At 39.5% G+C, this 51,314-nt stretch overlaps 4 protein-coding genes across 7 annotated transcripts; 2 read left to right on the forward strand and 2 right to left on the reverse strand.

Moving 5' to 3' along the window:
* Positions 1 to 913: 913 nt before the first annotated feature.
* On the reverse strand, positions 914 to 6,085 carry lmo2 (LIM domain only 2 (rhombotin-like 1)). Its single transcript, XM_033634217.2, has 3 exons — positions 5,496 to 6,085; positions 4,031 to 4,246; positions 914 to 2,094 (listed from the first exon to the last, which is right to left on the reverse strand). The coding sequence occupies exons 1-3, from the start codon at positions 5,534 to 5,536 to the stop codon at positions 1,869 to 1,871; spliced, it is 483 nt and encodes a 160-aa protein (XP_033490108.1). The 5' UTR covers positions 5,537 to 6,085; the 3' UTR covers positions 914 to 1,868.
* Positions 6,086 to 9,232: 3,147 nt separating this feature from the next.
* caprin1b (cell cycle associated protein 1b) lies at positions 9,233 to 30,798 on the forward strand. Of its 3 annotated transcripts, none has more exons than XM_078167805.1 (18): positions 9,233 to 9,346; positions 17,198 to 17,362; positions 17,500 to 17,562; positions 17,680 to 17,766; positions 17,868 to 18,106; positions 18,189 to 18,271; positions 22,552 to 22,755; positions 22,874 to 22,926; positions 23,015 to 23,098; positions 25,366 to 25,539; positions 25,614 to 25,722; positions 25,806 to 25,867; positions 26,133 to 26,225; positions 26,730 to 26,876; positions 27,237 to 27,390; positions 27,558 to 27,737; positions 30,027 to 30,133; positions 30,247 to 30,798. In XM_078167805.1, exons 2-18 carry the CDS (start codon positions 17,198 to 17,200, stop codon positions 30,331 to 30,333), a joined length of 2,091 nt encoding a protein of 696 aa, XP_078023931.1. In that variant the 5' UTR covers positions 9,233 to 9,346; the 3' UTR covers positions 30,334 to 30,798. The 3 variants fall into 3 exon arrangements, with proteins under 3 accessions (XP_078023931.1, XP_033491721.2, XP_033491722.2); XM_033635830.2 differs by lacking the exon at positions 9,233 to 9,346 and adding an exon at positions 15,342 to 15,491; XM_033635831.2 differs by lacking the exon at positions 9,233 to 9,346 and adding an exon at positions 15,342 to 15,491 and having other exon boundaries at positions 27,561 to 27,737.
* A 2,467-nt stretch (positions 30,799 to 33,265) lies between these two features.
* On the forward strand, positions 33,266 to 45,369 carry nat10 (N-acetyltransferase 10). Of its 2 annotated transcripts, none has more exons than XM_033635590.2 (29): positions 33,266 to 33,389; positions 33,592 to 33,715; positions 33,826 to 33,917; positions 34,634 to 34,805; positions 34,945 to 35,067; positions 35,145 to 35,206; positions 35,300 to 35,414; positions 36,741 to 36,848; positions 37,043 to 37,176; positions 37,269 to 37,362; positions 37,453 to 37,551; positions 37,637 to 37,773; positions 37,986 to 38,110; positions 38,385 to 38,535; positions 38,727 to 38,823; positions 38,942 to 39,058; positions 41,281 to 41,382; positions 41,473 to 41,547; positions 41,638 to 41,754; positions 41,900 to 42,033; positions 42,117 to 42,165; positions 42,296 to 42,392; positions 42,781 to 42,888; positions 42,974 to 43,146; positions 43,244 to 43,363; positions 43,475 to 43,573; positions 44,226 to 44,299; positions 44,406 to 44,486; positions 44,574 to 45,369. In XM_033635590.2, exons 2-29 carry the CDS (start codon positions 33,602 to 33,604, stop codon positions 44,722 to 44,724), a joined length of 3,120 nt encoding a protein of 1,039 aa, XP_033491481.1. In that variant the 5' UTR covers positions 33,266 to 33,389; positions 33,592 to 33,601; the 3' UTR covers positions 44,725 to 45,369. The 2 variants fall into 2 exon arrangements, with proteins under 2 accessions (XP_033491481.1, XP_033491483.1); XM_033635592.2 differs by having other exon boundaries at positions 33,595 to 33,715.
* On the reverse strand, positions 43,814 to 50,826 carry mapda (N6-Methyl-AMP deaminase). The gene is made up of 10 exons (XM_033635593.2): positions 50,669 to 50,826; positions 50,414 to 50,544; positions 50,105 to 50,165; positions 49,933 to 50,020; positions 49,444 to 49,525; positions 48,588 to 48,714; positions 47,597 to 47,677; positions 47,372 to 47,510; positions 47,181 to 47,281; positions 43,814 to 45,331 (listed from the first exon to the last, which is right to left on the reverse strand). The coding sequence occupies exons 1-10, from the start codon at positions 50,711 to 50,713 to the stop codon at positions 45,140 to 45,142; spliced, it is 1,047 nt and encodes a 348-aa protein (XP_033491484.1). The 5' UTR covers positions 50,714 to 50,826; the 3' UTR covers positions 43,814 to 45,139.
* Between the last annotated feature and the right edge of the window lie 488 nt (positions 50,827 to 51,314).

The following is a 51,314-nucleotide window of genomic DNA, read 5'->3' on the forward strand; positions in this document are numbered from 1 at the left end:
AATCAACATACTTTACTTTATTCCGACAGGAAATGATACAATATGTGCACAGTGCAAAGGCAATTAAACTGCAACTTTTCAGCGTAATTAAACATTCAAAATAGTTTTTTTGCCAGTTGTGTGAAACTCCTACATGTCTTTTTGCAATGCATTGTGGGAGATAACTGTCCCTTAAAAGCACACAAAAAATCAGGGTTGTTTTAGTTGCTTAATGACTAAGTTTACACTTAAAACCTGCTTAGAGTTAGTACGTAGTATGGACTGGTGGTGTATTGGTGGCTGGCTAAAATTTCTGGGTGCATTCCGAATCGCATACTTTTTCTTTTTTACTTTTAGTAGATGCAGCAGCTGCCCTTAAAAAAGTATGTACTGTCGCATGCAGTATGCACACAATCAGGACACACTAGAATACGATACTCAGAACGTAACGCCCTGAACTTTGACCTTTTACTCATATATCTGTCACCATGGAAATAAAACAAAAAGCCATTCACCAAGCTCACCAGAGACGGAAGTCAACCTGGACAGCTCTGATGTTATATTGTAGATTCTAACATATTTTATTCACAATAGTAAAATGACATCAACTATATGTTTCTCTGTCGGTGTTATTTAATACTTATGCCCTTTTGTTGTTGGTTATATTTATGATTGAACTGAATGTGCTGTCATCCGTCATTGCCGCTTCTGACAGTCGATGTGAGGTATTGTCTGCTGTGCAGAGGATTATGGGTCGATGTAGTAGAACATCCTAGTAATTCTGGCATACTACATCTGACATACTATGTATTGGGACATGCTAAATCTTTTTCTATCATACTGTATAGTATGGTAATATGGGTATTGGAACACACAGTCAGTGTATGAATTTCAAGTATTTCTGTAACTCACAGGAAGACACTCACACCACAGGTTATCAGTGTTTCTCTAAATTGTAATTTATTTATAGTAAATATCCAAAAAGTCTTGGGTGCATGTCCAGAAATGTGTAACAATTACAAAAGACACTGCAAACAGCTCCAAAGTCAGTAAAATTAGTATTGCATGGAACCCCTCGATCACTAGAGGGCGCCACCAGTTCAACCTGGCAACACAGTACAATCATTCTGATAAGGATTTTTTTTTTTCCAAAATGGACTATGTATTCCACTTATAACATGAAAATCTGGTAGCGCTTCATTTTACTAATAAATTCTTGCTGATTTTCCGGTGAAGCTCCCTGGAGAGAAATACAAAACTATTCATGTAGAAAATAGAGACAGTCAGTACAACATGCAAATGTGAAATTAGTCCACAGGTTAGCATATAATTCAACCTATATGGAGAATTAAGCTTCCAACAATGAGTCAGTGTTTACTTGGATTTAAATTGGAGCCGTTTCTTCAGCAGAGTTTCTGTTTTCTCTATAATTAGTAACAAATGACATTGTTCTTTCCAGAAAATTCTCAGGAAACTACCGACACACAAAATAAAAGCTTACTGAAATTCTCATCGAACACTTCAGACCAGACTGAGGTGATGAAGCAGTACTAGACTGCAAGAAACTTGACAGTGATTTAGTTTTTGTTCATTGCTAATGTTCTAAAATTCCAGTGTGTATAACAACAACTATTATTGCATGTTTAAGTATTTCCAGTATTTAAGCATTTTTTGCATTAAAGGATGAAACCTCTGATAAAAAGTCATCTGTTATTGCTGGTGCAGCAGGGAGTGACGCAGAGATGTGTTAAAAATGATTCCATATGAATGTCAGATGCATGATGAAGCCTGCACAGGCTGCAAACAGTCTGTTTATCAATGGTTCGTTCCCGTTAAAGCCAGTGGGAAAAGGCATGGTGACGCTCCTTTGTGGTGAGCAAGAGATTTTCCTAAACCATGTTGTTATTGTTGAGTTTGGTCCACTCAAAGATGTCCTGCTCGCACACAATGTCTGAGTTGATGAGCAGGTAGCGGTCACCCACGCAGAAGTGCTTCTGGCACGCGGCACACTTGAAGCATTCCAGATGGTAAACCTTGTCCCGCACACGCATCGTCATCTCAAACGCTCGGATCCTCTTCTCACAGGAAGCACAGAGACCGTCCTGACCAAAAAGCCTGAATGGATGAGAAGGTATCAACATAACACTGAGAAGAACATAGAAATCATGAAACTATAAGGAATGCATTGAGTTTCCATATAACTAATGTGGGTCTTTTTCCTCTGACCATATACCTGATACAGGAATAATACTACGTGGTCTCAAGTAGCTGTGGTCCAGTTTGTGATCACTGATTTATTTATGGCTAAATAAAGTTAGCACAACATTATTTAAGGTAATAAATGCCTTAGACATTTGGACACACTGCACCTTAGAGCCACAAGATTAGACTATAATGCACAATTGTACAACTTCCTGCAAAAAAACACTGAAATTGAGACACTCAAGGGGGCCCTGTGGCTGTTGTCCACTTTGCCTGGTTAGTTATCCAGCCTGTCCCTGACTTATTAACATGTTCTCCCCGAATACAGGGATACAGGGAACACACTGTTTTTGAAATTTTCAGATCAGGTCAAATGTAAAACTGCAATAATCATGTTTAAACAAGAAATAATTCAATTGACATTGAGGGGGGTTATAATTTAATTTTAAAAAAAAACAATGTGTTCGTACATCTAAGTCTGAATTTCAGTGTGTGGGGTGGACTTGTTGAACGGGCTGCGTGATGAATTGAAACAAAGCACAAATTTAAATCAATTTAAAAAAAACTATACAAAAAAAGATACTTTTGTCAGATATATAGACAAGGACAGGTTGTGTCAGGGGAGCGCATATTTATTCTGTAACACTGTGTGGTACTTTGTAAATAAACTGTGTTTATTACTTATTCATTTAATTGGGTGCTAAATAGACTGGGGATAGTTGTATATTAGTTGTAAATAAATTTGGGTATTTGTTGAAATAATATGAGTTAAAAGAAGAAATGTAAGACAGGGGTAGGGACATTTAAGTTCTACTTCTACCTACTCCTTTTCAGACACTGTTCCCTTTGTTCGCTGTCTTGTTTGTTTTTAGCTTTTTTTTTTTGGTTTGAAATAAAGTCCTTCATTCATTTATTCAAACTAGCATAACTTGAATCTCCACTACTCACTTGCCTCTACACTAAGGTAACATGTCAAGTGGGAAGGAGAATTTTAAAAACTATCTCCCTAAGTGAGTATAAAAATGAACCCATTAAAAAATTAACCAACAATGCAACATGTGAAAAAAATGAGGTTTGTTAAACATATGCGATATTTTGAGTGTTTCCAACACCTTTTAAAAGGCTAGGAATGGCATTATTTTATATTTCTGATATTATCTGCCTGGCATCTCACATTCACAGTGCGCTCCAGTAAGCTGGACGAGAGACCTGGTTTGGACAGTTGGGGTGGGGGTTAAAGCCTAATTTCCCCTTCTAGATTTCTCTGCCATGTATCCTCAAAACTCCTTAAAATGACCAAAACAAGCAATGTGTTAGTTTGTCTCTCAAACTTTAAGACTACCCAGTCTGTGGCACTCAACCCTAAGACAATTTCTACTAAGGAAATACATCTTTTTAAACAGGTCAGGAGCTTCATTTAAGATTGTTGAATCATTACCTGAAACACCTGGGCACTGCAGTTTTAAGCAAGTGTTACTTAAACCAGTGTAAACAGTGAACTTGTCTGGGACTACTTTCGGCTGTGGAATACCACATTTGGTGTGCTACGACACTGGAACAGTGTATGTGATTGACTCAAAACAAACTCAAGTGCAAGAGAAATGAAGGAAAATGTCACCCAGTGCAAAAATGCCGCAGCAATTGAGGTCTATGGTGCAGAGGAATAAGCTATAACAGGCTTTGGCTACACAGACATATACATGCATGTTGGATTTGATGACAATAAGACAAATATACAATATCATGAGACTTATCCTATATTCACTTTGGCACTTACCTATTAACCAGTGTCTCATTACTACACAAACTGCCTCATTAAATCATGATGTCAAGACATTACTGAACCAACCTGAGGTAGTCTCTCCGACATAACTTTCTCCCCAGCTTGTAGTAGAGCCTGCGGCCCACCTCCCCGAGTCGACAGCCACATAGGTCACAGCTCAGGCAGTCCTCATGCCAGTACTGCTCGATGGCCTTTAGGAAGAATCTGTCACCGATGCTCTGCTGACACCCACCACATGTCAGCAGGGACGGGGGCATCTGGAGGACTTCATCCACAGGTTCCCTGGACAAGACAGAAAACTAGAAAATCTAATACTCTATTGACACACCAAATGACTGCGTTCTGTATTACTCAGCTCATTTAATTACCCTGTTATCTACAACAGAATATGACTGAAAAATGTGCCCTGACTCCAAAATGATCTTGCATTGCCACTGGTCCACTGATTCTAATCTGCCCATCTTGAGTTACTTGTACAGTTGCAGTTTGTTGCTGTCCACCTGAGGGAGCCATTGGATTTATACAGCACTGTAGCCACAAAACAACTGGTATTTTATTAACCCCTCAAAAATCCCCTTTTCTTTCTCCTATACAAGCATCAAGGTTGTAAAAACCATCATACTCCACACTGTCTGCTGCTACCATAGCCTACATATCCGTATCAGCTTGTTCCAACTCTTCACTGTGGACTGTGTGGATAATTCAGGTACACTTGTGTCTCCTTAAAGTCTAGACAAGCCTGTCGCTGGAGTGATATCCTTATAGGTACATAGTAGTACCTTTTTAAATGGGTACATTGCAGTAATATAGTTTAAATGTACTTTTAGATCTTGCAGGGTACAAGTTGTGCTTTAACTGGTACAGTTTGAGAAAGTACAAAAATGGATCGCCACTAAAGGGTACACAATTGTTTCTCTAAAGGGTACTATCAACCAGCAGTTGTACCCTTTGAGGTACACATCGGTACCTCTATTATATGAACTACAGTATGTGAGTGTTATTGAAATATTTAAAACACAAGACACCTTCCTTTTTTTTTGCGGCTACACAACATTCAATAAATGTAAATATTCTGCATGTATTGTGCATTAATTCAAAGCCTGACAAATGTGGTGTTTAATGATTCCACTAGAATTTCAAATGAAGTTCTGTGTGTTTGAATAATGTCTGTAATAAATGACCCAGTGGCAGGCAGCTGCTCTGTATGTCAGGTCTGTATGCCTTCAACAATGTAATAATATGTGAAATCATTTTGGACGATCTGCAGATTTAAGGACACTTCACTCGTTCTGGGGCGCACTGAACTTTCTCTTCCCAAGACCGTATTTCCCACACATAACAATCTGCTCTTGGACATGAAGGTGATGATTCTTGTTGCCTGTCAGCAGGAGGATCCTGACCTCATGCTATCAGCCATCTGCAGTTACTGCACATGAGATAGTTTGGCTGTCACCATGATGATGCGTCCTTTAAGGTCTTTTTCAAAATACCAGAAATAATACCACAGGCAGTTTACACCTAAGCTACTTACTCATTGGCTTCCAGTGTCTTCCTCTCTATAGTGGATGTCATGTCTGAGCTGTGATGTCCAAGCTGGATCCAGATCAGGTTTCAGAGTCCACAGCCGGCTCAGCGGCTACCTGTGAGTTGTGAGGCTGCCTGCGGGCAGACAGAAGCCGAGACGCGCTGCACCTGCTCCCACAGCCTCCGGGTTAGTCTTTATGTGTATTAAATTAAAGGCAGTTGAGTCCTGTGGAAATGGCCGCAAGACAAGACAATTTCGCTGTGAGCAGCTCAGCGATGATGGAGGACACTGTCATCATTTCCTGAGGCAATAACCCGCGGTGACACTTCCATGTCTCTCAAGTCAATTTCACCATCCTGCAGCGACTTTGCGGACTGTCCCCTTCTTTTAAATTAAAAACACCATCAATCCGATCAAAAGGTCACTTGCGTGGATCTCAGTGTCCGTGCGTGTGTGTGGAGTGGGCTGGCAGCAGACGCGCTCCTCCGTACGAAGCCGCGGTCACCGTTATTGTGCGGCAGCAGCAGCAGCATCGTGTTTAAATACGTCGGGCCCCTTCGGTCTCTGCTTTCGTTTCCCTCTTCCTGCTCACGACTGTTTGACAATGGGGGGAAATCGGTCTTAAAGCGACAGCTAAACACTGCACAGGCTGCCCTGTCAGCCGGGGAGTTTTTGGGTCGTGACTGAGACTAATGAGTTCATTATATGCTTTGCTTCACCAAAGAGCCGATAGGACAAAAGATAAAGGGTGGCATGTTATAATTAGTACACGCTTTGTGTCTTTCCTCAGTAATTACAGTGTGTCTCATTACTGCCCTAATGAAAACAGGGATGTTAAGTAGGTTGAGAAATAATTTCTAGAGTTTTTGGTGCCACTTTCTAGTAAAGATTTGATTCTTTATAAAGGATTTGTTTCAATTTGTGACCTTTTCTATAGTTAATGATTAATTTATGTTTTATAGAACAACTTCAAGCTTAACAAGCTGTGAAAAATCTCTGGGTGCTGGGTCATAACAGTGAAGGAAAGCAACAAAGCACATTCAAGTAGGCTACTGTACTCAAGTACAATTTGAGGGACAGGTATTTTGCTATTTCTGCTCCAATGCAGGGAAATCTTGGACTTTTTTACTTCACTACTTTTGTTTCAAAGTTAACAATATTAGCTACTTTGACTTTACACACTTAATTAACTCATAAAATATAATAAATCATAATGATAATAGAATTTAATCGATATAGCACCTTTCACAGAAATGAAATTCACAAAATAAAACATGCAATCAATAAAAACAAAGGCAATATAACAAATAAACAAACAGAAACATACCAGGGAACAAGCACTGGTCAATTTAGGGTGGCAATAAAGACAGTTTAGACAATAAAATATTATTTATTATCATAGACAAGAGGTTTTGCACAACCACACAGGTATTTTCAATCATGTGGCTGATCAGATTCAGGTTGGAGTTGTGCAAAGCTATATTCGGATTTACATGAACCTGTCCCACAGCAAAACTAACAGGAAAGCCCCTGAAGTCCCAAAATCATTATTATTTTTTTATCTTGTTGCACAGGATAATAACTTGTGTGCATAAATCATTAAAGACATATCATCTTTCAACCTTGATGGCTCCCTAATTTAACATTTCAGTTCTGCATAATGAGTACCTTTTGATACTTTAGGTGCATTTGCTGGTTATAGCCTTCTTGTGTACTTTTGATCTCAGGTAGAATTTTTAATGCAGGACTTTTACTAACAGAGGTAAAAGAAGTGGAGACAAAGGAGTAGAAGCGCTGCTGGGTCTTAGTAGTAGTCACATACAGGTGCTCTTTGGATACTTCAGGTGTACTGTGTTTATTCCATCTTAAAATGAAACTCGAATGGTTTAAGGCAATTGGTTTCCTCAGATTAATTGAGTAGCCACAACAGATATTTAAGTTCTCACAACTAGAAAGTAAAAATTTACTTTAGTGGAGTTAATGAAACTTAAGTGGTAACATTTAGTTAAAAAGATGGATTAAAGTAAGTTTAACTTAATTCAGATAAATCCAATGAAAACATTTGTACTAAGTTTGGAGAAATACAATATTTAAGTGAAAATACTTCATTTATTTAAGTTCTATTATAGCTGAATGGAGTTAATATTAGTAACTTAATTTACCTAAGTTAGCCTACCTTAACTATAAATAACTGAGTTACCTGAACTCAAACCAAAGAATATTTAAACTTAAGCATTAATAAACTTTGGTTTCCTCAAACGGTTTTTACCAGGTTTTGCAGTGTATGAAGGGCTCATTGTAAGTCTCCTTCAAAAACAATCTGAGGCACACTGTGGGGTTTGTGCAAAAAAACTGTGGTGGTAAAAGCAGTATTCATAGATAATAGTATCAATACAAGCTCTAGGCCACAGCATTGCACAAGCAGAAGTGATACCGAAAGAATAAAGAGGCCAAGTGCTCAGTTAGGTTCACTTGTAGTTCAAGTCAAGGAAACTTTTGGTGCTCTAAATTAAAAATATAAGAGAAGTTCACTATCAAGGACCACACCACAATAATATGCTGTTCAGTTGTTAATTGTAATTCAGGATGTGTTGGTTGTTGAGGACTGGCGAATGGATTGGGTGAAGGTGTAAGAGGGATGTCTTCTGTTAGGTTGATCTGGGAGGATGTACTGGAGATGGGGCAGAGGGAGACTCAGTATGGGGGCTGATTACAGGCCCCCCTCCAGATGTTACCTAGAATGAGACACGGAAGAGGTACGCAGCAGATTGAATAAGAAGAGATGACGGGAGAAGGGAAGAGAGGATGAAGGGATGTTGGTAGGGATGAGGTAGGGAGGATGAAGGGAAGGGAAAGGGAGAGTGGGTCGAGAAAGCTGAGACAAACAGGGCAGGATGGGTTGACCAGGTATAAGTAGGCTTGGCAGGTAATCAGAGGTGTGGCCCTGCTCCCTAAGTCATTTATATTTAAAGCTTTGTCTAGTCGGGCATAAAACACTGACCAGTTTTAACCCCATCAGGGCCCTGTTTCTTTATGTAAACAATACGCAAGAGATAATTAAATGATTGTTATTGATTCTTGAACATGTAAGTAGCATTTCTATATTGCACCATGTAGGTTCATTTTTAACTGTTTCGCTGTAATGCTGTGTAGTTGAAGCTCTAAAATTTTCAAACTGATCATATGTTTTGTGTGTGAAATCTTTATCTGCCATGTAACTACAAATGTTGTGAAGTAAAAAGTGCAATATTTCCCAGAGATACAGGTCAGAAGACAACAGAGAAAATAAGTAAAAAGGAGATACTTGAAGTACAAGTAGCTCATACATGTTAGTACGTATACAATTCTTGTACAAATTTAGTTACTCTCTGTCACTGTTGAAATAATTTAAGATAAATTACAGATATGTGACTGTCTTCTTGACAAAGCTCAAGAAGAGAAGATGATAGGCCTACTAACTTGTAAACTGATAGAGGAGAGAGGATGACCAGCGCTATGAAACATCCCAAAATAAAATCTTTTCAAAGTTGCTTCTGTTATAATGATACTTCTATATAGTTGCAACCCTTACAGCCTTTTCCTTTTCAAACCAGAGCTACTGTGGGCTCTCCGTCTTATCTGCTGCCAAAGCCTCAGGGCTGCCTGCAGGAGGGAGGGACACAGACAGCAGTTGGACTGGGCAGAGAGATAAAGCACCAACAACTCCAGCAGCAACAGTCAGCTCCTCAGCCAGATGCAACGGGAGAAAGATCGCAGGCAAGCTCTGAATTCAGGCTGGATGCATCCTTGGGCGAGACAGTTGCTGGACTGTGTGGGCTCACTGGATAGATACCAAGCTGAGAGGGCCCAGGAGCAAGGTGAGCATGGCACTGCGTTGTGCCAGCTACACAGAAAGCAGAGCAGCTTGACAGAGATAAAACTCCAACTGCACGTCCTTCAAATGAAAAACATTTTTAGAGCAAGGTTTTCACCCACTGTCTTTGTACAACAAAGCAGCACAGTGTAAGTGTGATGGTGGCTTTCTTAGTCTGAATTAAATAAAAATGCCACACACTTGAACCCTGAAATCTCCCTTTAACTTCTCTCAGGTGATTGATAAAAACAGTCTGACACAAGGTTCATACTACATCTGATCTGTAGCTTTCCATCATATCACACAATCATCCTCAGTGGAAAGAGTTTGCCCAGTCATCATGGAAATGTAGATGTTTAAATACCCATTTTTATTAGCATTTTAAGGACTGCTCATCCATGCTGGCTTACAAGCTTTACAGTTAATTCTTGAGAATTCCCTCACTTGGTCTACTCTGTAGCTCTTCTGTAGCTTTAGATTGTGTCATGCAATTGGTATTAACTTAGTAAGTACTTAAAGGGACAGTTCACGTCCCTTTTTAGATAGGAATTGTGCAAATTTGCAGGAAAGCCCAATCAGTCTTTTTCCAGCATTGGCAGTGTAAAAACAAAATCAGGGAGTGCGGCAAAATGCTGCCTACCTAATTTTGTTTATACAGAATGCACCTTTTTCGGGGCAATGGGGGGCGTGAGCAAGTAACAAAACGTGTAGCTCAGCGTGTGACGTAAACAGTGACGTGGGAGGGAAGCTGTGGCTAGTCAGTCATTCTGCGATTCTCTCGTACTGTAAGTCGGCCCGTTCTTCACCGACCAGTCATCTGACGGTTAATGGCCTCTTCGTTTGCGAGGGCAAGGAGGGCACGCAATTCTTTGTCTCCCCAGTTGCTCATCTTTACATTGTCTGTCAGGTTTGCGTTTCCCTCTTGCTACTAGCTGCTCGCTAATTCCTGCTATCAGCTGTTTCCTGTTAATCCACCACCAGTGGCTCGCACATGCGGCGTCATCAACAGCCTCTCCCGTGGCAGAAGGCCGCCTTGGTCTGTTTAAACTAAAAGGGTTCCGCCAATATGACTACCCTAGGAGGCAAAAATTGGGCACCTCGGATCAACTCGCCAATCTGGCTCTGTGTGTCTAAACGCTCGCAGCTTGCTGGCAAAACAGCCCAACATTTACAGAAAATCTGGCAGTGTAAAAGGGGCTAAAAACAATTTTTTCCTCTTGCCTATTAATCTACAGAGAGTGCTTTGGTGGGAGTTGCAGAGTGTTAGTGTTGCCCGTAGAGATGTCTGCCTTCTCTTGAATACAATGGAACTAGATGGCACTCAGCTTGTGGTGCTCAAAAACTGAACAGCAATGTCTCTTTTCAGAAATCATGACCTGGTTACTCAAGATAATCCACAGATCTTGTTGTGAGCAGTTTCATGTAGGAACTATTTTCTTTCTACCCAACTACAACTGTCAACTGCATCACCACACAGACGGAAGCATGCATCTACTGCTAGCTCACTGAGCTAGCTAGCACGAGCCACTTGACCATGAGTAGATGCACGCTTCTTTATGCGCTGTGATATGGTTGGCAGGTGGCGTTCAGCTGAAAGAAAATAGTTCCTACATGAAACTGCTCACAATCGGGACTGTGGATTATCTTAGGTAACCAGGTCATGATTTCTGGAAAGAGACATTGCTGTTGAGTATTTCAGATGCATTTTTGATGCTTTGAGCACCTCAGGCCGAGCACCATCTAGTTTCATGATATTGGAGAGAAGGCAGATGTCTCTATGGCGAATATCTCCAACACTCAGCAACTCACACCAAAATGATCTAAATTGTTAAATAACACTACAGGTAAGAGGAATAATATGTATTTTTGATTTGAGGGCGAACTGTCCCTCTAAAGTGCTCAGAAAAAAATGCAGATGGGAACATCTATATTTCATCATCATTATCTGCTGAGGAAGATCTTCAGATTAGCTTCTGAGTAAAGCTTGTGGTGAGATTTTTTGCAAACTGCTTTGTCCAACGTCATTAATGAGCATCAAATCTTGACATTATAAATAAAACATTTTTCAAATAGCAACAATCTGACCACCACATGGTGTCTGACACTACATTTAAGCTATATCAAACTACATTTTATCACTATCATTCTGTGGAATTACATGAAATGGTTTTTGCTTTTTTCTCTTTGAAATTCAGCCTGATATATTCAGTATCTATGGATTTTTGTAGGCTTCTTATTTAAAGTAAAGTTCAGAGGGTTTATAAAGAGTTGTCTTTGTCATAATGAACACCACTGATCTGTGGGTTTTTTATCAAAATTACACATTAGCCCCATCAGCGCTGCCAAAATGTCATGTTGCACAATCTCAAGGCTCAAGGACAAATTTATGACAGAAGAGAAGCAAGAGCAGAGAGAAGTCCTTGTTGATATGACACCCAAGTCATCTGCTACTTCCTGTGGAGCTGCCTGAGAAAGCCCAGAGGATGCAACTGGCATGCAAAGATGAAGCTTTCCTGGGGGGTTGGTGCGCACTGCATTCACTTCCTACCCCCCCTCTCCTATTCACGATGACACCTCTCTCATGGCTTCCCAGATAGACAGGTCGACTCCAGATGGTTCAGTGTGATAGGGGTAACACTGCTCACAGCGCACCATAAAACTAGCATGTTATCATTCAGTGGTAAAACCCTTATCTGTTTCTTAAGGCTTCCTAATGTCACAAGAAAGGAGGTACAAGCTTCATGTCTCAATGTGAATTTTTTTAAGTAAGGTTTGTAAGTATGTGATCGTTATGTCCTGGGCAACACAGGCTATCTCTTTCTGCTTTCATTCCTATCTAACGTGGAATTTGGGGAATAAATAGTTAAGAATGCAGACAACCTTTTGGGAAGTGGTGTCACTCATGCCCAGCTTCCTGTTTTGCCTGCTTGGTGCTGAGAGCATTATGGAGTTGAAAGCAGTGTGGAATTTGAGGGCAGCTGGAAAATGAGCGTCAGCACTAAGCAAACAGTAGAATTATACAAACAGCTATTTCTCTCGTCATTCAGCAAATTAAGTGATTTTAAAGTTCCTCTACTGATTAGTTGAGTATAGCAGGGCTGTTGCAGGATATACAATCAATATGCACCATCTTGCTGAATCATAAGTGATTTCCTGTTAAGTAAGTCTCCTAATTAGTAGTGGAACAAAGATGGTTATCCATACATCATGGACTATCTGGATGCAGGCTTGCAGGCCCATTTCCTGAAATAAGAGGACGCTGGACGTATTGTTGATGCTTTGATAGCACAAACTCTGGAACAGCAATAGCAAAGCCGACCACTTCCTGCCTAATCTGCAGTGAAGTGATAATTAGGCAACCATTTCAAAGCCCTCCTCCTAAACTGTCACAGGTCTACAAAGGTGAACATGGTTTAACGATCACTGTCACCACACGGGATTAAAATAGAAAGCTGTGGAAGTGACAGTGGGTTTTAGAATGTGACGGTGTAAAGGTCAGAGGTCAGATGAGGAAACACCCTGGAATTCTTTTAGAAAATGGCCGGTGGGCTGTGTCCAGTGTTGTTGTTTGATTGAAATATAGCAGGCCGCGGAAATGAGTCACTCGTTGAAAGGGAGCTTCACTTACCCTCGGGACCCTCCCATAATCAGTATTATCCCTGAAAGAAAACACTTTCAGTGGAACAGTGCAATCAAAAAGCTCTGCAGCCATGTTAACTGTTTCCTGTATTTGGCAAAACAAAAGAAAAGCTGGTTTCACATTCTTCTGGTCCGTTTGCTCCCAGTTACACACTGATGGAAAGTATGTGCTCAGGGGTGAAGCAAAAAGGGGAAAACATATCAGTGGTCCCAAAGATATTGGGAAATTTAGATAATCAAATATGTATCCACTTGTTTTCAGTATTTATTCAGTGTGTGTGTGCATATCTGCTTTGTGTGAGTGTGTGTGAGTGAGCTGTTGATTTTTACATATAGTAGTAAATGTGTCGGTTTATTGAAAATGGATGACAGGTGTATATATTTCAGAATTAAAGGATGAACATAAGCAGAACTTTGTCTCAAATCAGTTTTGTTGTTGATCATACTGCTGAGCTTTACTGCCCCCTACTGGTTTAAAGTGGCAGTGAATATGGCAGCACTGACATGATGTCTGGATCCAGTTTTGTTCTTGTGGGTATCCAAGACTTTGCATTTACTTAAGTGCTTGCACATCCCATTATAAGATATAATTATTTAATGAATTCTCAATATAGGAAATATTGGAGTTGTATCTTTAAAGTTTTTTTCTCCTTGTGTGAAAAATGAGAGGCAGAGTTTGTCAACTTAAAGTCAGGACAAAAGAGAGATAAGGCTGAGATGCAGATGGATTTGTGGTTGTAGAACTGGCAGGTTCATATTTGTTTGATATGTTCTAAATGTAAACAACATATTAGGAAGTACTGAAAATCAGGATAACATATTTTTGGAGCTAACCTCTGAGTTCCTGAAAATACAATGCAAAAGATATCCCTGGTTATATTTACATGATAACTTTACAGTTATAAAGAGTCATAAATTTAGGACTTTAAAACTAGGCCAAGCCTGTCATTATAACTCATCACATACATGTCTTTTTATTGCAGTTATTACAGGTTCTGTCAGTGTAAAGTACAAATGATTTATATATACAATCATTTACCATTCAGACCAACAGACTAAAGAAATGTGTGCACTTTTACTCTGGTGTTACAAGTGGGGTTCTTATTTTCCCTGCTTCAAAGTTCAAAGTAACAACTTTGCAATAATAATCTTTCTGCGGTAAAACTAACATCCATTTTTATGCAGAATACATTAATCCATTTATCGAGAAGGGCCAGACTATATGGGCAGTACATGGCAAGGAGTGCTCAGTAATGCTCCTATTGATGAACTAAAACTTATCATTTCAAGAGTCACAGTCAGGCAAACCAATCATATTTACAATTTGGGAATTTTTAGATTTAAATTAAATGTGATTTTTTAAATAATTTTTATTATTATTTTATTCCAAGGTACATGTTTATAACATTTGTTTTATAAATGTGTCCAAATAATCTGAAAATTCAGATAGTGGGTGCCAGATTTTGCTCTTACAGCTTTACAATAAAAAATCCTTACAATGACAAGGCATCTTCAAATTATCTTTAAAACAGAAAAAACTTATCTAGACAGGTCACAAGGCTAATTCAAACAACCCCAGATCTTTTTGACTCTCACTTTCAGTCTATTTGTGTGGCTTTGTGCAGCCTATTTTAGTTTTGGGCCTACTCAGGAATCCAAAATAACCTTTTGATCTGTTTAAAATTAAGTTATTGTTATTAGCATTATTACAGTCATTGGTTCATGGATAAAATTTTCCTTTTTAAATATCCATATTTTAGTTTTGGTAGTGTGTCTGCTTTCTGGCTTTTGTCTTCCATTCTGCAACCTAATCTTTTGCAAAGTATTAAATAAAACTTTAATTAAAAGATGTAACTTTAACTCAACCTCAACTTTTAAAGGTCTTTTCAGTGACAGTCATATTCAGATATTTAAATGCCCATTTTCATGTTTAACTTGAACTTCAAATTGATGTGCAACTGATGAACAGTCACGTATTGTAATGACTAATGATGTAGTGAGGCAGCTGTGAACTAACATACACTCAGCGGGATGGGACAGCTGCTGCAGAAATAAAAATACTGTACAGTGTATGGTGAAGGCACACAGACAGAATAGCCTAATCAAAGCTAATGATTGTGCAGATTTTCTGCCAGGAGGGTGTTGACGTTTTTGCCTGATCACAAATGGCAACTACGTAAAGTTTCATTGCAGGAAAATTAATAAATAATTCTACGTTTGAATGTATATGTTCACATTCTGTACGAAAATCTTGCTATTAAAAAATCTACGCTCAATTCGATTTTATTTTTTGGTTTTATTTATTCAGGCATATCGTCGACAGCTAAAAACGGACCTTCGCCTTTATAAAGAGTTTCTCCGTCTTTCGAACCGTCTCAGTTGTCGGTGAGGCCGGCGGGGCGGATCCCACACTAGAGTGAAACAGAAAATAAAGCAACACAACAATAATAACAACTTGGCCATTTCGTACATTTGGCTAGCAAGCTCCCCTGTGGATATATACCATCAAGGTGGGTGAATCCGGAGCCGTGCCACCGAGGTAACGCGGCTCCCGGCTGGCTGTTGGTTAGCACGCGTCGCTGTAGCAGATGCTAGCTAAGTCACTGGTCTGTGCTAACGGTTGTGCGGCCAGGGCCATTTTACCAAACCTCAGAGATAACACCGGCGATGTGACCGCATTGTTGGGTGGACACCGGGCTACAGAGCTGGCAGCCGAAGATACAGCTTTGTAGCCGAGTCATGGTGAAAATATTACGATAAGGAAAAATGCGGGGCTCTAAAACGTCCGTCCAGTTAACACAGTTCGGACTAAAGTTAGCCAGTTGCTACGATGAAATGGTTTTGATGCCTATGGATATAGTCTGACTGGTACATTTAAAGTGTTAATAAGATGTACTCAATGTTTATATATCGTTAATCCCTAACAGTTAGATTACACTGATAATGGACCATCTGTAGTAACGTTACATGTCCTGTTTTGCTAGTGCTATTAAACCCCACTCGAGCTGCTAAGATTAGTCAATTAATTGCTTAACTTGCCCGATCGGCAGATTATTTATCGTCATCTATTTTGATAACCAGTTAATCATTAATGCTATATTTCAAATAAAAATATATATTTTCAGTTCCTCGAGTGTGAGGATTTGCTTCTGTCCTTGGGCTTACATTATGGTCAATGGAGATGAAGACACGTTGAAGCCATTTTAGGCTATAGGATATTGTAACAGGCTTTTTACTGTGTTATGTTTGTAGACCAAATGACTCATCAAGAAAATAGTGTATAGATTAATCAGTAACGGACACAGGCCTAATCGCAAACTGCAGCGCTTTATCTGATCCTCAGTCACTTTTACCTCGGATGTTTCTATATATCACTTCTGTCAATACACAAGTAATCTCTTTGTGACATTCACAAATCTGTCTAGGCTTACTGCATCATACATCTGATGTTATCTCAAGTGCAACTTACACAGTTGATTCATTGATTAGTCAACCGGCAGAAAATCCAGCACAAGCAATTTTGATTTACAGCTACAGAAATTAAAATCATTGTTAAAGCTAGGCGCCAAACATTTCATAGGTTCCAGCCTCTCATATCTTGACACTTTGTGGTTTACTCAGGTCACTTTGTTTGTAAACTGATACCTTTTTATGTTTTGTACTTTTTGTTAGATTTAAAAAACAAACAGGCACGTTAAATAAATTGATTATGGGATTTTTTGAAATTGTGATGGATATTTGTTCACTTATTTCTAGAGGTGCATCAGTCCAACTCAAGTGCCTTTGCTTTCCTCTTTCCAAATTTAAAATCTCTGTACTTAGCTGCATAAAAATCAATGTAATTGTTTTTTTGTACACATAACTGAGTCATGGTTTTGTCGCGGATGAATTCATGCAATTTAATGGATAATGAGATTGACAAAGACATTATATCTGCATCAAAACCGATCTGAAGTATTTGATCAGTGCATTTCTGTTATCAGACCATTTATTGACCATGTGATTTATTGAAGTGAGAAAATGATTTTTAGAATAATCGGCAATGGAAAAAAAATGTTAGCCGCAGCCCTACTCCCATGACACTGTTCTCAAAAGTCTTCATGCAGTCCAATGCTGATAGCGTCCATCTCCAGTTAATCATATCTCTATGAATTTATGTAATTTCTTCATCTCTGTGTTATTACCAGCAGTTAACCTTTTGCTCTTTAACTTCTAGATGCCCTCAGCGATGAATGCAAATAGGACAGTGCAGTCTGCCAGCCCAGATGTGGGATCCGCTCCAGGGTCAATGGGCAGTTTTGCACTTGGTGGACAGTCCGAAGTTATGAAGCAAGTGCTGTGCGTCCTCGATAAGAAGGTCCGCAACATGGAGAAGAAAAAGGTCAGTACTGTTGAGAGCCATCTGTTCCAGATCCTTCCCGATAGCGTAGCTACATCTCTGTTGTGTACAGTATGAGTCATGACAGTTGTCCCACTCAGAAGCGATCCATTGCTGAAGTTTTGGATGTTCTGTTACAGAGTAAACTGGATGATTATCAAGTCAGGAAGGATAAAGGAGAGCGTCTGAATCAGGACCAGCTGGTAGGTGCACTAAAGCCTTCATTATTTTGTACATGAGCACAAACAACCTTGTAATTCTTACAAAGATTTTACAATCGAGTAATGTGTGAAATGTCTCTTTTTCCTTTGCCTTTTTAGGAGGCCCTCTCCAAATTCCAGGAAATCACGAATAACTTAGAGTTTGGCAGAGAGTTGCAGAAGACCTTTATCACACTGGGACAAGATGTAAGAACATTTTTTTGTGAAATTGTTCCCTCAGAGTGCTGTCCACCCCAACTCACATTAACTTGACATCATGTGATTCATGTTCTTTATATTATTATTAGATCCAGAAGGTGGTGAAGAAGTCTGCGCGGCGGGAGCAGCTGCAGCGGGAGGAGGCGGAGCAGAAACGGCTGAAGACGGTTCTGGAGCTGCAGTTCCTCCTGGACCGACTGGGTGAGGACACTGTGCGGCAGGACCTGAAGCAGGGAGTCGGTGGCTCGCCGCTGCTGACAGACGCAGACCTCGCAGCTTTTGATGAGTTCTACAAGCTAGTGGGGCCAGACCGTGACCAAAATGTCAGGTAAGTCTGAGGCACTGATTCGTGGATGAAGCTGACATGCAGTCGTTTTGTTGGCCCACACAACTTATCTCTACACTTGCAGGTTGGTTGACCAGTATGAAGAAGCATCGGTGCACCTCTGGGACCTCCTGGAAGGGAAGGAAAAGGCTGTGGTTGGAACGACATGTAAGTGAAATTTAACTTGGAGCCCATGAATGGTTGCAAGCAGAAGAGCTTAATATTTTGGTAAAGGGTTGCATTGGCTATTCACAGGGCAAACTGCATTATACAGCATAACCTGTTGAGGAATCGATCGTCAGTTGACAGGAAATTAATTAGGAAGATCTGAAGATGTTAACTCTGGCTCTGGAATCTGGTGATGAACATTTTTCACTATTTAGTGACTTTTAAAGATAAACGATTAATCAGTTAATATCAAAAATAACTGGCAGATTAATTAGTGTTGAAAATAATTATTAGTTTAAGTCCAACTGTAATTTGAAGTTGACACAAAGAGGGATTCATTATTATTGAAGTCAAACTGGCTTTATTTAGATGCCCAGCTGGTGGTGAAAATTGCTGGCAGGACATTTTATCAGATGGTTGGTGACAGCAGTCATCAGCGAGCGTTTTATTGTGTTGAAGCCATAAGTGCTTATCCCATACCCTTGAGTAATCCCAAGCCAATGTAGATAAAGTTGTGAAACGCTCAAAACAAAACCCTCTTCTCATTAACCAGTCTTGATATGTTAGTGTAGCATGTGCGTTGTATTTTGTCAATGCAGCATGTGTGCAGTGCTGTGATGTGAATAATCGGGGCTTGGGGATATTGGCGTACTGCATTCTCAGCGATCTGGCCTCAGGACTCGCACTGCTGCATTCTGCTTGGGGGCTGAGCGCTGTGGGCTTATCCTGACTCAGCAGCAGGGCAGGGTGCCAGTGGCCCTGTCGCCTGTGGTTCCACTGGTTAGATCTCTGGAGCCACATTAGGATACTGGTGACCCAGTTCACTGTAGTGACACCAGCCAACCCTTTCACCTCGGTAAGGAGGTCTCACTTGGTGACTCAGGGTGATATTTATTCAGGCAGCAGCAGACTTCTTGGCCTGAGGCTTGAGGCAGTAAAGGAAATAACACCAGCCTGCTTTGCCTGGAGAGCCAAAAGTGGAAATGCCTGAGCTAGCTTAAAGGCTCTTCTAGTGTTTTCTAGGGAATTACATGGAGCTATTGTTAACGTAGCATATTTCTTATCTAGTCAGTCAGCAATGTAGAACATGTTAGCACCTATCAGGCCTTGTATTTTTTAAATCATGAATGAATGTTCATAGTTTTCAGTTTACCCTGTGACTGTTGAGTGTTGAGGTTTTCTAAACTTTGTGTTAAATCATACCTAAAGATGTTTTGTGAACAGTGTAAAAGTGAAAGTAGAAGCCGACCCCAGATTCACTCTCGTTTGGTGTTTCACCTTGCTATATTTGTCTTTCTCACGCTGTGTCTCTTGGATATCTGCTGGGTACAGTCTGGCATGAGGTCACTACCTTTTTAAAAGAGCCCCAACCTCACCTGAGGGCAGCTGGGGTACATCCCCATAAACATCCCAACCATAGAAAATAAGACAATACAGGCAGAAGGCAGAGAGTCTGCAGAAAAATACACCCATTCCTGCACAGTATAACTTTAAGATTTGATTGTTGCTCATTACATTTTAAATATTAAATTGTATGAATAAATAAATAAATAAATAAATAAATATAAAGCCTTGAAGTTTTCAGAGGCTTTTAAACTATTTAAATGAGTTGTGTCATGACCACCATGTTGAGTTTAGGACCAAATAATGGACGCTATTTGGCTTTGATTGCTGCAGTCTGGCTAGGTGAACTTAAAACAGTCTTATGGCCTCATTCACCTGTCACCTGCCTTCAGTCAGCTGTGTCAGATGGAGTAAAAGTTTTGACTTTACTAAGTCAGTTAAATTAGTAGCATGACAACTCTGCTTTTTGTGTTTTTGCTTTATTTTGTTCTGATGCCTGAGCAGCAGTCCAAATCACAAAGATAGTCAGTTAATAGAAGACTACAAAAACTAGCAAATATTTACATCTGAGATGCTGAAACCAATTTATGTTTTGAATTGACAGTAAACTGGAAACACAGTAGTTGGGATAAAGTTATATTATAGCTGGACATGCTGTTGGTAATTGTTATCTTAGTTTTAGTTGATGGCTGGTTGAATGTTACTAAGGCTGCAAAGAAACCCAAACATTTTCATTACTGATTTACCTGCAGGTATTTTCCTGATATTTAAGGTTTAGTGTGTTGGATTTTGTGACATCCAGCAGTGAGGTTTCAGATTGCATCCAACTGAAACTTCGCCTGTGTGCCAAGCACGTAGAACTAAGGTGGAGATGCGAAGGTGAATGGCTCTATCTAGAGCTAGCGTGTGGTTTGTCCATTCTGGGCTACTGTAGAAACACCATGGTGGACTCTGTGGAAGAAGGCCCACTCCGTATGTAGATCATTCTGAAGTAACAGAAACACAGCGAGTCTTAGTTTCAGGTTATTATAAACTAATGAAAACATAGTTATAAATATTATATTCCATTTCTTCAAATACATCCCCCCTAAATTCCACAATGGATCTTTAATTGATCAGTTGGTCTATGAAATATCAGGAAAAAAGTGAATAAAAGCCTATCACAGCATCCTGAAGCACAAGGTGACGTTAGTGTAGCGTAAGACCAAGAAAACCATCAAGTTTTGGCATTTTTGCTTGAAAAATTCCCTAAAGGTATAATTCGTGGGATTTGTTGGTTATTGTTTGTTACCACGACATTTAAATTCCTCCCTACCCTGTTTGTTCATACACTGCAAGCTACTTTTGTTGGAAAGTTACATTTGGTGTAATGGAAAATACTAGACTTTAGCAAGCTGTCTAAGCTAGCTGCCAGCACCTACCTGCCCAACTGAAAACAAAACAACTCTTGGTCGCTCTTCATCCCCATCCCCATCCTCTCCAGTGCTCGCCAGCTAAATTACAAGTGAAAACCAAGCCCAGATTTGCTCTCGCTTTAGAATTAGCTTTGTCCACTTGGCGTTTTGTCTCCCTTTATTTATGTTTGGTGTTGTGTTCCCAATTTTTTTTTTTAGCTTCTCTTGGATGTGTGCTGTTATTAGCTGGGGGCTAATAACAGAGGGCAGAGTCTCTATAGATAAATACACCGCCAACCACTTCTAGTGGGTCATAAGTGATGATAAGAGGGATTACTTTTGTATAAGTCTATACATTGATATTTTAGGAAACTCCTGCGTAGTATACATTTAAATAATTCAAAACAGTTGCTGATTTTTATTTTGCTTTTGATCATTTATTTGACCGTTGCTGCTCTAAAAGTTACTAAATACTTTTTTAATCTCTCTTGCAAGATGAGTTGTGAAATCCACTCGTCACTCCACCCTGATCGTTGGTTAAAGGGATAGTTCGGATTTTGAAGTGGGGCTAAGTGGGGCACTTAATCTATAGTCAGTGTATTCCATACAGTGGATGCCTGTTGGTGTGCCCCCTCTACTGAGAAGCATGCTGGGGTCCAGGCAGTGCAGAAGCTAAGCTAAGATGGGGGTCAGCAATAAAAAAATATTTTTGCCACCTAAAAACAATCAATATTATTATAAGTGTATGCTATATTGGGAGTGATTTCACCATTTAACCTTTCGATCAGGCAGTGTGTACCGATGGGGAAGTCGTTAACAGCCTCAGTTCCCCATCTGTGCTCTTGTCAAAGCCACCAAACCCCATTGACAAAAACGGCTATTTTAGCTTGCTGAACATGGGAGCAGAATATATCGCTGCATGGATCAGTTAATTAGTTTGTGTCATGTGACTTTGGTGAATCTGAACTAACCGTTTTACAAGCCAAAGTCACACAATTACGCAAACAAATAACTTTTGGAAGCAGAGATAAACCAGCAGCTCCTTTGTTCAGCAATGTTAAATCACTGTTTTTCTCAATGGAGTCTGGCTTTTAAGAGAGCAATATAAAGGCTTCATTTTCCTGTTAAAAATCACTGTTTGATGGCAAGGTAAAGCTGGGAAAACACTTAAAATATAGCATACACTTAATCTAGTATTGATTTTTTTTTTTTTTTTTTTAAATGTGACTTGTATTCGATGGCTAAAATATGTTTTGTTGCTAACCAATCTAGAGCAGTAAATTGCTTAGCTTCCATGTCAGATTCCAGCCTGCTTCTCTAAACTGTAGGTGTGCCAATTAACATCTACTGTATGTAATACACTGTCTATTGATAAGTACTTCATACAGTCCCACATAAAAAAAATCTGAACTATCCCTTTAATAATTCAAAGCTCACAAAATAATGGTGTGATTGTTGTGACTTTGTAAATGTGATAATTGGATGTCTGTTTTCATGGCTTGACTTCACAATGAATTGCTTCCTGTGTTGTTCCTCTGATAGACAAGGCACTTAGAGAGACTTTGGACCAGATTCTGTTGAGTGGGTACTTTGACCGGGTTCCATCTCATCAAAACGGAGTGTGTGAGGACGAGGAGGAGGAAGAGCCAGCCTCAGCAGTGGTGGCGGCGGCGGCGGCGGCAGCAGCAGCAGCAGCAGCAGTAGTAGCTGAATCGTCAGAAGCAGAAGAGCAGACTGTCGATCCAGGTGCTGACCACTCTCTGAAGTCATGCTATGTTAAATTCGCTAGTTTTAAAATACTAATTTAATCAAGCCATAAAGAAATCATCACTGCATTCTCTAACATAGTTTTGTCTCTTTACAGAAACTGAAATAATTGAGGAGTTCACAGAGCCCATTGCGGTAGAAACAACAGAGGTAAGATTAATTTACCTCTTTTACAGTGAAGTCTTGAGGCTGATGATAATTATTGCATTGTGCTGATGTTTGCTGTTTTCTCTTGCAGTTTGTAAACAGACAGTTCATTCCAGACGGCACATACAGCGGTAGTGAGAAGGAGCAGGGTGATGAGTGGACCACGGAAACAGAGGTATGCTGTAGGGATGTTAAGGTTTACTTTTTCCTCTTTTTTGTTACTGATTAATTGCCGTCTGAGTCTAGCTTTTGTGGCTGCTGTAAGCAGTCTGGCCCGAAATAACCTCAGTTTGAAGCGAGAAGGTCCTTTTCGATTATTCTTGTTTCAGCTGGCTGGGGCATTTTAAACATGATTAATTCAGATCATTTTATAGCATAGAAAACTATGAATAAGTTCAAGGGATGTCAAAGCCTTTGCATGACTTGTATACTTGTAGGCATTGGAGGGCAGAATTTGCAAACGAGTAGAGGATATTTTATTGGAACTTGACTGTGTGCTGATCGCTCCTCAGCCTGTCAAATATATATTTTTGTCACTGTTATTGCAGTAAAAAAAAAATCGCAAAATGTTTCGCAACAAGTTGTAAACAAATACTCCTTTGAATCCCCTGTGCTCACATAAGCAATGTGTTGCTGAGTGCCTACTGCTGGTATCACGTTACATCTGCATTTTCTTCCGTGTCATGTTCAAACCGGTTATGTGATGTTCAAATTAGATGTGTCACTGCATCATATCAGACTTAGATTTTTTTTGAGAGAGTGAGAGTAGAGTTGAAGACCAGCAAATGATGAATGGCTTCAGCCACACAGTCAGAAAGGCCCTGTTGTCCCTGGAAGGTATACACTACACAGATAACTAGATGTCGTCAGGAACGTTTGTTGGCAACCTGACACAATTCCTGGCCAAGATTTAAATGGATGTCCTTTCATCAGTCATTTAAGCTTCTGTGAGCATGCTCATGCTGGAGACAGTGAAGGTACAGTCGCACATGAGTGAATGCAGGTGAGTGACTGTCGCCTTCTGGAGCCATATTTGTGCTGAATGTGGGCAGTGTCTGATGTGGTGAACACAGAAAGCTAGCCTGCAAGCTAATGTTAGCTAGCTTGCTAATAAATACTGTGAATTATGATGTCAGAAATTCCATACCTGTCTCCCGACTCAAAACCAGCCAGGCAGCATCTCTCATGTGGGGTAGTTTGTATTTTCCATGGCCAATATCATACAATATCAGCTGGTTAGACACAGCAACAATCAGTGTCTCCTCCACACATACTTTGCTATCGGTTGAGGCTGCGACTTCGCCTGTTGAAGTTCACCAAAGTTGAGCTCCGCATAAGGCGAAGATGTAAATTTGCTTAACCTGCTTTACCCTCTGGTTGCATTTAAAGGAAGTGAACGGGAGGTGAATATTTGCCAATGATTTTTTATCATTAATATTTTATTAAAAATGTTTGCTTTTTTTTTCTGACATTAACAGTGTCACCGAATGTTAATGAATCAAATATATGTACTTAGACAAGGGACAAACAATACAATAACAAAATAAAATAATGACATAAAAATACATGTATGATTCACTTCAAGATATGTCTACACCCGCAGTGTACTCCAAGTAGCTTTTCCACTCTGTCAGATATTTCTCCGTCTTGTCCTTAGAACTGAAAGAGATTTGTTCATATGATGCACATTTTGCCAGCTCTGTGAACCATTCCTTAAAAGAGGGGTCACCTGGTTTCCTCCATTTTCTCATTATAATTTGCTTTCCCACCATTACACTGGTCTGTATAAAGCCCCTGGCTCCACAGTGAGATGTCATTTTGTCATACAGCCACGGGCAGATCTCAAAGTTAGCCCGTGTATTTTTTTTTTTTCTTTCATCTAGTAGTTCTGAATCATGGGGTATTCCCAGAGTAGGTGAAGAAGCTTCCCTTCAGAACTGTAAACTCAATGAATATTTTCCAATGTTAATTTTTCTCTGTCAGTGTACCCTAACTCTGTAACTTCTTTTTTTTTTTTTTTTACCCAACTATAATCAGTTTCAACATGAAATGCTTTTCTGTGGCACATTGTCAAAGAAGATTAGTCCTCCTACTATGATTCAACGGTGCACAGAGGGTGAATCATTTTATAGATGCTGCAGTGTATGTACAGGCTTTTGCTTCAATAAGGGTTGTCAGCCAGGTGTCTGAGCACCACCATGTGAGGGTGTGATCCCTCAGGATAAGTCTGCAGTGTGTAATTTGCTCTGACTGGTCCAGGTTTTTGTGTGAAATTTCTCCACAAGAATGCTCACATTACAGGTTTAATTATCAGCTGTGATGTTTCAATTTATGAACTGTGATATGCATATAACCCCACAGCTATCATGTTATTATCACTGTTCCAGCTCTCTGTTATTCCTCCTCCTGTATTCACCTGTTCTGTTTGTCTTCCACTTTCAGGCAGTCAGTGCCATGCAGCAGCAGCAGCCCATGCAGCCTGCAGCTTCACCTGTTGCCCTGGAGACCCACCCCATGAACTTAGCGTCTCCTGTGCCCCCAACTGACCCCCTGGTCAGGAAGCAGGTGGTGCAGGACTTAATGGCACAGATGCAGGGAACGTACAACTTCATGCAGGTGGGAACTTTGTGCTAGGAATGTCTGTTGACTGTAGATATTGAGCACGGTGCTCATCACTTCTCTGCTCTCAGGACTCCATGCTGGAGTTTGACGGACAGCCCATTGACCCTGCCATCGTCTCAGCGCAGCCGATGAAACCCGCTCAGAACATGGACTTACCACAGATGGTGTGTCCTCCAGGTATGTTTGTCAAAGAGAAACTCAGTTCTAATGTCTTCTGCTGTGTAAAAATGGCACTTGTACTTAAACTCAAATCTTTTTAGTTCATCCAGAGTCCCGGCTATCGCAACCCAACACTGTTCCTGTCCAACCTGAGCCCACACAAGTGAGTAATCAAACTCGACATAATTGACAGACAGCACTGTTTATGAGGTTTCTACCGTTTTTTTCCCCCCGTTAAAGGGTTTTTGGGGGGGGGGGGGGGTTCCTTATCCGCTGTGAGGATCCAAAGGACAGAGGGATGTCGTATGCTGTAAAGCCCTGTGAGGCAAATTGTGATTTGTGATATTGGGCTTTATAAATAAAATTGATTGATTGGTGTAGCCTGCTGAAGACATGTGTTAAATGACTTTTACTTCCTTTGTTTTCAGGTTCCTATTGTCTCCCCAACTCCACCCCCCATGTATCAGACCTCACACACGCCAGACCCTCGACCCTCAACAGAAACCATCGACCCCATCCAGGTAAACCACGGTGCTCTGTGAAAGAATCCCTTTGTTAGGAAAAAGGTAGACCTCATATTGCTGCGTATCTTATCAGATTTTACATGATCTAATTCAGACACTTGCTTTGACAGCTTAATATTTTTTAAATTCAAGGGTCAAAATATGTTTAGAATCCCAAAACAAGGTACTGCGTAAGCATACATACAGAGACCAATCCCTAGTCCTTTATTTAGTTTATTAAATGTCGTCAGATTTAGTTGTATAGTGTTTGAAACCTACCCAGATCAGCCTGTAAAGTGCACACTTGTGTAAGCAATAAACTGTAGGTTAATGAATGATTTAAATAGCCTGGGACAATACAAAGGACATGACTATCGTTATCAGCGTGCATCATATCCTCATCTCAACTTTTGCTCCTGCAAAGAAAATGTAAAGAATTTGGAAATCAAATTGTGAAACTTCAATCATACATGACATTGAGAATTGTTTCAACCTGCTGAACTTGTTTCCACTCTTTCCCAGACCTCCATGTCCTTGTCGTCGGAGCAGCCTCCACCCTCTACAGCTCTCCCACCTGCCTCTCAAACACAAGTTTTCCAGCCTGTTTCCAAAGCTCCTCACAGCAGTGGCATCAATGTCAACGCAGCACCATTCCAGTCAATGCAGACAGTAAGGCCTCTGGGATGAAGAAATGCCCATGTTATCAAATAACACCTGTCTTAAAAGCATTTAATGTTTGAGTTCATTCAAAGACCGGAACATCTGGACTGTCACGGAGATAAAAGAGGTCTTTGCAGGACTTTGTGCGTCACTGCCAGTGAAATCAAAATAGAAAATCATTAATGACTTCCATTAGGAATTGCTTGCAGAGTCCTTAAGTGCCCTCTCTCATCATACTGCAGTTGTATGTGTTTGTAGTGAAGTAGCTATATCCAGGAAATAATGAGTAATGGACTTTAGTCCTAATGAGCCTGTGACCTTTCCTCTGGTTTTGGCTTCACCACAATGTGGCCCTTGTTCTCCCCTCAGGTGTTCAACCTCAATGCCCCAGTCCCGCCAGCTAATGAGACAGAGGCTTTGAACCAGGCCAGCCAATACCAGAACAGCTACAACCAAGCCTTCAGCAGCCAGCCGCAGCATCCTGTGGAGCAGACGGAGATGCAGTCAGAACAGATGCAGTCTGGTGGGCAGATTTTAAGTTTTGTTTTTCTCAGTATTGACTTACTGAATTGATTTGTCTTCCTGTGATAACTTCCCAGTTAAACTGCTTTTACATTAATACCGCGTGCTCAACTTAGATTGGAGATTGACGTGCATCTGTTTTGGGGCAACCCACTCTGTGTTTTTTAGTAGTTGGTGCCTTCCATTCCCAAGAACAGTCAGGAGGCCATCAACAGCCTTCCCAGCAGGGCCCAGGCTTCGTCAGGCAGGGTCAGTCCTTCTACAACAGCAGAGGCATGTCTCGTGGTGGACCTCGCAATGCCAGGGGCATGATCAATGGCTACAGAGGCTCATCGAATGGATTCAGAGGTGAGCTCACAACCTACAGCCACAAATGAATCCTTAAAAAGCCCCTTTTCTGACATGGAGTATATGACATTGATGGCTTCATCTAACTGTTAAAGTGATGATGAGGGTGTCAGTTACATTATGATGTAATTTAGACATAATATGCCCTTCACAGAAACAAGTGGCGTCACTGAGGTGGAAAGTATGTGATATCAAGGAATGGTGTTTTCTGTGCTACAGGCTCATTTTGAAGCCTCAATTATTGACCATCTCGAGTGCGACCTTGTGTCTAGACTGCAAGCGTGTCAGAATTGTTTGTCTTGCACGTCTCATGCCACAGATCCGCTCTGATTTTAATCTATGCAGCTGTCTGCATCGTTTAATCGACAATACACACATGAATGCAAGGTTAATACCCAGTAGAAGGGCATTGAATAAATATATTGTATATGTTTACGTTTTTTCAACCTGGGTGGAACAGTGTTGTCTCTGGACAGAGCTGAAGAGCAGGACACTAAAGCCCCATTTCCACCAAACACTTTCAGTATGGTACCTTTGGAGCCAAAAGTAACCCTTCACACATGGTACCTAGACCCTAGCGTTTCCACTGCAAACAGAACCCTTAAATGTGGGCGGGGCTTTTGTCACTCACTGCTCCGTCCAGCACTCACTGTATTTCCTCATTACTGGTGACACAGAGGGAAGTTTGCACCTCGTTTATCGTCCACAGAACGAGGCTGCAAGCTGATATTTTCAGAGCAAAATAAAACAGGCTGCAGTGAGAGTCTCTCTCCATGGGATATTTAAAAATAGCAGGTTTGTGCATTTAGTCCTTCTGAGGCAAGCTCTGGGGTTTAGTGTTGCAGGAAGATGCTCTGCCTGATGCTTTTTTTTTCTCAGAGTGAGGATTAGAATATATGCAGTTCACATAATGCAGTACAAATTAATATATATACATGCTTGAAGATCCACTCATTACTAAAAGTGTATGTCATATCAAAACTTAAGAAAGTAGTCAGTGACATTTAAGGTGTGTTGATTGATTCACATCGTCATCTCATGCATTGAGTAACAATACAGGTTAATGTTCCACCTTAAAAGTCGCCGGCAGTCGGCCCAGTAAATTAAGTTAATTTTTCTCTGCCTACAGCTGCTGATAGAAGCAGTAAAACATCCTTTCAATAACAGTCTACTAATTAAACTCTTCACAGTATGACTCAGCACTGAGCAGAGTGACCATCCTCTATTGACCAATCAACAGACTGCAGTGTTCACAGCTCCACCTTTTAGTACCAGATCTGTGTGCTAGGTACCCCAACAGAGGGGGGACCAAAAGTGGTAGAGGTATAGAACTATAGAACGGTACCATCCACAACTTTTCACAGTGGAAACGGAAAAAAAAGCATACCGAACTGAACTGTACCATACTGCTCGGTGGAAACGGAGCTTATGCTCACTTTCATTGTTCATTTCAGAACTCTGCTGACCATTGTGTCATGTTTTGACAGTCCACAAGCACTGACTGACTTTTAATTTATTTGCTCACATACTGTATTTAAAGAGTTTTGCTGTATCTTCATAATTTCAGTTGCCATCAATAAAAGATGAAAATATAATCTGATTCTTATTGTTGTTATGCCAGTTTTGTTTTGTTTCCTCCAACTCTTTTCAGGCACGAGGACAAAAAGAAAAATGTATAGACTAATCGCACATGAGAGGAATCTTTACAACTTTTCAATAAGTAAAAAAATATGTATTGTCTTGCATTAAAGATGATAAATAAGTGCTCATAAGAACGTGGAACAAGAAGTCCATTAAAATCATCTGTGCGTATATACCTCTGCCAAGGAGGTTATGTTTTCGCCAGTGTTGGTCTGTTTGTCTGCAAAATAACTCCAAGTTCTGAATGGATTTTGATGAGATTTTCAGGAAAGGTTGATAATGGGACAAGGAACAGATGATACAATTTTGTGGTGATCTGTTGAAGTGAAGTGGATAAAATCATAAAATGGTGGGAAATCTGAGCTGCTTGGCGGAGGTCTGCGCTCTCCCAGTACTTTTCTAGTTAATCTCATGTTATTATTGCCTCAAATTCAATTTTAAGGCATTCTGATTCAATTCAGATTAGCTTAATGAGTTTTTGTGATGTCACAGCTTGACTTTTAAGATTGCCTTTGTGACTTACAGAAAAATGACAAGGTGGTTGTTGATGTGTAAAATCACATGTCTGAAAGGAGCTGAAGGGTCTGTGCTTATTTTATTGCTGATCTAAAGAGAAGCATTTAAAGTTTATATTCTTCCTATTTTCAGGTGGCTATGATGGTTATCGTCCTCCTTTCGCCAACACTCCAAACTCTGGTTATGGACAGACTCAGTTCAGCACACCTCGGGATTACTCAAATGGGAATTATCAGAGGGTATGACAGAAGCATTCAGCTCTCACACTGACTTTGTTTATGTCATCTTCTCTGTCTGTTGGAGAAGTTTCTAAAATGTCTGCCTTTGTTTTTCATCCCTGTGTGTGCTCAAGGATGGTTACCAACCCAACTACAAGCGTGGAGCTGGTCAGGGACCCAGAGGAGTGTCAAGAGGCAGCACTCAGGCAATACGATCCTGAAAAGGCCTTTCATAATGACTGTGACTGACTAACTTGCACCACACTGAAAATTCAAAATTCAAGAATGCATTTGCCCCAGCTCACTCATGTTCTCTCTCTTTTTTTGTTCTTCATCAGTGGTATTTTTCCTGTCTCTTAAATCAAAGTGATGCCTGCTTTGATATTTGGAAATATTAGATCATTTAAAGTCTGGAACACAAAGCTGAGCTGTAAATCCAATCATCGATTTACACAAGCCATGTGTTACAATATTCCTGTAAACTTGAAAGATTTCATAAGTTATTTTTTGTATAAAAAAATGCACCTGCCACTGCTGGTCCAACCCTCGGGAGTTTATTCCCCTTCTCAGTTCTTCTCTGTCATTTTGGTTCTAAAAAAAGAAAGCGTTTTATGTTCAATGAGCTCCCGTTTCCTTGTTTGTAAATTGATGTTGCTTCAAGAGTTTCAATAAAGTTGTGTTGCATACCCATGCTTCAGTTCCGGTTTACTGCTGTGGAGTTAAGGTATGAGCCAGTCAAGGTATGTTAGCTATTAAATTCTGCAGTAGATAATTTTCTATTGTAATGATTTCTTTGTTTTATACAGGGTTGTTGTCTTTTTGTTGTGTAGTTTTATTTGTCTTAGTTTTCAGCAGCCTGTGCTACAGCACCACCACGTGGCATATCAGAGTATAGCTACTGACACAACACTCAATGAGTACAATATTATGCCCAAAATAGTTTTTGAATTTAAGGCTTCCTCACTAAAATATAAAACAAAAAGCAGTTGTGTTGGTTTAAAGTGTAACTTGACCTCTATATGTTATTTCTTGTGCTGACAAATTCCCAATGAACTGCTTTGTAGAAATAAACAGTGAAATTAAACTTACATGTTGTCCTAAGGCAGACAGGTGTATGTATCTGAGGTTGGGGGCTTTTTTTCCCCGAGGTAATATTCACAGGCAGAATTCATACAATTCCTTCATGGTATCACCAGTCCCGAACCCCAAATAACTGAAACTGGATCTGTAAATTCATCATCAGACTCCTTATTAATGCGTAATAGAAATAAGACAATAGGCCATGATTGCCATTGATGCTGTTTTTTTTTTTTTTTTTTTAGAAGAATAGCCTAGATGTTCAAGTAGTTAAAGATTAATTTGAAGAAGTCAGGAAGACTGTAAAATGCCAATCACAGTCACAGCTTCACCAAACCATGGTTTAACACTTGCTTTCTTTAACCATCTAGTCAGTCCAAACCCAAAGATGTGACTTATTATCATTGCACCAAGAAAACCAGCAAAAATATTAATTTATGATAATTTCTAAGTTAATTTCAGCTCTTTTTAGACTTTCCTTAAAAATTATTTAAATGATTGACCAGTTATCAAGAACAGTAACTTTTTCGCAATCTTGTTTTAACAAATATAAATTTTAGAAAGCATTCATGATTTTTGTAAATTTAACATATTGTTACTCTGTTAAAATGATGTTCCAAGAGTGTTTTATGACTTGTTTTGGACTTCTAACTTAAAGTTTAGGACTTGGGACCTGACTTGGGATTTGTCCGCCTTGAAATGAGACTCAACTCTGGACTCGCTTGCTTTGACTAGGGACTTGTCTGTACTGAACTGGGACATGACTCTGGACTTGCCTGCTTTAACCCAGGGCTTGCCAGTCTTGAATTGGGACTTGACGCCAGACATACCTGCTTTGACTCTGGATTTTTTGGTCTTGATCTGGGACTTGACTCAGGACTTGCCTGCTTTGACTTGGGACTTGTCAGTCTTGACTTGGGACTTGACTCTGGACTTGCCTGCTTTGACTTGGAACTTGTCAGTCTTGACTTGGGACTTGTCAGTCTTGACTTGAGACTTGACTCAGGACTTGCCTGCTTTGACTTGGGACTTGTCAGTCTTGACTTGAGACTTGACTCAGGACTTGCCTGCTTTGACTTGGGACTTGCCTGCTTTGACTTGGGACTTGTCAGTCTTGACTTGGGACTTGACTCTGGACTTGCCTGCTTTGACTTGGGACTTGTCAGTCTTGACTTGGGACTTGACTCTGGACTTGCCTGCTTTGACTTGGGACTTGTCAGTCTTGACTTGGGACTTGTCAGTCTTGACATGAGACTTGACTCAGGACTTGCCTGCTTTGACTTGGGACTTGCCTGCTTTGACTTGGAACTTGTCAGTCTTGACTTGGGACTTGACTCTGGACTTGCCTGCTTTGACTTGGGACTTGCCTGCTTTGACTTGGAACTTGTCAGTCTTGACTTGGGACTTGACTCTGGACTTGCCTGCTTTGACTTGGAACTTGTCAGTCTTGACTTGGGACTTGTCAGTCTTGACTTGAGACTTGACTCAGGACTTGCCTGCTTTGACTTGGGACTTGTCAGTCTTGACTTGGGACTTGTCAGTCTTGACTTGAGACTTGACTCAGGACTTGTCTGCTTTGACTTGGGACTTGCCTGCTTTGACTTGGGACTTGTCAGTCTTGACTTGGGACTTGACTCTGGACTTGCCTGCTTTGACTTGGGACTTGTCAGTCTTGACTTGGGACTTGACTCAGGACTTGACTGCTTTGACTTGGGACTTGCCTGCTTTGACTTGGAACTTGCCAGTCTTGACTTGGGACTTGACTGGACTTGCCTGCTTTGACTTGGGACTTGTTGGTCTTGACTTGGCACTTGTGAGTCATAAATTGGGACTCAGCTCCAGACTTCCCTACTTTGACTCAGGACTTGTTAGTCTTGAATTGAGACTTGACCAAGACTTACTTGTGACTTGTAAAACAATGACTCGGTCCCTCCTTGGCGCCAACCACCAAAACGATTGTAGATTAACTCTACTCACTATTCGTCTCAGTGGTGGAGATTTCAGCCTTTCAGGCCAAGCTCAGGGCTGTTCTCTTCCGCAAACTGCGTCGCACAATTCTGACGTCACACCGAGGGTCCTCCATGAACGGATGTCTCCACGTGAGTGTATCAACAGCATGATGGCTGGCATGTAAATTCACCCCTCCACTTGTTAAAACTGCATGACGATTAAACAGAAAGAAGTTTGAGTGCAACAGAAGGTAAGTTAAAATGTTAAATGTTTAAAACGACGCCTTAATTCTGTGTTTCTTCATCGCGTTGTGGCAGAATTTAGTTTCCCTGCTGTTGTTAACTCTCATTTGTTTTGGCTGAAAGTTAGCTCCAGTCAGTCCTTCCTCTTGACTCAGTCTGACAGCACAGTTTGTGCCGCACTGTATCTCTGATATTTGCCTCCGCGTTCAGCAGTGAGACGATGGCGACAGTCCGTAAGAAGGTGGACAACCGGATCCGTGTTCAGATAGAGAATGGAGTCGCTCTGCAGCATCGCACCATGTTTGTGGTGGTGGGAGACCGTGGGAGAGATCAGGTAATATTTCACTTCCTGCTGTCTTAAGCAAATGTATCAGTATCAGTTTTATTTAATATAACTTTCTTTGCATTTGGCACTAAACCCGGTTAAATCTGCCTCTGATCCAGGTCGTCATTCTACATCACATGCTGTCTAAAGCTTCAGTCAGAGCTCGACCCTCTGTGCTGTGGTGCTACAAGAAGGACCTGGGATTCAGCAGGTGAGTGTAGTATGACAGAGAAGTGCTAATAGGTTAAGATCCTTGCTAACAATTTACCAAAAAGAATGCATATAATAAAGGTTGAAAAACAAACAAAAACAAAGATAGACCATAAAGTTGTAAGATGAAGCTAAAGCTTATTATTTCTACCCTTTTTTATGTAGCATATTCTCATAAGTAACTCATTCACAACTAGGTTTAGGTTATATGAAAATAACACAACAGAAACAAACACAATAAAACAGAGAGAAACAATACCAACATTCCACAATAGTTCATACACAATATTCATCAGTTTATGTTTGTTTACCACCTTATTTTATTTTACTTTATTTCATTTTATTATTATTATTATTATTATTATTATTAAAAATGTCAAAGTAAACCATTCCTCAAGTTAACTCCTTTAACAGATTTCTAACCAGTTAGTTTAGGGTGCTTAAGAAATTATTTAGATTATTGATTATATGATCAGAGGTGTGGTCTCGAGTCACATGACAAAATTAACTCCTTTGATAGATGTTTGTCTATTCTTTATGTTCGTCCTTACCCTTGTTTTCTTGAACATACCTATTCCCATAAGTTCATACTGGTGCTCTGTAATTTCAAACAGCCTCTGAATAAAGTTAGGAAGCAAATTATTTTTTGCCTTGTACATTATCTGTGAACAAGAAAAAGGAGAAAGGTGTTTGATTTGTCTAAAATATCTGAAACAGCAATCGTAAGAAGCGCATGAGACAGCTGCAGAAGAAGATAAAAACTGGGACGCTGAATCTGAATCAGGACGACCCGTTTGAGCTCTTCATCGCTGCAACCAACATCCGGTACTGTTACTACAACGAGACACACAAGATCCTGGGAAACACCTACGGCATGTGTGTCCTGCAGGTGAGTGTCTCCTCTTTGGCTGTAGATCAGTGGCTCCCAGGATATATAAAAAAACACACGTACACGATTGTGGGTCACAATCCAAAAAATGCTACGAACCACTGCTGTAGACTGAGATGTTTTATTTCCTGTCCCACAGGACTTTGAAGCTCTCACTCCCAACCTGTTAGCGAGGACAGTTGAGACGGTAGAAGGAGGTGGTATCGTTGTGATTCTGCTGAGGACGATGAACTCTCTCAAGCAGCTGTACACGATGACCATGGTAAGTCTATAACCTGTTCCATCTCCACACATCTGTGTTTGCTTGACTTGTGATCATTGTGACTCGTTTTCATCCAGGACGTGCACGCTCGATACCGGACTGAGGCTCATCAGGATGTGGTGGGAAGGTTCAATGAGAGGTGAGTGTTCCTCTGGCTTTCATGGTGTTTGGAGCATTTTTAGTCAGTGGAATCAAAGTTTAAATGTGTTTATTCATGTTTGTTCTGTTTTAGGTTCATTCTGTCGTTGGCATCCTGCAAAAACTGTGTTGTCATTGATGACCAACTCAACATCCTGCCAATGTCCAGCCACATGGCAAACATCAAGCCTGTTCCTCCAAAGACTCAGGTAGTTATATCAGAGTAGGTATGGGAACTGAAGTTTTTATTGATACCAATGCCATTGTAGATTCTTTATTGATTCCTGAACAGTTTTCTGTGTGGAAACAGACGGCCTACACAGGTTTAAGCCTCACCGCAACTGCTTTATTATCTGAGTCTGAACACTGTAGATGAAATGAGAGACTTTTTGTACAGCATTTAGGTTTTCTTAGTCAAAGAATAAACCTGCTAAGCCTGCCTGCGTGGAGCTGATTTTTTTTATAACAGGATAATTACTCTCAGCAAGGGACAGGCTGCTTAGTTGGGCAGCAGTGACACTCACGCGTGGAGTGTCCAACACATGGCATTCCTGGAATTTAAGTTCAGGTTGTGTAGAAAGACGTTAAAGCATACTGCTTGTGTTTACACCCTTAGTTGAATTTATAATTTTACAGACATTTCAAGCAGCACTGTTGTTGTCTTTCTTCATAAAATGAAGCCACGCTTTGGACTGTTTCTTTCTCTCCGCCATGACTCCTTGTTGCAAGTTTCCCAGCAGCGTAGACACATGAGTTTGACGTCATTGTTTTGCAGTGTGCACCTGTCAGAAAAATATGCAGCATCGATAAAAGAAACTGATAAGTTTGGAGACATTCAGTTCTTAAGGAGTGGGCAGTTTTGAACCAATTCTCAACTGGAGCCGGCTCTCTATTCCCATTCCGACAGGATAGAAACAATTGGTAGTTCAACTGAATTGTTGATCAATATAAGATTAATCTGCAATAACTTTGATAATTTATTATTTGTTTTTCTCCATAATTGAGTAAAAAATAGGAACATTTACTGTTTCCAGTGGCTTAGATAAGATGTTCTCTCTTTTACTTAATTTTAAAGGAAACATCATCAGGTTTTTGACTTTTGGAGTTGCCTTGGGTTCTGGGAAATTGCGGCAGGCATTTTTCAGTAATTCTTGCATTTTATAAATGAAACCATTATTTAAAAACATGACAGATTATTGATGAGAAAAAAAAATTGTTCTTATCATACAAACCATTTTGTGTTCAGGTCTTCTTTAAATGAGTTGTTACCACTTGGAGGAGCCGCAGGTCTCCCCTTGTCTCAAGCTCAAGGCAGCATCTTAAAACTTGCTTATTTTCTGTGGATTTTTCTTGATTTTATACACTTTGTGTCCTTGTTGTCATATGGCCCTTTTATGTCTGTTTTTTCTCTTTGTATTTCTCCCTTTTATGAAGCAATCGTGGCCACTGTTTTGAAAAATGCTACATCCGTAAAGTTTGCCTGCTTGTTGGCTACATCCTTCCTGATTTCTGACCAGTTTTCTCATCTCCATCAGGAGGACGGTTTGTCTCCACGAGAACAGGAGCTGAAGGATCTAAAGGAGTCCCTTCAGGACACTCAGCCTGTGGGCGTGTTGGTGGATTGCTGCAAGACCATGGACCAGGTCAGAACCTCCCTCCGAGGAGCCACTTTACACATTTACCAAGTATAGCTATTGATGAATGCACAGATAAGATTTAAAGCAGCACTTCAGCAGCAGGTTACAACAGTGTTTCAGAAAAATTACTCCTCAACAGATGCCCCTTTTTATATCAGTCATAATAATTGTAAGGTTTAAAGGTTTGTGTTTTGCTGTAGGCTAAAGGAGTGCTGAAGTTCATTGAGGCGATTTCAGAGAAGACTCTGAGGAGCACCGTGGCTCTGACTGCTGCCCGTGGTCGAGGCAAGTCTGCAGCGCTGGGTCTGGCCGTCGCTGGAGCCGTGGCATTTGGGTATGAATTAGTTTTATAACGTTATGCAAGTATACAAATTTGTCTTTTATCTGTTTTTTGTTTTGCTTATGATTGCCTGACATTCTTTACAGCTACTCCAACATCTTTGTAACCTCTCCGAGCCCGGACAACCTCCACACCATGTTTGAATTCATCTTCAAAGGCTTTGATTCTCTGCAGTATCAGGTAGGCCGCCTGAGGGTCTCTTCTGTATCAGTGACAGTGCATTCATTCTCTGATCAGACACCACTTCATAACCCCATTTTGCATTTGTAGGAGCATCTCGACTATGAAATCATCCAGTCTTTGAATCCAGACTTCAACAAAGCCGTGGTGCGGGTGAACATCTTCAAAGAGCACCGGCAGACAATTCAGGTAAATGAGACCAGACCACTCCACTCTTCTACTTCCTGTTATTTAACAGTGAGTGATCTGACTTCCCTGTTCATGTGACCAACAGTACATCCACCCAGGTGACGCAGTGAAGCTGGGCCAGGCTGAACTGCTGGTCATTGATGAGGCCGCAGCCATCCCTCTTCCTCTGGTGAAGAACCTGCTGGGGCCATACCTGGTGTTCATGGCCTCGACCATCAATGGGTCAGTGACAGGGCTGGATGATATTTACATAATCAAAAGTGCCATTACTTTTGTTCAGATAACATTACACACAAGGATAGAATGAGAAACTGGTTTGAATAATATGGATTTAATGACCACTAAAGCATAATAAATTGCTATCAATAAATTTCTGCATCATTTTAGCTGTAGCTAGCTGCATTTCTGACTGCTGTTCTCCTTCATCTCTGCAGGTATGAGGGCACTGGGCGCTCTCTTTCCCTCAAACTGATCCAGCAGTTGAGGCAGCAGAGCGCAGACAGTCAGCAGAGCATGTCAGCAGAGAACAGGACCACCAACACAGAGAGGCTAGCAGCAGGTAAATGTCTCTGTGTTTTACTTTGTTTGTGTGTTCAGTGTAACTGGGGCCCCCTCCTAGAGCCAAATTTGGGAGGGAAGCTTGCTGGCGAGGGTCAGTGGGCAGGCAAAGGTGGGACTTAGGCGTAGACTGGCTCTGAGGATGTGGAACATCAACTCTAGCGCTAGTGTGGAAGGTGGACTAGATGGCACTGGGTCTGGACTTACTCCTGTTCTGGAGGTGCCCAGTGACAGGAAGTGGATGGACTGATGTTTCTTTATGTCTTTGTTCACAGCTCGCTCTCTCCATGAGGTTTCTCTTCACGAGTCCATTCGATACGCTCCAGGAGACGCTGTGGAGAAGTGGCTGAATGACCTGCTCTGTCTGGACTGTCTGAACATACCCAGGCTCATCTCTGGCTGCCCACTGCCACAGACTTGTGACTTGTATCCTTAATGAACTTTAAACAACGTGAAGTTACCCCTGGTTATATACAGTGTGTCATGTATAAAGAAAAAACACTAAGTTAACAAACAAGTAATGGAAAAAATGAATCTAAGAAAGAAATAGAATTTTTGTACTCACAATACTTGAGCAAAACAAGCTGCAGTTACTTTTGTCCTCAACCCACACACAGATATTATGTGAACAGAGACACACTGTTCTGTTACCACAAAGCATCCGAGGCTTTCCTGCAGAGGTTGATGGCCCTCTACGTGGCATCGCACTACAAGGTGATGTAATAGTTTGTGTTCAAATGACTTGCTTTACTCAAAGAAAAAAATATTGTACACACAGTGTAGTGTCATGCTTTTGTTTATTTGCTGACTCAAATGTTTTCTTGGGATCCAGAATTCACCAAACGATCTGCAGATGTTGTCCGACGCACCGGCCCATCACCTCTTCTGCCTCCTGCCACCCGTTCCTCCCACACAGAACTCACTGCCTGAGGTCCTCGCCGTGGTGCAGGTAAGAAACCCCAGACCCCCTAAAGAAACTGTTTGTAATGGGTGTGCAGTGATGGAAAACCCATGTATTTGAAAGCAAACAGCTGTATTTAAGGTTTTCGCAAATCTGTCCCAGACAGTTCATATTTGACATTTTTATAAGTTGACATTTTTATGGCATACTATACTGTGATTTCATTTTGATGTTTTTTGTGCCTACCTTACTATGACTTTTTTTGCCAATTTCTATGATATACTATACAATGACTTTTTCTATGGCATACTATATTATGACTTTTTTTGCATTTTTATGACATACTCTACCATGACCTTTTTTTTTTGCTTTTGTATGACATACTATACTGTGACCTTTTTTTTTTTTGTTGCATTTTATGACATACTATACTATGAACTTTTTTGCATTTCATGACATACTATACTATGACCTTTTTTCCATTTTATGACATACTATACTATGACCTTTTTTTGCATTTTTATGACATACCATACTGTGACCTTTTTTCGCATTTTATGACATACTATACTATGGCCTTTTTTTTTGCATTTTATGACATACTATACTGTGACCTTTTTTGCATTTTTATGACATACTATACTGTGACCTTTTTTTGCATTTTATGACATACTATACTGTGACCTTTTTTGCATTTTTATGACATACTATACTGTGATCTTTTTTTTTTTGCATTTTATGACATACTATACTGTGACCTTTTTTGCATTTTTATGACATACTATACTGTGACCTTTTTTTTGCCTTTGTATGACATACTATACTATGACCTTTTTTGCATTTTATGATATACTATACTATGACCTTTTTTGCATTTTTATGACCATACTGTGACCTTTTTTGCATTTTATGACATACTATACTGTGACCCTTTTTTTGCATTTTTATGACATACCATACTATGACCTTTTTTTTGCATTTTATGACATACTATACTGTGACCTTTTTTGCATTTTTATGACATACTATACTGTGACCCTTTTTTTGCATTTTTATGACATACTTTACTGTGACCTTTTTGTTTTGCATTTTTATGACATACTATACCGTGACCTTTTTTTTGCATTTTATGACATACTCCACCATGAACTTTTGTTTTGCATTCTTATGACATACTATACTGTGACCTTTTTTTGCATATTTATGACATACTCTACCATGAACCTTTTTTTGCATTCTTATGACATACTACTGTGACCTTTTTTTGCATTTTATGACATACTATACTATGACCTTTTTTGCATCTTTATGACATACTATACTGTGACCTTTTTTTTTTGCATTTTATGACATACTATACTGTGACCTTTTTTGCATTTTTATGACATACTATACTGTGACCTTTTTTTTGCATTTTATGACATACTATACTATGACCTTTTTTGCATTTTATGACATACTATACTGTGACCTTTTTTTCATTTTTATGACATACTATACTGTGACCTTTTTTTTGCATTTTGTGACATACTACTGTGACCTTTTTTTGCATTTTTATGACATATTATACTGTGACCTTTTTTTTGCATTTTATGACATACTATACTGTGACCCTTTTTTGCATTTTTATGACATACTATACTGTGACCTTTTTTTTTTTGCTTTTGTATGACATACTATACTATGACCTTTTTTGCATTTTATGACATACTCTACCATGAACTTTTTTTTTGCATTTTTATGACATACTATACTGTGACCTTTTTTTTTTTTGCATTTTTATGACATACTATACTGTGACCCTTTTTTTTGCATTTTTATGACATACTATACTGTGACCTTTTTTTATTTTTTGCATTTTATGACATACTATACTATGACCTTTTTTTTTTGCATTTTTATGACATACTATATTATGACCTTTTTTGCATTTTATGACATACTATACTGTGACCTTTTTTTGCATTTTATGACATACTATACTGTGACCTTTTTTTGCATTTTATGACATACTATGACCTTTTTTTTGCATTTTTATGACATATTATACTGTGACCTTTTTTTTTGCATTTTTATGACATACTATACTGTGACCTTTTTTTTTTTGCATATTTATGACATACTCTACCATGAACTTTTTTCAGCCATTTCTGTTTGACTTTAAGCATCCAGAGACAACTTGGACCTGCCCTTTTTTTGCTTGGATCTATACAGTATTTAGTCATTTGTCAAGTTTATTGACTTGACTTATTGTATGTGTTTTTCTTTAGGTTTGTCTGGAAGGAGAAATATCTCGGCAGTCCATCCTGAACAGTCTGTCCAGAGGAAAGAAAGCCTCTGGCGACCTCATTCCCTGGACGGTGTCAGAACAGGTACATACTGGTGTCAAAGCTTTTGACAAAATCACTACAGCTCACATTTCCACAGTGCAGACATGAAATCCTCTGTTTATTTCTTTGTAGTTCCAAGACCCAGAATTTGGCAGCCTCTCAGGAGGCAGAGTGGTGCGAATAGCTGTCAATCCAGACTACCAAGGGGTAAGAGCTTGCTGAGGCCTCAGCATGTTTTTCCATTTTTTAATGAATCTGGGTGTACTGTATGTGACTGGTTTTCAATCTGTTCACCAGATGGGCTACGGCTCCAGAGCTCTCCAGCTGCTGCAGATGTACTATGAGGGCAAGTTTCCCACCATGGATGAGAGCACACACTCAAATCACAATGAGATCACCTCCGTCAGCAGTGAGGTAAGACAATTAAATGTATTCAGCGACAGACATCAAATACTTACATGAAGTGTAACCACAGAAAAAAACAAATTAGAGATAAGATTAGGCAGATGAAACACAAACTTCTGTGACAGTGGCCCTGTTGTTGTCTCTTGTTATCCAGGCAGTCAGTCTGCTGGAGGAGGTGGTCACTCCTCGGAAGGAGCTCCCTCCTCTGCTCCTGAAGCTGAGTGAGAGGAGAGCAGAGAGACTGGACTATCTAGGAGTTTCCTATGGCCTTACTACACAGCTCCTCAAGTGAGTTTCTATGAATAAAGTGAAGGGGAAGGGGGTTGTTATATTTTTGCAGATTTAGAAGAATTGTTTTTGCTCTCTGACAGGTTCTGGAAGAAAGCAGGGTATACTCCAGTCTACTTGAGACAAACCCCTGTAAGTAAAAAAAAAACAAACCCAAAACTTTTTTTGTGTGTGTTTCTGCACATTTTGCTATAATGCTTTAATTGCACATGCTATAATTGTTGCTGTGTGTGTGTTTGTGTGTGTGTTTGATTGTCTCCAGAATGACCTGACAGGAGAGCACTCTTGTGTGATGCTGAAGGAGCTGAACACAGATGATGCCCCAGAGCAGAGCCAGTGGCTATCTGCCTTCTGGAAAGGTGAACATTCATGACGTTTCCTGTGTTACCTCTGGGCCCAGTTGTTCAGACAAAATAAAACTTTGAAATTGGTCATATATACAAATGTTTATTTAAAATTTGCTTGTTTATTCTTTGAAGTGATGAAGTAGTTGACATAATTTATGACATAATATACTATAACTTTTTTTTTTTTTTGGCAAAATTTATGACATACTATACTGTGACTTTTTTTGGGCAAAATTTATGACATACTATACTATGACTTTTTTTTTTTTTTGAGCAAAATTTATGACATACTATACTATGACTTTTTGGGCAAAATTTATGACATACAATACTATGACTTTTTGGCATAATTTATTGGATTTGTTTGAATTTAAGTCTGAACATTTGTTGTTTTCCTCAGATTTCCGCCGGCGTTTTCTGTCGCTCCTTTCCTACCAATTCAGTCGCTTCCATCCGAGCCTGTCACTCAGTATCCTGCAGAACAAGAAGTCTAAGGAGGAGACGAGCAGTAAGGCTCCTCTACTGACTAACAACTTCTCAGATTCCCCCTGCGTCTCACTGACCTGACCTGACTTGTCTTTGACTTTTCACAGTTCTCACTAGCTCCGAGCTGGCATCCCAATTCAGCCCTTACGACCTCAAACGTCTGGAGCTGTACTCGAGGAGCATGGTGGATTACCACCTCATCATGGACTTGATCCCAACTGTGGCTCGCATGTTTTTCCTCAAGCAACTCGGTGACGTCTCTCTCTCAGCTGCACAGTGTGTGAGTTTCCCTGCTGGTTATGGTCTCAGTTGTTTGTTTGTCGTGAAGTATTAGTTTTATTGTGATACTTGTTGATGTTGTTTGTGGTCTTTCCTAGGCGTTACTGCTGGGTATAGGCTTACAGCACAAGTCAGTGGAACAGCTGGAAAAGGAAATTGAACTGCCAAGCTCGCAGCTCATGGGCCTCTTCAACCGTCTGATCCGGAAATTAGTACAAGTACGTTCACACTTTAAGTCACTGAAAAACATGATGTAGAAATGATGCCATAAAAGCTGCTTCTAAAACTGTTGCAGCTACATTAATGCTTTGATGTGTTAACTATTACAGGTCTTCACCAGCATCCAAGAAAAAGCTATTGAGGCACAGATGGTGACAGCTAAAGACGTCTCCATGGAGCCAACTGTCAGAAGCCTAAATGATGATCTGGTACGTATCAGACAATTTATTGTATAAGTCATTTATCAAGCAAACATGCAAAACATTTGCTGGTTTGAGCTTCTCATGAGGGAATGTGTTGCATTACTTATTTTTTATATACAAGTAAATGAAGCATTTGGAGCGGTTTGTCAGGAAAAATATGACTTTGAAGATGTGACCTTGGTCCCAGGCAAATTAGAATGGGCATTTCTTTAGACCTAACAGTTAACTGTAAAAATAATCAACACATTTAAGTTGAAAAGACATATGATATTTTATTTAAAGATCTTTCAAATAATTGCAAAATTAGTTCTGACCCATAAAGTAGGCTGTTATTGATACCCTAACAACTTGCAGATTAATTTCATGACACAGAATGTGAAGTTCTTTATGCTGTAATTTGAGCCTTCATTTATCTGAGATCACACCCAGTGGCAGACAGAATTGCATCATGAAAACAAGGCTTATAGGAAACTTATCTAAACGCTGATGGTGTCTTTATTCTATAGCCATAACATTGTGCAATCAGTATTTACTTCATAATAAATTAAAGCAAAAAAAGACACTTTCTACTCCAATGATGAAATGTTAGCAGCATCCATTTACCTTATGATGTGTTTGCTTGAGACAAAATGTTGATAAATGAATCTGTTACTAACAGAATGAAGCAGCTAAGGAGTTTGAGGAGAGACACAAGCAGGATGTGGAGAAAGTGAAAGACATGGACATGGAAGAGTGAGTATGAGGTCGCCTTGGTCATTATTTGTGTGTGGCATTTTGAATAGAAACATGTACAGGGCAATATTTACTGTAGTTGTAATGATTTCCTTTGTATTTACAGATACAGGATCCGTGGAGATGATGAGGAATGGGACCAGGTGTTGAAGAAAGCAGGGAACACATCTATCGTCAGCATCAAGAGGTGCGGTGACATTCAGAATCTTTGACAAAAGTATGGTTGTTTGGTCGTTGTAAAAATATGTTTGTAACAATGTTCTACTCCCAACAGTGACAAGAAGAGGAAGTTGGATGGCGGAAACGCCAAAGAAAGCAATGGGGCTCCCGGGCATGGGAAACTAAAAAAGAAGGAAATGCAACACGGCAAATTCAAGAAGAACAAGAACAAGGATAAGCATGGCAAATTTGGAAAGAGGGCGTGACTGTAAACAGAGCTGCATTGATAAGACTGTGTGTGTGGACACAAAGCAGCATCAACATCATCTGCAATCTGCAATTTTGAGCTTTGGATGGACTTGCAGACAATTAAGAGCACCCTAAAGACTGGATATCCATTAAGATTTTTTTTTTATCTTTAGCATTTGTCATACCAAGATTGTTGCTTTGAATTATGATGTTTGCAACTCCGCAAAGACTGTTCATCAAAAGAAAATAACACACATGCTAGATAGGCATCCTGTACCATTAGTTTTTTTATTTTAAACATGTTCACAGTGCTTTTAGTATTCCCTTTGAGGTAATGTCATGAGTTCTACAAAGACTTGTTAAAAAGTTAATGGAAAAGTTTCCAAACTGAAAATTGAGGTATATGATCGGCTGTAGGTTCCACTGAACAGGTCACAAGAACACCTGAGGCTGTACATCAGTCCACTTCTGTTTGAGCTGCTGTTTTACAGTGTCAGGTGCAAAGATACAGTCTATAGCCTGCTGGGACAGTTTCCATACGGCTTCATGACTGAGACCAAACGTTGAGGCTGCCAGCTGATATTCCTGAGACAAGTCTGTACTGAAGACACCCTTATCATCAGTCTGTAATGTGACAAAGAATAAAAATTATTGATGGTGAACTTCGATTTCTTACCACTAAAGCTACAGTTGGTAACTTTAATGAAAAAGATTTTGTCCTATTTGTTGACATTTGTTGTTGTCACTACATTCACAGTATTACATAAGACAGTCTGTGAAAAAAAAAAAGTTATCCTGCTACTAATGACATTTGCTAGAATTTGCAATGGTCATACTATAGTATGTCAAACATGCAAAAAAAAAAAAAAGATGACATAGTATGTCATAAAAATGCAAAAAAGGTCACAGTATAGTAGTTTGTCAAATAGTCATAGTGTGGTATGTCATAAAAATGTCATAGTATAGTATGTCATGGAAAGTCGTGCTATAGTATGTCATAATGCAAAAAAAAAGGTCATGGGATAGTATGTCATAAAAATGCAAAAAAGATCATAATATAATATGTTATAAACTAGTCATAGTATAGTATGATGTAAAAATGCAAATAAAGGACACAGTATAGTACATCCAAAAAACACAAAAAAGATCATAGTATAGTATGTCTTAAAATGCAAAAAAGGTCATAGTATAGTATGTCAAAAAAAAACAAAGGTCATATTATAGTATGTTGTAAAATAGTCATGGCATAGTATGTCATAAAAATGCAAAAAACATAGTATAATATGTCAAAAATGAAAAAGGTCATAGTATAGTATGTCATAAAAATGAAAAAGGTCATAGTAGTATGTCATAAAAATGCAAAAAATGTCATAGTATAGTATGTCATAAAAATGAAAAAGGTCATAGTATAGTATGTCATAAAAATGAAAAAAAAACAGTATAGTATGTCATAAAAATGAAAAAGGTCATAGTAGTATGTCATAAAAATGCAAAAAACATCATAGTATAGTATGTCATAAAAATGAAAAAAGGTCATAGTATAGTATGTCATAAAATAGTCTTAGTATAGTATGCCATATAAATGCAAAAAAGGCCATAATATAGCATGTCATGAAAATGCAAAAAGGTCAAATTATAGTACGTCATAAAAATGCTAAAAATGTCATAGTATAGTATGTCATAAAATGCAAAAAAAGGTCTTAGTCTGAAATAGTCATAGTATAGTATATAATAAAAATGCCAAAAAAAAGTCATACTATAGTATGTCATGAAAATGAAAAAGGTCATAGTATAGTATGTCATAAAAATGCAAAAAGGTCAAATTATAGTACGTCATAAAAATGCAAGAAATGTCATAGTATTGTATGTCATAAAAATGCCAAAAAAAAAGGTCATAGTATAGTACGTCTGAAATAGTCATGGCATAGTATGTCATAAAAATGCAAAAAATATCATAGTATAGTATGTCATAACATAGTCATAGTATGATGTAAAAATGCAAAATAGATCATAGTATAGTATGTCCAAAGAAATCAGAAAAAGGTCACAGTATAGTATGTCATAAAAATGCAAAAATCACCATAGTATAGTATGTCATTAAAACGAAAAAGGTCATAGTATAGTATGTCATAAAATAGTCATAGTATAGTATGTCATATAAATGCAAAAAAAGGCCATAATATAGTATGTCATAAAAATGAAAAAAAAAGGTCATAGTATAGTATGCTATAAAATAGTCTTAGTATAGTATGTCATATAAATGCAAAAAAAGTCATAATATAGTATGTCATGAAAATGCAAAAAGGTCAAATTATAGTACGTCATGAAAATGCAAAAAAGGTCATAGTATAGTATTACATGAAAATGCAAAAAAGCCATTATCAAATTTTATTTTTAAAAAGTTTAACAGGCATTTAAAAAAAAGAAAAGAAAAAGCTTCCCTGTCAGTAAGGTGCAAAGAGAGGGAACTTACACAAATCACACTTGGATGTCCCATCTGGTACCAGTACTTGAAATGATGTGCAGAGTAACACGGCACAGTTTGTCCTTTCACATTTGATGTCAGGCAAAGCTCTACAAGAAAAAGAAAGTTGAGTTAAATCAAAAACCGAGTTAACTTCCTGTGCACTCCACAGACAACTAATCATTTCATCTCACACTTACCTAGCGGTATGTTGTTCTTCACCACTTTGTCAACAAGACTTTGAGATCCACCCATTTCAGGATGCAAGAAGGTGCCGTGACCAATTCTGTCTGGAGGAAGATTCAACAGCAAGTCTGACTCCTCCAGCTGTGATGGTACCTGCAACAGTCGTTATTGTCATGTCAGAGCACTCACAGATAATGTGACTTCAATTAATCAACAGCATTAAAATATTAAGGTCATACTTCTGAGAGATGCAGTGACAACTTCAGTCCACAGTTCTTAGCCCTCTGCAGAGCAGGAAGTAGGTCTCTGCCATGGCCAACCTTAAAATTAAGATAAGTACATTAACAAGAAGTATTGTGACAAAATCCTGCAGCAATCCTCCCCCTGGTGGAAAAACAAACACTTAATTTTAGTCTGACTAAATATTTTATCTATACAATTTTGATATGATTTGGTGAAGTTTGGAAGCATCAAGTTATTATGGGATTATGTTTATATGAGTATATACATTGTTTTTCAGGAAACTCATGCACAGCATAACTTCAATGTACAGGAAAACTGATAGTACATTGTGCTTCAAAGTACCAGCAGGGTTACCACACATTTCCATGGACAAAATTTCAAATGTTAATTATCCTATGAAAACTAAACAGAAACATTTTCCAATCTCTTATACTTGGTTATGTTTGCTACAATATGTGGAAGCTTACCCATGGAAGAGAACTGCAACAATTAATTTCATTACACATAAAAAAATTCCATGAGTTTTCAAAAATTTTCAGTGATTTTAACCAATTCCATGACTTTTCCAGGCATGGAAAATGAGACTGAAATTCAATGACTATTCCAGGTTTCCATGATCATGGGAAATCTGTACAAATATCAAAAGTAAACATGCTCATTTTGAATATGCCATGACCTGTAAGAGGTACTTTAATGTTACAGCTTGTCTAACAGGTACCTAACTGGTTTAATAGAAGCAAAACATCATTTTTATTTTGGTTTGTTTAAGAAATAAAAATATACAAATCCTGCTGACACCAGGGTCTAAGTCATCATAATTTAAGTAACAGTTATTCAAATATTTTCTTGATACACAAAAAAAGCAATTGAGCTCAAACCATACTGGGATAATTCACAGCTGTTACCAGAAAACGCTGTTACCAAGTGGGGGGTGTTTAAACTCTGGTGATGCATTATGTTTAGAGTAAAAGTGTAATTTCAACTGACCGTTGGATCTCCACTGAGGTCTAGTCCCACCACCAAACCATTAGAGGACAGCATGAAGTCCTCAGCAAGTTTAACCGTCTCCATGGCAACTTCAGTCCCATTTCTGCGGTCAATCGCCACCAGAAACCTTCAGGACAAATGGGCACACTGAGAACCATGCACCACTGTGGCCAGCACTCACGTTACTGAATCATCATACACCGTTCAAAAGAATTAAGGGAACATTTATTGGTCACAGTGTAACACCAAGTCAGTTAAACTTCAGGGATATCATTGTGGTCATTTAGGAAGCACAAGTGATTGTGAATCAATTTCACCTGCTTTGGTGCAAATGATTTTGGCAAATGGTTTTGCATGTGGTGGCCACAGACAGTTGCTCTCTCCTTATCCTTCCTGACTGATTCTTCTTCAGTTTTGTGTTCTGCTGGTGTCCTTGTCACTACTGGTAGCATGAGGCAGTGCCTGCAGCCTAATCAGGTTGCACAGGTTGTCCAGCTCCTCCAGGATGGCACATCCATACCTGTGGTCACAAGAAGGTTTGCTGTGTGTCCCAGCACAGTCTCAAGAGCATGGAAGAGATACCATGAGACCTGCCATTACACCAGAAGAGCTGGAGAGGGCTGTAGAAGGGCATTAGTCCTGCAACAGGACTGGTATCTGCCCCTCTGTGTGAGGAGGAACAAGAGGAGCACTGCCAGAGCCCTACAAAATGACCTCCAGTAGGCCACTGCTCTGCATGTTTTCTGACCAAACTGTCAGAAGATTGTGGCTAGAGCCTGTCCAACACAGCCACATCTCACACACCCGAGACACATTTCTGGACTTGTTGCACGCTGAAATAACAGTGTCTGCTTACCTGACGTCGATATCCACATCCTCTTTTTTACACTGCTGGATGGCTTTGATGACAGTTTCAACATATCTCTTTTTTGTCAATCCTATAGGAAAAAGATAATAAACGTGTTAGCCAATCCTAACATTTGTTATGCATGCCTACAGCAGTAGCAGCACTGGAGTCATGGGGGAATTGTTTTCTTCCCCGTTTAGTTCACAGCATGAATTAGATTGTTGGGCTTTATTATTTTAGTTTGGGTTGGAGATTACAAGTAGATCAGTTGTTTCTTTCGGCTGGGATCTCCAACCCCTTTTTGTTCCCTCCTTTGAGTTGTAAGTATTGTTCAATTTTGTGAATAAAAAAACTTTGTTGCCTTTTTCCCCCTGCAAACTGCATCTTGCGTCCATTCATATGTTCCACTCTCTAGTTGAGCATTTGCCTGTTCAGAGAGGCCATAACAACATTAAATCACTCCATGAAAATTATCAGCCTTCATGTTGACATCCCTACCTGTGTTCTTCTCCTCCCTCGGTGTACTCCTCAGCTCTAAATATTTGACACCATCAGCTGCAAACTCCTTTATAACATCAGTGGCCACCTGGGAGGAAAGAAAAGAAACACCTGTTACTGGTATTCTAGGCAAAAACTTTGATTTAATCTCTGACAAACAGCCAATGCTCACCATCAGGATGTCCTCCTCTGTGTCCACCAGCTGATGGATGACTTTAAAGACCTGAAAACACCTGCGGACATGCGCAGTGTGTTACTCTTCCTATTGTCAGCTCACCTTTGTCTGCCTGAATACAACTAATTCCCCACTGAACACAAATAAACAACATATATCATCAGCTGCTTTGTTTCTACATTACTTTTGGTTAAAGGATTAATTGTCTTAATGAAATGAGGACAGATTTGTAAGCTACAAAGCTCTAGCTGATGATGAATTGGTCGCTGGGACTCATATTAAACTCTGAATTAAATATATACGCACTCATCCAGAGTCCTCCGCTGGCCTTTGCCGATAGCAGTCATTCCGTGTTCAATATTGAGATGTGGTTTCCTGTTGATGAGTTTCTCGATGGTCTGGACGCTGACGGAGCCGTTGAGATGAGCATGAAGCTCCTGAGGACAGTTAAAACGCTGACGTTAGCATGTAGCTAGCTATCAACTAGCTCACATTTACCGTCTTTAAACTCCTCTGAGTCATTTTCTCTTCTAAATATTAAATAAAACATTTGTAACTTACCACTTTTGGCAGCTGCCGATAAAACACATCAGCCTCATTTTCCATCACAAAGATAAAACAAAGCTTGGGTTAATCCGTGAGCTCTGAATTGTCCTCCGTCTGTCACAACAAGCAGGATCTGTTTTCAGTCGACATTTCAAGGAAGCACCATCGAGTGCAACACGGAAATAAGTCCCCATATTGTTGTGGATACTCCTTGTCAAGGTTCCGCTACTTCACATGAAATAAAAGCGTTGTTTACCTGTAAATTACAAGACTCTCCCCTTCCTTCAAAGATATTTTTTCCTCAATATGACAAAGACAGTGACTATTGTTATTTTAAATCTTAATTTAAAGGGAAACTACACCCATTTTCAAAATTCATACATACCATTTTAAGATAGTCCGGAAATATAGGTAGATATTAACAAGTCTTTCCCAAATCCAGATCTATAGAGCTAGATCCCAAATCTGTGATGTCATAAGGCATAAAGTCTGGAGCTACTCATTAGATCCAAAAACAGTGTTTCCCAACTGGTGGGTCACAGGCCTATTCTGAATGGACCACAACTGACTTACAAACATGTCACAGCTGTGAAAAAAAAAAAAAACACCCTTACTTTATTTTTAAGAACAGTGAATTTCCAGCACAGAGTTTTTATTTTAA

The sequence above is a fragment of the Epinephelus lanceolatus genome, chromosome 5 (assembly GCF_041903045.1).
Source record: "Epinephelus lanceolatus isolate andai-2023 chromosome 5, ASM4190304v1, whole genome shotgun sequence".
Taxonomy (NCBI): Eukaryota; Metazoa; Chordata; class Actinopteri; order Perciformes; family Serranidae; genus Epinephelus; species Epinephelus lanceolatus.

Excerpts from the sequence above, each read along its gene's own strand:
- lmo2 (XM_033634217.2), bottom strand. The coding sequence starts at position 5,536 with ATGACATCCACTATAGAGAGGAAGACACTGGAAGCCAATGA. Across the intron at positions 4,247-5,495 it reads AAGACACTGGAAGCCAATGA|GGAACCTGTGGATGAAGTCC; the intron begins GTAAGTAGCTTA and ends TGTCTTGTCCAG. Across the intron at positions 2,095-4,030 it reads TGTCGGAGAGACTACCTCAG|GCTTTTTGGTCAGGACGGTC; the intron begins GTTGGTTCAGTA and ends TCATCCATTCAG.
- caprin1b (XM_078167805.1), top strand. The coding sequence starts at position 17,198 with ATGCCCTCAGCGATGAATGCAAATAGGACAGTGCAGTCTGCCAGCCCA. Across the intron at positions 23,099-25,365 it reads AGTGGACCACGGAAACAGAG|GCAGTCAGTGCCATGCAGCA; the intron begins GTATGCTGTAGG and ends TTCCACTTTCAG. Across the intron at positions 26,877-27,236 it reads CATTCCAGTCAATGCAGACA|GTGTTCAACCTCAATGCCCC; the intron begins GTAAGGCCTCTG and ends TTCTCCCCTCAG.
- nat10 (XM_033635590.2), top strand. The coding sequence starts at position 33,602 with ATGGCGACAGTCCGTAAGAAGGTGGACAACCGGATCCGTGTTCAGATA. Across the intron at positions 38,824-38,941 it reads ACGTGGCATCGCACTACAAG|AATTCACCAAACGATCTGCA; the intron begins GTGATGTAATAG and ends CTTGGGATCCAG. Across the intron at positions 39,059-41,280 it reads AGGTCCTCGCCGTGGTGCAG|GTTTGTCTGGAAGGAGAAAT; the intron begins GTAAGAAACCCC and ends GTTTTTCTTTAG.
- mapda (XM_033635593.2), bottom strand. The coding sequence starts at position 50,713 with ATGGAAAATGAGGCTGATGTGTTTTATCGGCAGCTGCCAAAAGTG. Across the intron at positions 50,021-50,104 it reads CAGAGGAGGACATCCTGATG|GTGGCCACTGATGTTATAAA; the intron begins GTGAGCATTGGC and ends CTTTCCTCCCAG. Across the intron at positions 47,511-47,596 it reads TGTCACTGCATCTCTCAGAA|GTACCATCACAGCTGGAGGA; the intron begins GTATGACCTTAA and ends CGACTGTTGCAG.